This window comes from Homarus americanus, unplaced genomic scaffold (assembly GCF_018991925.1).
Source record: "Homarus americanus isolate GMGI-L3 unplaced genomic scaffold, GMGI_Hamer_2.0 scaffold7657, whole genome shotgun sequence".
NCBI lineage: Eukaryota > Metazoa > Arthropoda > Malacostraca > Decapoda > Nephropidae > Homarus > Homarus americanus.
In genome coordinates this window covers 220-72,308 of record NW_024713857.1, presented here as the reverse complement: position 1 = coordinate 72,308, position 72,089 = coordinate 220, and the positions used below count along the sequence as shown (strand labels likewise).

Genomic DNA, 72,089 nt, shown 5'->3' with positions numbered 1-72,089 from the left:
TAGGTTTACTTTGTGTATATTCTTCTGCTAGGTGTTGATATCTGGTGCTGTATGGCGGGGTGATACATACATACATACATACATACATACATACATACATACATACATAGTTACATACATACATACATAAGAATGGAGGAAACTGCAGCTGGCCTATTGGATCACACTGCGTAGTCCCCCTTTACACCCAACCCCTATCGCCCACATCTGTCCAACCTATGTTTGAAGCTATCCAGCGTGTTCAAGTTAATGATGATGTTTGGTAACTTGTTCCACTCATCCACTACTCTTATTTCCAAACCAATGTTTACCTATCTCGCGCCTAAATCTAAATTTGTCTCATTTAAAACCATTGTTACGAGTTCGCTCCCGGTTGGATAGTTTGAATACCTTTGTTATAGCACCTTTGTTTAGCCCTGAATTCCATTTATACACTTCGATCATATCGCCCCTCACTCTACGTCTCTCGGGAGAGTGGAAATTAAGATGCTTTAACCTGTCTCTGTACTCAAGGTTCCTAATGCCCGGGATTAGTTTTACCGTCCTCCTCTGAATTTTTTCTAGGGATTCTATATCCATTCTGTAGTACGGTGACCAGAATTGAACTGCATAATCCAAGTGAGGTCTCACAAGCGCAAGATATAGTTTTATAACAACCTCGCTACTCTTGTAACTAACACTCCTTTGTATGAACCCAAGAAAAAACATTTAATTCATAGAAACATAAAATATTTATATTAAAAAACTCGATAAGGTGAATATTCTAATGTTAAACAATTACCTTTATAATGCAGACAATTACTTCTACGATATTATATAGTTAATGTAATTCTTGTTTACATAATGAGCTGTAAAATGTAACCATAATATAATCTCAAGATCCGTGGCTGTTATAAGAAGTTGTTACCATTCTCTAAATTCACTGATTATCTTAACATTTCCTGAGTGTGTGTTGGGGGCTACTGTGTGTTGTAAACTATGTATACTGAACTCTCTCACGCTGTGTTACTTGTGTACAGAGTGTGTGTAGGTTAAGGAAGATTAGGTTAGGTTAGGTTAGATTAGGTTACGGTGATTAATCTTCATCTGAATTTAGCTAAGGTACCTAAGCGTAAGGTGGCCTAAAGGAAACCTAATTTATCACTGGTTCATGGTGGTAGTGATAGATGTAATAGCGGGAGACATAATAACTTAAAGCGAGAGGCTGTAAATGTTATGTTAGGTGCTGTGTGATGACCGAGGAGCTGTGTTAGGTGCTGTGTGATGACCGAGGAGCTGTGTTAGGTGCTGTGTGATGACCGAGGAGCTGTGTTAGGTGCTGTGTGATGACTGATGAGCTGTGTTAGGTACTGTGTGATGACCGAGGAGCTGTGTTAGGTGCTGTGTGATGACCGAGGAGCTGTGTTAGGTGCTGTGTGATGACTGACTGAGGTGCTGTGTTAGGTATGTGTGATGGAGGAGCTGTGTTAGGTGCTGTGTGATGACTGACGAGCTGTAAATGGTATGTCAGGACTTGTAAATGCTGTGTGTGGAGGCTGTAAATACTGTGTTAGGCCCTGTAAGTGCTGTATGAAGAGCTGTAAATGCTGTGTGATGAGCTGTAAATGCTGTGTTAGACCCTGTAAGTACTGCGCGATGAGCTGTAAAATGCTGTGTGATCACCCCCTCAACTCTGGCTGCAGATGTGACACAGATCGTGACCCCTCGACTCAACCTGCCAATTGAACAACATACACGAGGGTTCATTTCCAGTCTGTCTCTTATGCGTATTGTTTTATCTTTTCTAATTCGTCATGGAAGAGATAAACAAGACTCAAATACACTTTTAAAGGATTGTATCCCAACTAGTAAGAACTGCGGTCGACTCAGGAGGGTAGGGAGGGAGAGAGGAGGGAGGGAGGGAGGACGAGGAAGGGAAGGGAGGGAGGGAGAGAGGGAGGGAGGACGAGGAGGAGGGAGGGAGGGAGGACGAGGAAGGGAAGGAAGGGAAGGGAGGGAGGGAGAAGGATGGGTTTGAGGTTTCGAGTAATTCACCGTGAAAGAAGTTTATGGGGTTCATCTGAGACACCCCTAATCCAGCAACTGGTTTACGAGCTACGGTTTCGAAGTGTGATTCATTGTACTTAATCTCGACGCTGCATCTCCAAAGACTAAATTTACCTGGGAAAAAAAATATATACAGTCGGACTTGAAGATTTGTACTGTTTTGGCAGGTGTTGATGATGGTGTCTTAACTACCTAAATAATCTTCAAGGTTACAGGTGCTTTGAGGTCCCGTTTGAGGTGTATAGTGGACACTGTATATTAGGTGTTAGGATAAAGGAAGAGTGTAGTGGGGAGGAGGTGATGTAGGATGGGGTGTAGGATGGGGAGGAAGGATAGGGGGTACACCAGTCAAACATCCATCACCTCCATCCTACTAAACCTTCCCTCACCTACTTTCTCTCTCCATCTCTCTCATCCACCTACTCCCTCCATCTCTCTCATCCACCTACTCCCTCCCTCTGCCTCACCCACCTTCTCCCTCCCTCTGCCTCCCTCTTGATCTCTCCTTACCGCCTTCACCCCACAACCATACACCTCACTCATTACTCCCTCTCACACCCAGCCTCACCCCGAGTCTTCTTCTTCTTTTTTACCAACACACTTCTGGTTTTCTTTCTTCTCTCGTTCCGACCTTCTCATTTTCAGTCTCCCCCTACATGTCTTATCTCTACCAATAATGCTCCTCCTACATGTCTCATCTCTACCAATAATGCTCCTCCTACATGTCTTATCTCTACCAATAATGCTCCTCAATTGTTCCTCAGTTATCGCTCAGTCTCTACTAACATATCACGTCTTCCTGGAGCGTATAAAAGAGCGATAAACGTCTCTTCATTTCTTAAACAATTGCTGTGTGGTGTTTGGCCTTGAGACTGTACCTTTGTTATTCAAGCCGGGAAACGTATAAACGAACAGCTAATACCCCTGTGTGTGTGTCAGCTGGCCGCGTCTTTCACTGTCTGGGTCTTTCCTGTCATAACCGCCACCTATGTTCTACTAACCTCTTAACATTCACTTTTAACTTCCTTTACTTACTGTTTATTATTGAATTATCTCCGTTTCCTGTACTTTGTCTAATTACCATCATTTAACCCAACACTGATCGCATGTATACCGTCTCCTAAGTGCAAATAAATAGCGTTCGAGTCATCGTAAAATTATAATCAATTTAAAGAAAAAACTAGACTCGGTGTTTATGGCTCTTAGGAACAAAAGCAACAGGAGGTAATTAGTGGTATTACGTTAACAAACACCAACACACTCACCATCCCAATAACCATTACATTAATTTTAGTTTAGTGCGAGTGAAACAAAAAACCTCATTTAAAATTTACAGCCAACGAGAGGTGGAGAACTAATTACGCGGATACAAAAAAATCTCGTGAAAAATATAAGCTCATCAACACCTGAGAACAATGGCGCAGCAAATGGTCGTTCCTTGCAGATAATCCTAATAATTACTCCCTTAAGCTTGCAGGAAGTGATAATTATGTGGGAGTAAATTTTATAATTTTGCTGCCTGCGTGACGTTCGTGTAAAGCAGCGTCCGTCCACAGCTGTCCGGCGACGTCCCCTTCTCTCTCTCTCTCTCCTTCTCTCGCGGGCACGAAAGGTTTTACGGCAGGTCTGGCTGACGTATAATTAATTTTTAGTTTATAAGCGACCAAGATAATATACAGCTGATTGAGGGCGTGATGTCTGCCCGTTTGTTTTGATGTGTTATCGTCAGGCAGGACCTCTCGCGATGGTCATCTTGCTTATCGTTAAGTTTCTGATATACGAGTTGATCTTATCTGAGGTAAATTGAAAAGTTCGAAATATAAAGAAATGAGTGATCGATAGTTGAGAGAAAATATATACCTTGATGGGTTTTTCTTCCGTACTGATTGTTTTCAACAGTGTTTGGGCTATACTGTGTTGGTGGTCGTGGTGGGCTGTGAGGGGCGAGGAGTAGACCCTGAAATTGTCGACAGGTAAACCACAGGTAAAGTATAACTAAATGGGATATCTTTTCTTTTCTTAATAGATTATTTTTTTCCTATATCATGTTATATATATACCTTTTATATAATAGTTTTTATAATGGTATATATCTTTAGAAGTTTATTAATAAGGCGAGGCAAGGTAAGGGCTCACAGGTGTCTCAATGTTTGTTGTTGTGTGAGTTAATGAAGGCTTAATTAGGTATATATTAAATTTATGGTATTTTATTATTATTTCTGGGAACTCTCTCTCTCTCTCTCTCTCTCTCTCTCTCTCTCTCTCTCTCTCTCTCTCTCTCTCTCTCTCTCTCTCTCTCTCTCATCCCATCCACCCCTCCCCCCCGCCAGCTCCCCAGCATTCGTCTGTTCGTCTAATGGGGTGGTGCTTCCTCCAGGTGCAGCACGCGTCCTGATTGGCCCATTGTGCAGGACTACCGGAACCACTGTTGTTGGTTATTGATGGATGACCGTCTGGTTTTTGGGGTGTGTTATTTGTGTGGCGGCGTGAGAGGACGGCTGACTTGTGGCTTGGGTGAGGATGTGTGTGGTGGTGGGGTGGGGATGGGTGGGGATGTGTGGTGGTGGGGGAGGGGGTGGGATGTGTGTGGTGGTGGGGAGGAGGAGGAGGCGTGAGGATGTGTGGTGGTGGGGAGGAGGAAGAGTGAGGATGTGTAGTGGTGGGGAGGGGGAGGAGGGTGTGAGATGTGTGGGTGGGGAGGAGGAGGGGTGAGATGTGGTGGGGAGGAGGAGGGGTGAGGATGTGTGGTGGTGGGGAGGAGGAGGTGAGGATGTGTGTGGTGGGGAGGAGGAGGGGTGAGGATGTGTGGTGGCGGGGAGAGAGGATTGAGGTCATGTATAATTTATATGATTATGTATTATCAATATGTATATATACGTTACCTTAGTATATTATGTATCCTGGTACAGTATACAAACGAGTACCTTCTTGCCGAATTAAATCTGTGTTTGTGCAGGTCCAGTATGAACAGCTTTTACAGGTATTATCCTCTGCCTGAGTATGTATGTTTGTATCCATGAATGTTTGTATCCATGTATGTTTGTATATGTAAACACACTTACGATTCTATAACCTAACCTAACCTAAATGGTCTCTTAAGTACCAGGGGGACAAGAGTTGAAGGTAACATTACGAGTGGTGGTGATATTGGTCAAGTAGGCGTCGTCGATATTGTACTAAAACTCTGCTGCTGTAAACAGAAGCATTACCTCGTTTTCTAATTTCATGGGGAGACAATAACATACAAACCAATCAGAATTAAAAGGTATAAGATTAGTGGATGAAAGTCGTATCAGATTGACGGTACAGTTTTAGATTTTGTCTTTTACACACTTAAACACAAACACTTTTTTACACACACACTCTCTTACACACACACACACACACACTCTCTCTCTTACACACACACACACACACTCTCTTACACACACACACACTCCCTTACACACACACTCTTTTAACACTCTCCTAATATTAAAGTCAGCCATTACCGAGACCATGTCCTTACTCCCCTTGAAGTATCTGGTGTTGTTCCCGCGCCCGTACACTGGTCGCCACCATTGTGGTTTATAACCTTGGTTCCTACTTGACCTTGTTGTTGTGGTGTTGCCATGATTAAGTGCACTACAGTACTTAATGCAGTCTGTTCACGCCCAGAGTTTTATGTTGTTGTACAGTGTAATGGGTGATGAGTGTGGCGTGGTGAGGGTAGCACAGGGATCCCCAGGTGAGGTCTTCTATAACAGTGTTGATGCGGGGAACCCCTTGAGGGCTCCAGGCTCCTGTCATCAATGAGGGGTGGCTTATTGTTGTCCTGGACGGCGGGAAATGTATCAATGAATACGTTTTATCACTGTTCTCTGTCACCGCCACCCGCCACATCTGGCTACATTTGTCAGCAATCTCGTTAACATCAGATTTTATGAGGAAGTCGTTGAGGTCCTGAGAAATGATTGTAAATACCAGAAAATGATCGCGAACATCTGTACATAGGTTGTTGTACACACGTGTTGTTGTGGTAGTGGTTATGATAACTCTTGTGTTCTGTAGAGTGTTATATTTTTTTACTTGTAACAATTGTTATCACTCTTGTGTTAATGTCATGGTTCTAACACTCCGACGAGAGAGAGGAACGCCCAACACCACTCACCTTCAGCACCCCTATCACCCCAGCACCACCCATCACCCACAGCTCCACCCCATCACCCCAGCTCCACCCCATCACCCCCAGCACCACCCATCACCCCCAGCGCCACCCCATCACCCACTCCCCTAGAAGAGCGTCAGCGCCGCGTCAGGGATCGGCCACCACAGCTCCAGTATTTCTGGTGGTGGACGACTTCTGGACGGCTATATTTGCCGGCGCCGCGGGGGGCCGAGCCACTAAAAACAGGTCGAGTGGGGTCCCCGCCGCGTGGGGGCCGCGACCCCCCCGCTGGGCTCGTCACGCCCCTGCCTCCTGGAGGAAGTCACCAGCCGACCGTGATGTTATTATTATTGCCGCCCCTCGCCCTCTTCTGCCCCCCATCCGCCCCTCGCCCTCTTCTGCCCCCCATCCGCCCCCCACCAGCCGCCCCTTGCCCTCCCGCCAGACCACTAAATAACCACACGGATTATCCTCGGTATCTTTTACGTCTTTTAAGTCATTCTAAGTTGGCCGCTACTGCTGTTATATTCTCCTTACTGATACTTGTGCTGTTTCTGCTGTGTCATTCAAACTCTTTTCTTGAAGTGGTGCTTCTTGCTGTGCGGTCACGTTGTTACGTATTGTTGTTCTTTCCAGGCTGTGTTTTCAGTGCCTCGTTTTTGCTGTACCTTTTGTCATATTCTGTGGCTGTTAAGGCTCCTGCCCTTCTGTGGCCGCTACCCCCTCTACTTGATCGCACCACAACTTGCGAGCGATCAAAAGGTGGTAGCCAGAGGAACAGAAAACAAATTAGCTCGAACACCAAAGTCTTCACCTGGCCACCACCATGATGTTATCGGAGCCTTGTTTTGTCTACCAACTGTTAACCAAAACTCGTCATTTATTCCTGTTTATTTTTGTTATTCTCCTCTTCGGTTTTTTTTTTGGGGGGGAGTTAGTTGTAACCATGTCTCTCTCTCTCTCTGACACACACACACACACACACACGCCCGTAACACCATCAACAATAGGTCGGCAGCGTCAAAGAATACCCATAATACTCTACGGAAGGGCTTGGCGTTAGGGTGGTGTGGGGAAGAGGAGGGGGTGGGGGCGATGATGAAGGACACAAGGAAACTGGGATGATGGATGAACGAGGAAGAGACGACGATCATCACACACACACACATACGCACATATACACGCACACACGCACACGCAAGGGGGGAAGTTAGGTTGTGCTGGTGGCCGTAACAATACCTGCCATTCCACCTCTTCGCTTGTTTAATTCTCACTAATCATGCCAAATGCACAACGACAGGCTAGAAGGCGATTTATGGCACTTCATTAGGATAGCTGGGAGGTCCTCATTAGACGGTAATCATAAGAAGAAAATGACCGTAAAACAGTGATTGTGAAGTGAAATGACCCATCATTACCCACCCTGAGGATGACAGAATGAAGCCGCGGTGATCAGATACCTACCGACGGCCAGCCAACCACACGTAATGATAGGTGGTTATGGTTCTCAGGTGTGTGTGTGTGTGTGTGTTGTGTGTGTGTGTTGTGTGTGTATGTGTTATGTTGTGTTGTTCTTTTTTGTGTCTGTATGTGTGTGTGTTGGCCTGGGGAGGGGGGGGTGGATTTTGATCCTTAAGGGAGGTGGTTATAAGGGTGAGATCAGGTTGTGGTAGGGCCGGAAACAGAGCTCTACGAGGCGCCAGTGGCAACACATCTTCGGAGTTGTGGAGTTCTGGTAGTCACTCCTGGTCCCCACGCCTGGTCCCCACGCTAATGGTCCCCACTCCTGGTCCCCACGCTAATGGTCCCAGCATCGAGTCACCATTTTCCCCTTGTTATTAACCTGTTGTAGGATACTCAGTGCAGTACTAATTAAGGACATTTTTTTTCCTAGGACACAAAAATGTATTACTATTAAGGAAATATTTTTTCTTCTAGGATACTCACAATACAATACAAATAAATATTTTTTCTCCCAGGACACAACACAATCCATAGTAAATAATTTTCTTTTACTTACATTAAAAAAAAATTACATCTAAACGGGGAATATTAATGGATATCGTGTAACTGTCTTCTTTGTGTGTGTTGAGAAGTTGAAGATATCATAAGATAGCGAGAAATATAAGGAACGTCAGTGGAGGAAAGTTGTTTTAAGATATCACATAACCAGTCATGTTCTGAGATAGCTGCCAGGATGTCGGTGTTCGATAGCGTCTTGAGGTGTTGATTATACGTCTAGGGGCATTTTTATGCTACAAGAGGCATTAAGTGGATGTCTCAGGGCATTTATTTGTCACTAGAGGCATTAAGTGGATGTCTCAGGGCATTTATTTGTCACTGGAGGCATTAAGTGGAAATCTCAGAGCATTTATTTGTCACTAGAGGCATTAGGTGGATATCTGAGAGCATTTTTATGTTACTAGAGGCATTGAGTGGATGTCTCGGAGCATTTTTGTTACTAGAGGCATTAAATGGATGTTTAGGAGCAATTTTGTTACTGGAAGCATCAAATTTGTGTTTCGGTACCTTTCTATGTTACCAGAAGCACCATTTGGCGATCTCGAGGCATTTAGTTACTGCAAGAGGCATCAATTAGGTGTCTAGAATTTACTTTGAAATTCATTTACTCATCAGTCGAGTGTCTGAACAAACCTTAATGCCTCCAAAGACATCAGTTGGTCTTCCATGCTGCCTCGTCAGTTAGAACGTGTACTGGAAGAGCTGGAAATGCTAAAATTCGGACATATATATTATGAAAAAAGTTTACGACGTTTGGAATGCCTGAAAGCACCTCGTCATCTCCGTTTACAAAATATACCTAAGAAAAACATTACATAATCATTTGGGGGAATAATTCTGTGTCCTAATCTGCCGTCAGGACGCATTAATCTAGGATAATCGTGTCCATCGTTCTGTTTGGACACATTCATCTAGGATAATTATGTCCTTGTCTTTTGTGTGGACATATTAACCTGGGATGATTCTATGCCCTAAATCTGCTACCTTGATATGGCATCGTGTCACAAATAGTAAATGAAGTATCGGTTCTTGTACCTCATCTCACTACCTGAAACTCACCGTCCCTCACGAGACACTTACCACCTGGTGTCACAGTCGGCTAAAAAAGACGTTGAAGTAAGATGATTATTGCTTTCTGTCCTGAGTCACTGTTATGTATGGTGAGGATTAGTTATTATTATCTGTAAATTGTAGGATTGGGGGAATGGAGGGGACATGGGAGGAGGGTGGGGGAGGGGTCATGGGAGGAGGGTGGGGGAGGGGTCATGGAATTGGCGGGAGGACCATAACAAGTTTCCGATTCTCTCCCTGTGACGTGATTGTCTCTTGTTTACATTACAGTAATGTTTTGAACCATTTCAATTTAATTGTGGTCTTATATATTTCAGTTCACCTTTTTTTTCTTCTTTCTTTACCTTATAGTTATGTCCAGTAGCTCTTCAATCATAGCTAAACTCTCTTGAGAAAAATTATCCGGTCATTTATGGCGTAAAATGCCAGGTGTCAAGGATGACCGAGGCCACAAAAGGCGCCCGACAACAGTAAACATGTTCACCTGAATTACAACTGTCGGTATAATTAATAACACTGCACAGGACAGGTGAACATTACTATAATTTTTGTTTCGTAATATAATTTACACTACGCCTTAACCTAACTTAGGACTTTAGTTCTGTTTTGTTGTTTACTGAAGACCAAAAGTCAAATTTTCCACTGTCGCTCCTGATTCTGAAGCTTCGTGATATATGAAACTTTTCTTCGTTGCGGTTTGATGGACAGTTGACATAGTCAATAACTAATTCACCGTTTTATTATATTGTTTATTACCAAATTTACGGTGTTTGTTTAAGAGTGGAAATATACAACAACGTGAACAAGTTCATTTTTAGGGCAAAATTCTAAGTGTCCAAAATCCTGTACAAGTTATGGAGAGTCGCCCAACATCGTTGGGTGAGAGCTCTTGTGATTGGTAACAGTTCAGTTCTGGTAACAGTGTACCTGACGTAGGGGTGTGGGGGGTGGATCACTGCCTTCTGCGCGAACCACTGCCTCGGGTCATGTCTCGTTTCATGAACAACTAAAAGTTAATACAATACCATAATTATGTTGATTTTACGTTTTCTGATAATTTCGGGTCTATCAACACCTCCCTTAGCCCCTTGTGCTCTCTGTTGGAGTCTTCCTCTTGGTTTGTTCATTCTGCAATAAATATCTAATACATATTTAGCTATTTTCCGACACATTTGTCTATACGATCTCATAGGTTTATAGTGTGACTGAATTTATATGAATAACATACAGGGTCTCCTTACCTCGCGATGTTTGAGACCATATTGCCCCTATGGACATTTCTGCCCTCCCTAACGACAAGAGGAGGCCTTTCCCCGACACACCCGCTCAAACCTTGGTGGAATAAATATATGAAAGAACTCTTTTTTTGAGCAGAATAAGTTCAGTTTGGATATAAAGTGTAGGTATAATGCGTTGAATAAGGGTAATTTAGTGATGATATTAGGATCTTAGAATATAATGCTCAAAGGTAACATAATTATGGTATTGTATTCACCTTGTATTAGTTGTTCATGAAACGAGACATGACCCGAGGCAGAAGTTCACGCAGAAGGCAGTGATCACCCCCCACCCCTACGTCAGGTACACTGTTACCAAAACTGAGCTGCTTCCAGTTACAAGACCTCTCACGGCCCGTTTCTTTTATGAGTGACTGTACGAGACTCGGGGAGTATCGTGTGTTGTTGGGGTAAACACAAACATGACCCCACAGTCTCCCGGGCTCACCACCCGCCTCCTACCCCGGTACTGTATAAATGACGATTCAATTTTGTCCCATTGTAATAAAACACTCAAATTACCAACGTTAAACTCTACTTGGTATTGAGAGAACGTAGGTGAAGACAGAGGAGCCAAGTGTAGGTGAGGACAGAGGAGCCAAGTGTAGGTGAAGACAGAGGAGCCAAGTGTAGGTGAGGACAGAGGAGCCAAGTGTAGGTGAAGACAGAGGAGCCAAGTGTAGGTGAGGATAGAGGAGCCAAGTGTAGGTGAAGACAGAGGAGCCAAGTGTAGGTGAAGACAGAGGAGCCAAGTGTAGGTGAGGACAGAGGAGCCAAGTGTAGGTGAAGACAGAGGAGCCAAGAGAGGTGAGCTGTGAGGTGCGGGGCCGCCACTTACCCAGCCTGGAGTGTTTTAACCAAGGGGTGGCGTTAGTTTATCTACATTAAATATTGGTTGAGGTCTGTGGGCTGTGGTCTCTGTGTTGTTAAGTCATTATGGTAACGCCAGGCGCTATTACCTTCGCCTGGCGCTCGTTATCTGCCGAGGCAACGTTATCGCAATTTCATCCGATAACAGGTATTAGATTCGTTATGTATGGCGTCTTTCATCACCGTGAATCATATCGCAGACTCGCCAGGTGAGAATATCCCAATAAAGCAGAGGTGCGGCAGGTGACAATTTACAGTCATTGCCTTTTCCGGTATTTCCCCCATCTACAGGTATTCCCAGAGAACGACACCTGTGTGCCTTTACCTCCACCAAGGTGAGGTCTTGTTTCCCGTCACACACACAGCCAGATTACCGAGGTGAGGTGAGTTGTGAGGCGTAAATCAACTTGTGTTTGTTCTGTAGAATGACACTTAGTAAAAATCCCTCCCTGAGACACTATTGTTTGCCTGACACTAAACTCATTGGTGTGTAATTTTATCGATGAACATCTGTCTCTGGTCCACAGGATGATGTCTTTATTCGCTATATATATTTACACAGGTTTAATGCATAAGGTTTAGGGGGACATAATTTCGAGGCCTTGAATCCCCCGAGGACCTGTTCGTTGTATGTCATTTAAAAGCGGAAATTTGTGAAGAATGTAATGAGGTGTTACAGTTGTTTCAGACGTAGGTGCTTCAATTACCAGGGTTATGAAGCACCGAGCACAGGTGTTGTCACTTGAAGACACACCACGTTTTATTACGTCGAAAATTCGGTTCTTATTGTTGGTCTTTGTGTGTTTCTGTGTTACAGGAACTCAAGTCTTTTACCTCGTATCTTAAGTCAGTTTATCACACGACAACAACTATTAAGACTTGATGAGTGTTTCTTCCTCTCTGTGTTTCTGTTCTGGCAGTAATGTTGTTATTGACTGAGGCTATTCTTTCTCTCGGGTGTTGTGACGCGCTACACGAATTACAAATGACTCTTGTCTCGGTGAAACAAAGTTGATGTCGTAGTTTGATTAATTAGAAAAAATACAGCGTATAGCTAACATTCTATTATTTTATCAGGCAATAACTCTAAGACCAACACACACTCAACTATACCAAGATAAGTAATTACAAAGTGAAAGCTGCCAGATGAAAGTACTGTATTATTTATTTACTGTAGAAGCGTAGATAGTAAGGGCTGTAGGCCAAGTGTTTGTTGTTACTTTATACTGTACAAGAAAGCTTTAAATCGAGTGTTTGTAAACTTCCATTACCGTACTGAGCACAGCCTGTCGCCTTATTCTCCCACAAGCTTAAAAGTGCCTGATTTAACTCTGTGTGTGTGTGTGTGTGTGTGTGATAAATAACCTTATAGGGTAGGTGGCAAAACCCCGGGCAGGGTGAAACTTATGGGCAAGTTTCATTACTCCATTTGTCTCTGTCTACCCAGCAGTAATTAGGAACCTGGAAGTTAATCGATTTGCGGATCGTGTTCCGGGGTAATGGTTAGCCAGTGCAGTTGACGAATTGTCCGGTCTAATCGGACTATTCCTTTACACTGGGTCACTCAGCTCGTTAACTCAGGGTGTGGTTGTGTTGGCGACAGCTTTTACACCTTAAACAAATTCACGCCTAGGTGGCCCTAGGGCCGTCCATCCCCGTTACACGAGGGGCAACCATTATTATTGTAGGCCGGGCATGTGAGGGTTGTGTGGGACGACTTTCATTGTCTGCCGTGACGTGTAGTCCTACTGTCGAGGTTTATCAGGCCGGGTTGAAGTTCGGGGAATTAGCAGGTCGTCCTCATGGAAGTGTACCAGTTAATACACCAGTCAGTGTACAAATGTATCAGTTAGTGTGGCCAATGAGCGAGCGGGAGTTGTTGTCTCATAGTCGCTCTGTGTCCCCACCTCCTTGACTGGTAATGTCACACCGTATCTAAAAATCTTGGTACAAACAAAACATTAACAGTATATGACGATCAAGTTAGAGTCGATTAAACAATATTACGCTGAGGTTCTGTTTTAGTGGATGTGCCTTGTTGCCTCACACTCGCTGGAAGACAACAACAATGTACACAATTTACTCAGTCTGGGGCTGTGTGGGAAGCCTCCGCCAGCGTCACTCCAGCCTGGGACGCGGGCGGTGGGTCGGCAGACTCCAGCCGTGGGGCGCGACACCTGGATTCGAACTCTTAGTGGTAATTTCGTTATTTTTATTCCTTTAAATAAGGATAAACAATTTCATTGAATTGCGATTGAGTCGAAGTGCAGTGTTTGTGCTATATTAGTTACCATGTAAAATTTGTTTCAGGCAGTTGGGTGGTTCACACATCTCCAGTTGGACTAATGTTTGAAAATCCAGACTTTGTCTGCTGTTGAATAAACCTCAAGTCTATTTTGTTTGTTCCGTACTGTCAAACGTTCACTGATCCAGACTGAATGTTTTATTATACAGAGCCATTTATTGTGTCGCTGTGTACAAGAACTGGTTAAAAAAGTGGATAAAACACCTGTGTAATAGTTCTCGTTCCTTAACCATTTATAAAAGGTCAAAAGAATACGAGTCAACTACAGAAGAACTACATACTAACGCGGTCTTTTGTGTGTGAATTGCATGACTAGACATTACCTGCTGAGGACCTATGGTACAGCTGACTAAAAGTATTTCGTTCAGATCACTTCACTATTTAACCTCGCCAAGCTTAACTTCCAACCCTGTAAAGAACGTTGCCAGAACTGCCGCTCACCCTCTGGCGGGTCTCTCAGTGGTCTTGTTGCTGTAGCCGCCCTCGCTGGTGGGCCGTGACGAGCGGGAGGACACGCAAGACGGTCATCAAAACATCGTGGACGTAAAGAAGTCTGTTTGTGACGTGAGGTTCTCTCTCTTAAGACGCATGTATGATAGTTTTTCTCCAGGACAGACGTATGGACAGACATCCGAGTCATACGAGTGAACAAGTGCTGCTCTGGAGCCGAAGACCCAGAGAGAAGTATGGAACATAGTGGTCAGGAGAGTCGCTTCATAATAAAGTACTGTAGTGGTGTTCGTGTAGCGGGAGGAATATCAATGACGTCACAGTGTAAATATGTTGTGATGAGGGATAATTATTGTGAGACGTGTCTTCAAAAAAAAATACCTGATGACGTTCAGGTAGTCTTTAGGGGAATAATTAATAAAATGTTTAGTATTTAAGTAAACATATTGAGACATGCACTGTGTTGTGAATATATTAATAATGTTGATTTTAAGTTAAATATATCAAAGGACCATTATACTGTACTATTTAGGTTCACATTCGATAATTGTTTCTTCTCTAAATGTCTCTAAGGGATTCTCTTCCCTCCACGAGTTTAATAGATTTGTTAATATGTTATTAACCTCATCCCTATTTAAAAGTCCATTACACTACTTCCTGGTTGTGGTTGCGCCCCCACGTTAAAATCTGTTCGAATTCAACGATAAAATCAGTTACGATAAAATTAGTTCGAATCCCATGATATAATCAGAAATATATTAAAATTATAGCTACCATACAATCATCCCCAAAACATCAGACGTAACTAAACACCTCGTATCAACAGTCAACAGTCAGTCTCCTCGTCGCGCCAGTCACCGTGAGGCCAGCAGGTGACCCCCTCCCACCACCTGCTTCCTAATTTACGACGCTCTATCAACACAAACATCTTTAAAAAACTCTATTATAATATGAGCAAAACTTAAAAACACATCTATGATATTATTTTGGCTTTTATGTCCTAGGTATAAAGTGGGGTTTTTTTTGGCAAATATTGGTATTATTCTCATTTTTTTAGTATTACGAGTTAAAATTGTTTCTCAGTAATCAATTTAAAAGTTTTGTGGTAATATGTTAACGTAGGCAAGAGTGTTTTACCTCAGATATTATCACCCCTGTAAATAAATAATTCTGTCTTGTGGTATATTATCAAAAATATATATATAACCCTCACGCTCTTTAACGCTTCACCATAAAACTCTCAGAAATATTACCCAGGTGTCATTTTTTTTAAGGGATTAGATAAGAGTTAATTATATATCAGCTTTGTTCTGTCATGTAAAGTTTGAGGTTTTTCGTTGATCTCTTGATATATTTATACATCTGTTCTTGTTAGGTTAGGTCAGGTGAGGTTAGGTTAGGTCAGGTCAGGTGAGGTTAGGTTAGGTTCTAATCAAGATGGTGGACTTGTGTTTCTGTACCTCAAATTTTTTACTTCCTTTTTTTTTTATTACTCTCACATTCGTATTTACAAACTATCGTACTTTCGCTTTGCTACTTTATTAAATTACTCTCGCTACTTTCACATACGTATTTATAAACTACTGTATTTTCGTTACTTTTTACTTTCGATGCATTTATACTCTTATTTACAAGCTATTCTACTTTCGTTAGTTTGGTTACTTTTAACCTTTTAGTTAGTTTATGTCAATAACGTAATAGTTGATTCCTTATTATTGTCTGGATATTATTTGGTTAATTAGTAATATTATCTTTGTAAAATTCTATCTCTCACTTATTAGTTAAATTGATAAGAATAAGGACGTTTAGTTTTTCATTTCGAGATAAAAAACTAACACGAAAATATTACCTGTTGAAATCATCTGGATACACAGATGACCGTATTAATCACCTGTAGCTGACCTTCACTGAGAGCAGAAGACCCTGTACACACATCGGCGTCCTCCACCTGGTGCTCTTGTAGGCTAACGTCATTACTTATTATCTCACCCGCAACTGTGTGATAGGTATTCGGTCCTGTCTGTCTGTCTGTGTATCCCTAAAATCACTTGAAAACGGGTTCGCGGAGAGGGTTACAGCCGTTCAGGATGGTGTTTGATCATCCTCCTACTTTACTACTGTACAGGTGAACGTCAGGGCTTGGTGTCTTTCTTTCCCATATTTACTTTCTTCTTCCTCTTCCAGCATTTCCAGGCTACAGTGTGTGCACAGAGAACTAGCATGTGTCTCCCTCTCATTAATAGGATGGTAATGACTTATGTAAAGACGTTGTTAAATAATGAAAAAGTTTGATGGAGAAATATTACTTGTTGACATTTACTAAAAGAACCAGACTTGGAACATTCAATCGTGAGTTTCTTTATATTTAAGTAGAATTTATTGCATAGTTGTACTGCTCAATATACTCCAGAGTTGAGTTATTTAGTATTCGTTTAGTTTACCTTAAAAAAATAGCATTATTTATGGAGTGTTCTTCATAATTACTGAATTTATATTAATTATTGACATTTTACATACATTACAGTACTTGTGAACTTTGTGTAAATTATTTAAACATGACCGCGTAAAAATGAAACAAGTTTTTCCAGATCCTTAATGAGAAATATGAACTAAGATTAATATATCACTAAATTAAAAAGAAAAAATCTACATAAAATACAAAAATTGTCCATTTATAGCCACTCACACCTCCATTATCTTACAAAACAAAGAATACTAAAGAAGAACCTGGTATGGAAGGGGGAGGCTGGGGGTGGTGGTGGGTGATGGGAGGGGTTAGGAAGGGTGGGGGGGGGTGGTGGGGTGATGGGAGGTTAGGAAGGGTGGGGGGGGTGGGGTGATGGGAAGGAGGGGTTAGGAAGGGGGAGGCTGGGGGTGGGTGGTGGGGTGATGGGATGGAGGGGTTAGGAAGGGGAGGCTGGGGATGGGTGGGGGTGGATAAAGGGTTAGGAAGGGGGGAGGCTGGGGGTGGGTGGTGGGGTGATGGGAAGGGAGAGGTTAGGAAGGGGGTTGCCGTGAGGATATGTGATCGATGCACTTTATGGACAGCATCCACGCAGGCGATTATCCTCTTCTTCTTCTTCTTCTTCTTCTTCTTCTTGGTAATTGTCTTGTCAGTTGGCGATAAAGTGGTCAGTGATTAGTTAGAGAGTTGTGGGATAAAATATGCAGTGGATTTGCAAAGATAAAGAATAGGAAGATTATCATTTATTAAGCTAGGGGAGGCTGTTGTGTTTGTTCTCTGTCCATCCATCCACCCATCTCTCTCTCTCTCTCTCTCGTAAATACATACACATTAATATTCGTTATATAGTAGTGTTCCCGCAGCTTTCTTCATGTCTCTCAATATACTTCGTTTATTTTCTCACCATTTCCTACACATTATTATCAGTAAGAATGGTCAGTGTTATACAACTTCAACTTCTGTCCGATCAAATGAACCTAACCTAACCTAACCTAACCTAACCTAACCTAGCCCAACCTAACCTAGCCTAACCTAACCTAACCTAGCCCAACACAAGACAACACTTGGGTTAATTTTCAGCTTTGTTCAGAAGAAAATAAAGAAAATGTTCTCTGTGGTTCATCTGTTGTTGAGCATTACTATTTGGTTTAAGTGTCGGTCTGGGATTATCTTTGAAGGGATGGGATTAATAGAAAATAGAGAGAAAGATAATTATCCATTAAAATCTTCAAACATTGGGTCAGCGTGTACACATAAACATTGGTTCAGCGTGTACACATAAACATTGGTTCAGCGTGTACACATAAACATTGGTTCAGCGTGTACACATAAACATTGGTTCAGCGTGTACACATAAACAGTGCGGGTATATAAACAATGGTAAAAAATAAGTCGATTCAACGAAGGATAACTCAAGAAAACTATTATAAGCTTATTTCCGTTGGCGCCTCTTTTTTTTTTTTTTTTTTTACACTTCCGTAGGTGGACCAACACACACACACACGCTCTGTTGACCCCGTGATCTGTCTGTACAATATAAAATAATAATTACACGGTACACTGGCGACAGGATACTTTTAAAGAGGCTAAATGGAAGGGATCTATGTCCTGCGGAACAAAGAAGGATGTTATTATATCCCCACGTTGTTATTAGCGTGTTGTTATTATTTGTTATCAGCTGTTATTGAGAGAAATAAGTTATCTTGGGTTGTCGTGGCGTACCTTGTTATAAGGAGGGTTGGGTGGTAGGGTAGTGGTGCAGGGGGGAGGGAGGGAGACGAGCGCCTGCCCAACGATAACCAAGCCTAACATTTACCGCCTCACGAAGACACATTATCAGGTTACAACTAACTATAAGCAAAAGTATAAATTGAAAGGTGAAGGAGAGTAGACATTGATTTATAAGCCGTTAAATACATCAGCCGGCGTCAGTCAGCCAGCCAGCTTCGCCTCGCGTGTGCTCCTCGTCTTATTGTTTTTGTCGTGTTGGCAAAAATGTAAATAACACTTAAGAAGATCCTCGAGTGTCCAGTTTGTTACTTTGTGAATTATTATCATCTTCATCATCTTCCTTCTTTCTCTTCAGCCTCCAGCTACCATCTTATTGTCGATGGTTGATGATGAGAAAATTATGATGGAGTATTTAATGAATGGGTAAAACGGATCCTGATGAATGACGCAGAGATATTGATACCTATTGAATTGGGTCGTGTGTGTTTCTGAGGCCGTGGATAACCTGGTGTAAAACAACAAAATCAGTCAAATAATTTTCTTTCTTCTCTCGCGGTACCAATCTACTGATATTTCTGTCTTTTAACCGAAAAACACCAAACACGAGACTCGGTTACCATACATCACCTCCACGAAAAACAGTTTGGGGTATTTCACATAAACTGAAGATTTAAAGCGCATCTATCTCCTCGATCGGTTTCAATTTCCCTGTACAAGTTGTAATAAATAAAAAGTAATCACTGGCCGCTATAGCTAGATGCGTCAGAACTCTCACATTTACCTGATTTATGTCTCGAGAACACTGTGTTTGGTCGATCCCGGACATGGCCAGGCGAGGCTCCACCAGCACCGTCCATCCCTCCGTCTCCCTCCTGTCTGACTGTCCACGTTTTCTATGACAGCTCGTAGTGTTGACACTTCATGGGTAACTACTTCATGGATTGTATGGGTGCGGTAGACCTGTGAGGACACTATAGGGAGGTCTTCTCAGGTTATATGCGTCGAGTACACAGTTCTGACAGGGCTGAACCACGACCGAGGTGGTCCGAAATTCAGGCATTGTTAGGTTGGGCATAATGACAGGGTTTTTGTGTTATTTATCGCCGGTTGCAAGTTTTCTAAAGTTTGGGGCGAGAGAAGGTTGCATGTCGGGGGACAGTCCCGCCGACAATCAATTATACTTCACAGGTGTACCTTAGAATTATTACATGTTAGGTGACATTTCTGCGCCATTAATAACCTTTGAATTGGATACTTTAAGATTATGGCACACCGAGTAGCAATTGTTGCTATATTTCACAAATGAATTGAACACTTTGTGCTTATTGCATGCTAAGTGACGATTTGACCGATAAATAACTTCTGAACTGGATACTTCTAAATTAGAGGCCAGACACCGCGGAGACCTGCAGACAGCGGCAGGGCAGCGGCAAGGACGAGCTGGGGCTTCGAGGATTACGCGAAGCTTCGAGGAATAAGGTGAGGCTTCGAGGATTGTGAGGCTTCGAGGACGAGTACGAGCTTCCAGAACAAGGTGAGGCTACTAGAATTAGGTGAGGCTTTAAGGACGAATAGAAGCTTTAAGGACGAGGTCAACTCAGGATATCGGAGACAAGCGAACAGGAAAGACGAAAAAGACAAAAGAGGGAGAAAATACAAAAAAGAAACGGGACAACAAGAAACAAGGAAGAAACGAAGACAAGGAAACATCGAGAACGATACAAAAGAGTGACAATAACAACGAGTCAACAAAGAGAACCAGTCATCACCAAGAACGAGACATGAACGCCACATCACACACACACACACACACACACACACACACACACATGATCTCAGTCAGTTTGGTTGTGTGTCGCCCAGGGGTCGTGTTTCACTGCGGACTGTCATTACCTGGGCAGTAAGACGACCACCGCTGGGCCACCTTCACAAATATTTATATCTATATTAACTTTGATGGTATGGCCGCTTCCCCCACTATTACCTGTCATCTTATATTAATTTGTGGGGAAAAAATGTCGTTCGGTTATGCCGCTGTATTGTAAGGTAGAAATGTGCTTTACCAAATAGATTTTATTTTTTTTTTATTTGGGTGTTTGTGTAGAGGGTGGAAGTGTTTGTGTGTTTGTGGGTGTATGTGTCGGAGGGGGTTTAGTGGTGTTTATGGGGCGTTTGAAAGGTGTGTGTGTGTAGAGAGGTGCTTGTGGATGTGTGTGTGTGGGTGGGGTGCTTGTAGACGTATGTGTGGGCAGGGGTGCTTGTGGATGTGTGATAGTTATGACACAACCCCAGCCAGGGTGACCATCCCAGGGTGACCATCCCACTACCCCAGGATAACCATCCCTGGGGTGACCATCCCAGGGTGACCATCCCAGGGTGACCATCCACTACCCCAGGATAACCATCCCACAACCCCCATAGGGTGACCATCCCGTCCCACAACCCCAGGTGACCATGGGTGACCATCCCCATCACTACCCCAGGGTGACCATCCTAGGGTGATCATCCCACTACCATCCAGGGTGATCATCCCACTACCCCAGGGTGACCATCCTAGGGTGATCATCCCACTACCCCAGGGTGACCATCCTAGGGTGATCATCCCACTACCCCCGGGTGACCATCCTAGGGTGATCATCCCACTACCCCAGGGTGACCATCCTAGGGTGATCATCCCACTACCCCAGGGTGACCATCCCAGGGTGATCATCCCACTACCCCAGGGTGACCATCCTAGGGTGATCATCCCAGGGTTGACCAGCTTGTAGTCGAGGGCGAATCGGTGCAAAAATTCCAAAGATAAAAACCTCATTAATTTTTTTTGCACGTTTATAGAATCTTACGAATCCGCCATGAGAGTTAATACCTGTGATCAAGGCTAATTGTAAATGACAAGGTAAACTTATTGAGAATCACACCGGGCGTCAATTACTCCCGGCCACAGACCTCAACCAACGACTATGTATCGGATTCAATTGGAAGTTGTCTTGAGGGTGACCCGAGGCGGTGAGCCGACCAGCCAACACACACACCAGCCGCCCGCCGACCAGCAATCTCAAGATAATGTAGTAATTCTCTGCCCAAGATGTACTTTGAGAGCTTTCTGCCTCCCCAATACAATTCAGCTGGACACTAACCCCTAATTTAGCGATTTATTTACAGCGACCCGGACTTTGGAAATTTCCCTGTATATTAACTGGTATTGAGAGATCTATTTCTGTAACAGATAGTTGATTTGTAAGAGTGATCGTCTACTTATTACTTATACAAATGTTCCTATATTTTAATACTTACTTATAATTTTGTTTACTTATATTTTTTTTTACTTATTTCTTATACAATCCATAAAAAATTCACATACTTAAACTTACATAAAAAATTTATATACAGTACTTAATACCGAGACTTATAACACTCCACACTACCCACTCACTGCCTCCATAACACTCCACACCACCCACTCACTGCCTCCATAACACTCCACACTACCTACTCACTGCCTCCATAACACTCCACACTACACCACTCACTGCCTCCATAACACTCCACACACCACTCACACTCACTGCCTTCATAACACTCCACACTACCCACTCCTAACACTCCACACTACCCACTCACTGCCTCCATAACACTCCACCACTACCCACTCACTGCCTCCATAACACTCCACACTACCCACTCACTGCCTCCATAACACTCCACCACTACCCACTCACTGCCTCCATAACACTCCACACTACACCACTGCCACCGAGTTCATTCACCCTTGCTGTAATGTATCTTAATTTATAATGTACTTATATCTCTTCTCTCTCGTTACAGATCATGGCCAGGGTACACCTCTCTATGCTACCGTGAGTAATACAGTGTTTCATTCTCATTTTATGTATCACTGGTTATGGTTCACACACCTTAAGTATGAGCTGTATTAATACTTTCCTTTGGTTGGTTGGTTGACCTTTTGTTAGTGTGTTGGTTGTGTCTTGAAGCATGTGTGTGTGTGTGTGTGTGTATGTGTGTGTGTGTGTGTGTGTGTGTGTGTAAAGTGATGGTTTGTATGTTTCAAATAAAATGATGATTGAACTTGGCAACACTATTACCACTATCACTGCGATCATCACCACAACCACCACTACTATCACCACCAACTACCACTATTACCACGAACCACCACTATCACCACCACCACTGTCACCATCATCACAACCTTTGCCACCACCCCAACCACTACCACCACTATCACCACCACTACCACCACTGTCACCACCACCTCGACCTCTACCACCACTACCACCTCAACCTCTACCACCACTACCACCACCACCACCACCTTAACCACCACCACTTCTCAACCAGATAAAAACAGCATCACCAACAAAGCTCGAACCCCCGCACGATACTCCTAAATTACTGAGTCTGGCTGCCTGTATTGGTTATTCATTAGTCTCGTCTAGTATAAGACTTCATTTTTTAATGGTGCCGCACCGTTTTAATGAAGTACCGACATATGATACTCGAAAAAACAGTATATCACTTCCCCTTTCCTGCCACCTGCGATAAGCCTTCCCTCGAGCTAAACCAATTGAAACCCAGGATTTACCGAGAACTCGTCGCTCATTGGACAGTGGTACGGGTACAGAGCCTATGAGAGGAGGCGAGGGAGAGACTCATTATCTCATTGGCAAACGAGAATGAGCCACCAGAAAGCAAGAGACGGGGAGGGGAGCCTTGGGTGAAATAATTATGAATTTTATCTGAGCACGCTGCAGGGATCAAGTTTATCACATTAATGAAGACCGCCATTAAAATCCCGCCGCTGGTTAGGGTTTCGCGATAACCTATTAGGATTATTTTTCACTGAATCTGTTTGGAAATAGGAATTTGACGGAGGATCTGAACCCTCCTCGTCATCAGGAAGACAGAATCCAATCCTTTACCGCCATTACTACTGCATATTCTTAGTCTCAGCCATACCACTTATTATGTTAACTATCCTGTACGGGGAAAACTATCCTGAACTATTCTCAAACTACGGTAAACATCACTGACTATCTCGATATTAAACCGATTACGATAAAAAGAACAGAATTAAACTTTATGACCTTTAGCTCCTGGCCCCTTGATGTAACTCACCTCTCCAATACCTTAGACGAACCCAACTTCTTTTATCCCACCTGCCCCCTCTACTGCCACCCCTCCCTCCCCCCACCTGCCCCCTACTACCGCCACCCCTCCCTCACCCCACCCCCCTTCCCTCCCCCACCACCACCTCCTCACCCCCACCCGTCCCTCCCCTACCTGCCCCTACTACTACACCACCCTCCCTCCCCCCCCCCCCACTACCACCACCCCTCCTCCCCCCACCTGCCCCTACCACCCCACCCGTCCCTCCCACCTGCCCCCTCCCCCCCCTCCACCACCACTACCACCACCCCTCCCTCCCACCTGCCCCCTACTACCACCACCCCCTCCCTCACCCCCACCTCCTCCCACCTGCCCCCCTCTACCACCACCCCCCTCCCTCCCCCCACATTATCCTTTCACTAATACTTAAATTAGGTCCGGTGCCATCCTTACGTTAGTTACGTCAGCAGCTCTATACACCACTCACTCACTCAGTCAGTCACTCACTTGGTTACACACTGTCACTCACTCATTGTAGTCACTCACATTCACTTAGTTACTTACTCATTCTCTCACTTACCTGACCTGAACTCAACTGAACTAACTTTACCTGTCCCTCCTGACCTGACCTGACCTGACCTGACCTAACCATGCTGCTTCCTTACGCATAACACCGAAGGCTTGTAATACAAATCGGGAACTTGGGGACTTTTTTTTCGAATATGTGTAGGGGAAGGTTTGTTATTTTACGAAACTGGGGAAAATGTGTGTGTGTGTGTGTGTGTGTGCGTGTGTGTGTGTGTGTGTGTGTGTGTGTGTGTGTGTGTGTGTGTGTGTGTGTGTGTGTGTGCGCGCGCGCGTTCTTACGTACACCCATCATTCATCCCCTGACACTCCTGAATCGCTGACTTGAGATACGGTCATTGAAGGTTTACCGCGAGGCAGCGAACGTCAGCACACATCCACCTCTCTCTTAAAGAACGCCCCCTACCACCACCCCAACTAACCCACTACCCCCTTCCACATCTCCATCTCCCCCCCTCCCACACCCCCTCCCCTCCTACCTGCCCCTCTACCCTCCTCCTACCAGTCCTCTCACCAGCCATCGTCTCTCAGTCGAGAATAAAAACATCAGGTGAGGGATGGATGTGCCCGTCGTTGTTCAGATAAAACCATTAGGAGAAGAGTTGCGTGAGAGCGTGGGAGGTGGGCCGCGCCATCCGTCATGTGGTCGTTAGCCGGGCGTGCTCTGCCGGGGAGAAAATAATGGACCATTACCACTCGAGTGTAACTACGATATTTCACCTAAATGACTGCCAGAATCTTCCGTCCTGTTGCAATTTCTCAGCCAAGGATAGACAGGACCATCGATAAGACGGCCGATTATAGACAGGATGTAAGATGTGCTGTGTGGAACTATGAGAAAAATGTGTTGCGGCCCTTGTGAGGGGAAGGAGGAGAAGAAAGGAAAAGATTTGTCTGACTTTTGTGTTTTGTAAAATGAATATGAACTGTTGTCGTATATTGTCTCCACGGCCTTTCATGGTGAACACACACACACACACACACACACACACACACACACACACAGTACTACTACTACTTTGCTGTCAATCGGAATGGAGTATGACGATCATCCAGCTATGATACAATTATATGGGCTATTAAGGATGTCCCCTTCGTTGGTGAGCTTTAAGGTGACTTGAGAGGCTGGTACGGGACCGGCAGGATAGTCAACAGATGTTGCACGTGTGGAGGACTACATTTAGTGTGGAAGGGACGGCGTCAACGTCTTTCCGGCACTGGCACTTGTCTACTTTGATATGCTGTCAGGCTAACTCGAAAGTATTGACACCTTCTCATGTGGTGCTCCTCCAAGCGCTACGGTGTGGAGTGATCGTTTCCCAGGTGAGGGGTGCGATTTGGCACTTTTTCATGTTTGTCTTAAGACTATCCTTTTCCGTTGTCCGCCGGCGTTACGTTTACTATTCGTGAGGTGACTGTAAAGGAGCTGCTTTGGCAGTCTACTGTCGTCCATGCGGGTAACCTGGCCAGTCCAACGTAATTATTCATGAATAATGGTAGCCTCGATGCTCCTCCAGTTGGTGTCAGAGAGAATATTGGCATTTGTTCTCGTCTACCCAGCGAACTCGGAGGACGGAACATAGACTACGTTGGTGAAAGTTTTCAAGTCTCTTGAGGTGCCTCCTGCATGTGACCACTGCTTGATACAAGTGCATCTTTGTTGATAGTTTCAGCTCCCTACAGCTGAAGACACGGGTACGGAGTCTGCCAAAGGCTTGTGATGCACATCTGATCCGATGTTGAATCTCGTCATTGATGTCCGCAGTGGTGGACAGGTGGGAGCCGAGATACAGAAAGACGAAGACGTATTTGGCACATTCTTCTCTATATTAGTAAACCTTGACCATATAGTATTACTAGTTCCATAACTTACCATTAATGATTAAAGGTGAATATTTGTACGTATCTAATCCCAGTGACGTCATTGTTTAAACAAGAATCGTAAACAGGCTCTTGGTGTGGGAGGTCACACACGTTCCTACATAATGAGATGATTGTCAAACTGTCCAGGTGTATACAGCTGTTGTGGGCATTTAAAGATGTATCGTTGTCAGCCTTAGTGTTTTTATGATAATAACGATACTACTACTACTACTACTACTAATAATAATAATAATAATAATAATAAAATGGCCGATAAAGATGGTGACTATGATATTAATTATACTATTAAGAAGAAACAATTAGTATAATAATCTAATCATAATAATAACCACATTAATTGGCCAACAAATGGACTGTACGCAGTAAGTTATAACAAAATATTAAGAACTGTCAGGTATCATACTGGGAGCCGCGAACCTGATGGTGTTGGAGGCAGGTGTCGGGTCATGGTGTTGGAGGAGGCAGGTGTCGGGTCATGGCAGGTGTCGAGCCCCCGATGGTCGTCTAGTACACTGAATCGACCATAAATCTAGACAAAACACCCGTAAACTAATAATCATAATGCGTGAGCCTTATTAGCCCGGCACGGAGGCTAATAACAGCGCGTGGTGGTGTAGTAGCCGGACCAGGTTGTGAGGAAAGTAAAAGATGAAGTTTACGATGGCAGAAAATTCTAGGTCTAAAACCCATAGTGTATAATTATTGGTCCATTTGATTAAAGTACGACTCGTAGGCTGTAGTTAACGCTAGGAAAAAAATATACGGGGAAAAATATTAAGGATATGTATAGGTTGTTGATTAGCTGTTGTTGTAGTTATTGTAAGTCATGATTACAAATTTAATCCTCGTAATCATGTGAGCGATGAGGCAGTAGGTGACCGCAAAGTGTGGTGGAAGTTAGTAAGAGTTAATGAGTGTGTGAACCTCTAGCGTCGTGACCGTCTCTCTACACCCTTGGTTTCCGGAACACACGCACACACACACACACACACACTGTGAAAGAGGAGGAACAGTGTTGGTTTAAGATTAGGAGAGCATTTGGGAGTCAAGTGTAATTAATCAAGTTGGGATAGGCACGTTGTTATGAGGGTTTTCTTGGTTATCTGGTTCATACAGCGGTAACGCACCTCTCTCTTATGTCGTCATGAGATCGAGTCCTGGCCCAAGACACGCGCGAGAAGTCTGTTACACTGTGTGACTACCAAACATCACAAGTTCCTCCGGGTACTTCGGTCTCTGCCTGTACTAACAAACACTGGACAATAATGTTCATGACAAAATAACAACGAACAGACCAACCACCGTCTAGTGAGCTGGTAAGTTGTGAAATGATATATTAAATATCTCCCCAAACACACGGACGGACTCGTACAGTATACTCGTATGTTAGGATTCTCTCTCGCCCCTGGGCATGGCCTGAGCGTGGACGCCCACAGGTCACGCCAGCCCGGGGCGGTGTAGGAGGGTCAGGTGTACCTGGGAGGATGTAGGATGCCGCCGCAAGATTATCCTGCAGGATCCCCTTACCCAGGTGTTAACTTACCTGTGTTGTGCTGATCACTGCCCCTTGCATCTCTCTCTCTCTCTCTCTCTCTCTCTCTCTCTCACACACACCAAAGCAAACACAAGCACACTGTAATACTGGTGGTCCTCACGTTGTTAGGCCAAGTGGTGGTGACCGGGCGTCCATTGGAGGTGAAAAACAAATCAGATTTGTTTTATTATTCTATTTCTTCTACTTTTCTGGTTATATCTTCGCTGGTCAACTTTCCACTAGATTACGAATTCCTCGGCATCTGTGTCCATCTAGTCAAGGGCTTGTTTTATATAGTATAATCTACAGTATGTCTTCTGGAAAATGGTAAATGGCTTGTGGCTGGAACAAATATATTTACACTAAACCATTTCGGAGCTTATCCTCTCTTCCTCATCAACTGTGTACTATAAAAAAAATATTAATTATATTTAACATAACAAGGAAGGTTGATAGAATAGATATCCGTAATGTTGTGAAATAAACTTAAGATATTAAACAAAGTCACTTGGTCATATAGATAATAAAACCCGTAACTAATATAAAAGTAACTATTTACTTTATCCCTTATAGGTCAGTAGAGATATTTATGAAACCTGGAAAAAATAGCAAAACTATGTAAAAAATTTACCTCTTGACATTAAATCATCATTGTTTTGTAGGGTTAAGTTAAATGTGGCACGGGAGAGCAAAACACACACACACACACACACACACACACACACACACACACACACACACACACACACACACACACACACCAACACGGGTCCTCACACGCAATTTTTAGCAAGAAAGGAATATCTAATATAATCCTCAGGTCATATCAGCTAACATTACTTCACTATACGGCTATGTAATCATCAGGTCATATCAGCTAACATTACTTCACTATACGGCTATGTAATCATCAGGTCATATCAGCTAACATTACTTCACTATACGGCTATGTAATCATCAGGTCATATCAGCTAACATTACTTCACTATACGGCTATATAATCCTCAGGTCATATCAGCTAACATTACTTCACTATACGGCTATGTAATCCTCAGGTCATATAAGCTAACATTACTTCACTCTACGGCTATATAATCCTCAGGTCATATCAGCTAACATTACTTCACTAAACGGCTATGTAATCCTCAGGTCATATCAGCTAACATTACTTCACTATACGGCTATGTAATCCTCAGGTCATATCAGCTAACATTACTTCACTATACGGCTATGTAATCCTCAGGTCATATCAGCTAACATTACTTCACTGTGGTAAGAAAATTTCGGATTGTTTCATATCTTATCGTTTATCATACTGTTATTAATATTTTCTTATAACCAAATTATTTTACGTTTGACACACACTTGTAGTTATATTTAATGATTGTATTGATTGTTACTGTAAAATATGTTATTAACTGTGTATTTTATGTATATCAGATTGTATAGTTATTCCGTTGAAGGTCTGGCTGTCTGTCTATGCATTCCTGCCCAGTGTTTGTCATCATCACACAGTAGGTGTTTGTTATAGTACATAATTATCTCAGCTTCTTGTTGTACGGTGTTAATGTTTCTCGTGTGGTATTTGTCAGATGTTGAACACACTCTTTTTTTTTTTAAGATATAATAAAGTTGGTCACCATCCTATCTAATACACGAATAATTTGGTGAAATTTGATACGTGTCCCCTCTTGAAGGATTAATCTGTGTCTTGACAATAACTAACCTCGAGACCTGCTTGGGGGTGGTCCCGGTGTAACACTAGCCATATTTATTTTTACGCCCACTTAACATGAAATACTCTGCCGTTGATGCGCCGCGATTAGTGTGAAAGTGGCAGATAATGTCACCCGTGTTCGCCCGTGTGACCGAGGGTGTGTATAATATATACCGTGGGAGCTGACTCTACTCCAGTGATGGCCATGGGGGGCTTGCACTCCCTCTCTCTGTCTCTACATCTCTAGGACTTCCCAGCCCGTGAGAGAGCGTTCCCTTCCACCGCCCCACTGAGGTTGCGCATCACTATAGGTGAGGATGCAGGGCAGGTTCCCACGGGCCTCCAGCCTCCCCCACGCGCGACAGGTGCGCCACCAGGCGATTGGGTTAACTTTGATTAAAATTTGATCTCAATTAATCAGTGTACGGGCAGAGGGTCGGCCGACAGAGGCTTCAACACCTGTTTTTTTTATTTTGGCGACGTACTTTTCCATACACCTGCTGCTCGCTTCACACCTGCACGTTCTTTTGTTTTAATGAGATTCGTGTAGAAGAAAAAATGTTTGTATTGAAGTACCGTAGTTATCGTAGTCATGTTAAGGAGATAAATGTTGATGGAAAAAATATATTGATACATCAAAGTTATTGGAAATTTGAATTTGAAACATAATAAAGCAGTAGAGAAGCCACACAGTGGGAGAGTTCAATGTGCATATAATATACATATTTATAAATACGTGGATGACATAAAGTTATATTGACCGAAGAATTTTTAGATTACTGACGAATGCACTTGGTATAGGTAATAGTATAAATTTATGATGAGAAAGAATATATAGTTGCTGATATAAGCACTTGACATTAACACGTAACAGTTATTAATAAATGATTGGGCAATAAACTCAGAAACATTACGTGTGAAGTGGACGAGTAATGGTGGCGGAAGAAGCACGGAAACTTAATAAAAGTGAGAAATATTCTTCTTAATGACTAGAACCTGAACATTAACAAAGTCTTCATCAAAGGAAAAGTGCCATTGTACAGCCCCGGGGAAGTGTCACGTACTGAGTTGGGACAAAAGGTGCAGTCGCAGGTGTCACGTGTGTTGAGACGGGGGAAGTGTCGTGTTCCTACCAGAGGTGAATGTACTGCCGCAGGTATCACGTGTGTTGAGTCGTGGGAAGTGTGTTCCTACCAGAGGTTAATGTACTGTCGCAGGTGTCACGTATGTTGAGTCGTGGGAAGTAATTGCCACCTTTTAATCTGTTCAGCTGAACGCCACCACCGACCTGTCAGTAAATGAACGCGTGTTGTCTTGATTGTTCATGGTAATATGATGAACATAACATAATAGTGTGTGAACTCATACTATTTTACTTTTTACTTTTTTTTTACCGCTATCCTTTTCACCACTGATCGGCTCGTTAGCCGCTTGGGCAACCGGCCATGTCTCTGTTACGCACTGTTGGCAAGTACTGGGCATGCACTGGCTCCTAGATGTATCTGAACCTGCTGCAGTGCTCGTCAAGTCTGATCTTGAAACAGCTCACACTCGGTGCCGTCACAACACTCTGGCAGATTGTTCCAAAATGTCACAACTCTCATTCCGAAAAAGTTTGCCCTTACAGTCTTCTGGACTTACGGCTTCTTCAACCTTGAGCTATGTGACCCCTTGTGGGACGAGCGTTCGCCAGCTCCAGGTACGGACACTCGACTGATTAGTGCCCTTTGAGATGTTTGTACACTTCAATTAAGTCCTCCTTGCCCGTCTGTAGTATAAGCTAGGCAATTGCAGGCGCTCTAATCTCTCTGGGTAGCTGAGGTGCCAAAGGGCTGGCACCAGCCTGGTCGCCCTCCTTTGGACATTTCCAATCAACTGACAGTCCCTAGCATATCTCGGGGACCAGACGGGGTGACAGTCTTCCAGACGAGGAAGTACCTCACTCTTAAAGATCGTTACGAGGGACGGCCCGTCTAGATATCTGAACGACCTTCTTATAAGACCTAATAATTTAATTGCCTGATTCACTTTCTTCTCGTAATGGCCCGATAACATCAGCTCATTGACAACATACACACCAAGGTACTTTTCACATTCAGTCTCAATTAATGCTTGGTTCTTAATTTCTCGAAATAACCTTGGCGTCATCCGCAAACTTTTGTGTGGAGGAATGTACAGCTTCTGGCATGTCATTTATGAAGCAAATAAACAACAGCGTGCCCAATACACTGCCCTGTGGTACCCCACTTGTGACGGGTACACATGACGATTTCGTGCCATTAATCACCAACACTGCTTGCGATCACAGAAAAAGTCCCTGATCCATGCTAGGACACTTCCCCGAATCACGTACTATTCCAGTTTAATTTTTAGCCCTTCATGGGGTAAGCTGTCGAAAACCTTGGCAAAATCTAGGTATATATTATCGATATTACCACCCTGTCCCAGAATTTGGGTCCGAGCATCCAGTACCTTGAGTATTTGTGTTAGGCCAGAGCGTCCTGGCATAAAAAGTGTTGGCAATCCTTTACAAGATGGGACTCGTAGCAACGGATTTAAGTTGGATAAGTTTAGGTATAGGAGGGAGATAGGAAGAAACTGGTTCACAAATATAGTGGTAGATGAGTGAAACAAGCTTAGCAACTTTGTAGTAAATGCTGAGATGCTGGAAAGTTTTAAAAGGAGGCTAGATAGATTCGTGGACGACAGAGGGTGGTTGTAACTCTCGACAGGAGCTGCCATGCACAGGCCAACCGGCCTATTGCAGACTCCTTACTTTCTTATGTTCTTATATAATAGACTATGATATATTCCTATTACCTAACAAGTAAAATGGGCACTTCCACTATGTCGATCGTTGGAGAGGTTCAGGATTACCGCACTACCACCGTCTACGCAGCCAGCACTTACTTTTACACGATGAGTGGATAGCACACCGTCGGTGGACCGGGGTGAGACCTCGTTGCACTTACTGTAGTGACGGACTTCGATGCAGCTGGTGAGACGATGAGCGGGACTGGGGACGAGTGTTGCTGGCCCCTTCACGGTTATAAGAATAATGCTCGTTGAAGGAGCTGCAGGCCCCTTATATTGGAGATGGCAAGCCGGCAGATGACCTCTCTTAATTAATACTAAACTGGGTAGGTCTGGACAGTTGTGTTTGCCCAGGTGTGTGTTGAAGGCTGGAGGGTAGTCTCTTGAGTTAACACGGTCATGATCGTGTGGCGGTGAGAATTCTGGTTCCCTTTGGGTCAGGTCTACGTGGGTGACCACATGGGCATCTACTTACTGTTATGTGTTGTTATTCTCTGGGCTGTAAGCTATGGTCTGATAAACAATCATTATATATGAAACCAAATATATACTGTAGTGTACATGGTAAATAAAAATAAGAGGTAACAAACTGTTATAATTATTTACAGAACCGTAAGCTTGCCCGTTTGTTAGTGTGTGTTTACCATTTATCAGCATACTATTCAGTTCTTTATTAATTTGTTCGGAGGAAACTTGTGATGTTTGGTCGAGTCACACGCCGTCTCACATCTGCGGTGAGGTGCGCGTGTAGTGGATTTCTCCCCTACAAACGCTGTTTGTCGCTGAGTAGCCGACCCCGCGAATTCCACAGTGTATGCCTCGTGGTCTAGGTCAACCAGCGCCGCCCACGGAGCCGGGGTCAACTATTAAGCCACGCCTACCCCAGCTATTTAAGACCTGACCTCGTGGTGACCTCTCTCTTTTCTACCTACACCAACCAGCAAGCAACACCTCCTCCTCCTCCGCTGCCTGGCGGTCCTCGCTCCCGCCGGCGAGCATGGCGACCCACAAGCTCTCCTCCTCTGAGCACCCTCACCAACCAGCTCTCTCTACATCCCGCTTATAACCATGCTGCCACTTCCCAGCACCAAGCTGCATTGTACATCCAATACAACATGTATACAGAGAGCACATTGTGAGTTTCCTTTCTCCATCCCATCCTGAGAACGAACCAAACATCCCATACCCCACACGCGCACTACCACTGTATTTTTTGTTTTTAAGATGCACACGTATATAATTATATAAACCAGGTATTTTTATGTAGATCTGTAATCAGGCATTACCTCTAACTTCATCCACTCACCAACCGAAGCAACAATTTGCCAATACATTTTGTTACATTTCTTTAAGTCTCCCATTAATGGAAAATTTTCTATGGTACTCGAGTTACAAATGGAAGAACTGTTCGTCAGTTTCTCCTCGGTGATACGATATAATATTTTACCATTAACCTTATTTACATAATAGCCACCCACAAGAGGCGGCCATGCCAAGGGAAGAAGGCCAGTGGACTGTTTAGGATCCCCCCATTGTTCTTGATAATTTTGTCAAGGGCTATTTTGAAGACCAATACTGTTCTTGTTCATCAACTTAGGCTAGTAGACTGTTCCATAGGTCTTTTACCCTCGTGTGCAAAACATTTCCTTATATTCGTTCTGCATGATAACTTGGTGAGCTTCTTAAGTTAATAAATGTTTTATGTTATGACTTTGATGTAACTCTTAAGTAAGTTTGAGTAACAAACGTTATAAAATTTTAGCGAAAACATGTCAATCAAAATTAATGTGCCATTTTTTCCTAATCTGATGATTATGCCTTTTTCCGGTGTCATATTTTCCTATTGCCATTTTCTCCTGTGCCAGTTTTTCCTACAATCGTCACTGGGTGGGAGGTAGAGCGGGTGGCGGTGTCCCCTGGCTCTGTGCTGGCGTTCTTGCTCCCACTACCCTCCCTTTGTATATAACCAAAGTACGTCCGTCCCGGCTCTTCATCGACTCCCCCCTACTGTACTTAATTGAACTGAATTGAATTTAGAGGGCTTAGTTAAGTTAGCTTACTAGGTTAGAATAGGTTGGTTAATCTTCATGTGAAATAAACTGAGGTGTCTAATTTTCAGGTGAACCTAAGTAGGTCTATTTAACAAGTAGAATAAAATAGAACATTTCCTGAAGTATCGTGCAATATATTGTGGGGTTTCGTGATGTTGAATCGCACATAGGAGAAGGTAATCTCAGCTATGGCGTTTTCTCTATATAAATATATAATATACAAAACAGTCTGTTGCTAGGAAATTGCTGCGTGGTAAAGGAGTTGCTGTGCAGGAGGTATTGCAGAGTTCTTGGTAGAATGCCTTTCACGGCGAGGCTGTGAGCTTATATAGACGTCCACCAGAAGTAAGCGTTGCTGGTGGCCGACCCCCGGCGAGTCTAGACGGCTAGGCTGATCGGCGACTAACGGCAGTAGCAGTTGTAGGGGAGAGTATCCACTACAATATCATAGCTGAATGCCTCTTCACGCATGTTAAGATTAGGATCAACAAATTAATTTTTGATACACTCACAAGCAGTCTGTCGTCATACACATGTACTGTATGACGTCATAACCCAAGATTGTCTCTGTAAAATATCTTTAATAAAATTTGGTTAAAAAAATCAAGAGTTATATTGACCGTAGGTGAAAATTGTCAGTTGTGTTAAGAAGATAAGGACAGGTCAGTTCCTGGAGTAAATAGCTAATGTTTTATTAATTCTATATTACATATCAGAAAACAAAATGTAACAAAATATACATACATACATACCTGTACACACACACAGTAAGGTTTACATGATTGATTGATTGATGACTTTAATGGATAGTTCTGTCAGTTATACCTAATTGTCCAGTGAGGAGGAACAGGCTACCTGGGGGAAACATACGAGGCTCGGGTGGGTCATTGAACAACATTCCTCTCACATCCCATTCATGAGGAAATAGAAGCCGACTCTGGGTACAGTAGTGATCTGATATGTGGACCATAGGCACAGTAAGAAGATTAGATTGGTTGCTTATCATCTTGGCGGGACTGAAGTCCAGGTAAGAAAAAGATATGTTATCAGATACCACTAACGATGTTACCAGTATTGCCCTGCAGCAAATGACCCACATGTGTCCCTTCTAGACACATGCAAATTTGCTCTTTTGGTCCTGAAACATTAGGCATATATACAGGGGCCTCACAGCATTATTTTACAGTTGGCCTAATTTAAACGTCCAGGTATCGGGTTTAATTTACTGTCTAGTCTCAAGCCAGATTTGTACCTACAAGAAACTGTACGTGGGGTGGGGTAGGGGCCAGGGGAAATGTGTGAGGGGGGCGAGGGCTGACCCACCCTTGGTCACATAGTCTGTTACCATTTCACGAAACGTAAGTTTGTCAGGCAAAATTTCCTAAACATGATACCATGTTGTGATGCGTTAATGAGAATGAATGTACTCGGTCAGAATTTTATCTAGGAGTTTGTATATAAGGGATCCGGATGTTAGGCTGTGGTTCAGAGTATTGTAATGATGAGTGTAAAATACATACAGTATTAATTAACTTTTTGAAAATAATCAGGTCTTTTTTATAATATTCCTTAAAAATAGTAAAAGACCAGCACGTTGTTTTCTGTCATATATAAGTACTATCTTTTCCTATCATATATTTAAAATGACTTTAAATTAAAAGTTTATGTATACAATGCATACACTTGTGGTCCAACTGTGCCTAACCCCTCCTGCACACTGTTGGGTCAGAATGATAGAAAAATTAGATCAGTTCCCGGTACAACACACCAAATTTTCTATGACAAGGATGATTTATACACGAGATGTATTTATAAACTAATGTAAAAATAATAAATATCTTGATGGAATTTTAACTTTTTTAAAGCATCATATAGTAAAAATTATATAATAATAACTAAAAAGTATATAATTAAATAAAATAACTAATCATATCATCAAATTATAAAATCCCAGACAATAGTGTTTTCTCAATACATATATTATTATTATTATTAAATTGGTAAAGTAGAATAACCTATAAATGGTATTATATTTATAAATTATTACGGAATAAGACTTACACATAATTACAGGGTTAATAGATAAGCCGGGTCGCAACAGTGAACCTCTAAGACAGTGAGGGTGAGGACAGGCGCCATGGCTCTCTTCAACTCTCTCTCCACAAGAACTTTCTCACAGTCAGCAAGAATGTCTGCCGCAATTCAGAATGTAACTGTAATCGGAAGTGGGCTGATGGGTGCTGGTATTGCACAGGTAATTACTTAATTCTCAATAAATCTCAAGTATCTGTGGGACCGGTGTTGTGGTCTGACTAATTACCCAAATATAGCCGGAATTAAGTCCAATAATGGTCCTAGATGAGTAAATCGGACTGCTAATCACTTCTTGACTAGTATTTGGTGTTATAAAGTCACAAAAAATTAGAAAACTTAATTTAATCTGAATTGTGTTGTGTTAGGTTAGATTAGGTTAGGTTAGGTTAGGTTAGGTTAGGTTAGGTTAGGTTAGGTTAGGTTAGGTTAGGTACATGCACTTGATCTATTAACTCAGATTAAATTAAGTTTACCAATTTTTTGTGACTTTGGGGTAATTAGTCGGACCCCCGGTGTTGTGCTCTGGCAACGGTAAATTTGCATAAGCGCACCACACACTGTTACAAAGTCAAAAATATGTTATTATAATGTATTTGTGTGTGTTTAGACCGAATATGACCTTCATTTTCCGAAAAAATAATGGCTAAACAAATAAAAAATACACCAAAAAACACTAGAAAAACGAAAATCAGATCCAACCTAACCAAGCCTAACTGACTCACCATATGATGGAATCACCTATTTCTTACCTTATTGGCCTGGTCCTTGTTCATCGCTGGATTCTGAGATTCTTACAGGCTGCTGATGTTGATTCTCGCTTTAAGGGGGGTATAGGCGGGCAGCTTCTTCTAAGAATAAAAATCGAATTTGATTGGGCCAAAAATACAGCTAATTAAATAAAATATCATTTTAATTGGTTGCAAAAAAAAAAAAACCTTTTGATTGGCCACGTGACGTGTACGGGAACACATGCGCTTGATGAGTTATGAAGGAGACACGCAGTGTGGGAGGTGAGGTAGGCGATAAAGGCGTTAGAGGATTTGTATTTATGTAATGTATTTTATTTACTTATTTAATTTTTTTTTACACAAATACATATCTACCTGGCAATGCATCTTAATTGTTGACTTAACCATTTTATATGATATGTAAATTTATATGGTTGTCATGATTTCCAGGTGGCAGCCCAAACTGGCCATAAGGTGACCATGGTAGATATTGATGATGCTGCTGTAGAGAAGGCACAGAAGAGAATTGGAGACTCCATCCAACGTATAGCCAAGAAGAAGTTTGGTGGAGAAAGTGCGGAAGCTAACAAATTTATTTCGGATGCCATTGGTCGTCTCACTATATCAACTGATGCTGTGTCCTCTGTAGGGTCTGCTGATTTGGTAGTGGAGGCCATTGTTGAAAATTTAGATGTGAAGAAGAAGCTCTTTACACAACTGGACCAGGTCAGTACACACATTGATTTGTAATGACAACATATTTCTTTATCTTGCAGTAATATTTCGTTGTCTATCAGCCATTGCTTACACAATTCCATTTTAGATGATAAGATAGCTATATCCTTTGGGTCTCCACCTAACACTGATGGTACACTGTCATCAACAGACAACATTCAAATGTATACACATGAATAATAATATATATGTTAAATGTAATTAGTCCCTCCTGGGTATCCATACATTGTACATGAATAGTACATAAAGAGTTGGAACAATTGTGATGCAACTTAACAGTGAGGGAAGAGACATTGTAGTTAATATTTCCTCTGAAGACCAGGCAGCTAACAGTCTCCTCCATCTATGAACATTGGGCTGGTAACAGTTAGACAGGGTTTAGTTCATCCTCAAGCTGAGCAAAAATAATGGTTAATTTTCAGTTCCCCGACTGAGCCTCATTCTACCCTCGACCTCAACTTTTTGGGGCAAAACAAACAAATATAATTTTATATTAACTTTGTTAAAAAAATATTAGGTAGTTGAAGGGAAAAGCAAATGACATCAATCCCAGATATGTTCTACTGTAGTACAGTATTCATTCTCCATTGGACTTTACTCTTAAGACAGTAAACTCTTTAGCATTCATGGGAGTTAATTTTTGGAAATTGGTTTGAATTCAAGAAAGTTAATACCTTAAGCCTATGTGATAAAGGAGTTAGGTAGATGCGTCCCCAATAATGTCTGGGCAGAGGTTTTAGGTGACAAAAATGAATGTAAAACAAGTGCGTTAAATAATTCAGTTATGAAAAATTCATAACAAAAAAGACTGGAGAATGTGGCATGGTCAATCCCCCTCACTTTTTTTGTGGAGGGAGGGGATGAGTGTCAGGGAAGAGATTACCTTTTGACTCGGCTTGTCCTTTTACAGTACAGTACTGTATTTTGAAGTCAAATTATATACAGTACTGTATCATATTTTGTTCTATTATTTAATGCTGTATGTGATATTATTTGTGATGAAATATACACCATAACACACTGAGCATACGAGAATATTATAATGAATAAAGAAAACAAACTGGTGAACCAGACAACACCTACTCCTCCCACCTCCAGCACGTTTACACATGGTGTCAACTCCTGTACAGGTACATATTAACTCTCGTTAGACCGATATCAAATCTTCTGATTAGACCACTGTACAGTATCCCTATTAAAGACAATACAGTACAGTATTTATTTTTATAATAAATAAGCTAATACAGTAAAGCCTCGAATAACGACAGTAATGTGTCCTCCAATATTGCTGTGTAAGGTGAATCAGTGTATCGTGAATCATTATTAACATTAAATTAAGCAATAATAATGAGATGCGTTGCCAAGTGTGACCTTTTCATATCTTTTGTGTGGCTTTTTACCCTCTTTTCCCCCCAAAACAATACAATTAATTAAAAATGCAAACTAAATTCTTTAAATAATGTTTCCGAATGCACCTTATACAATAGAAATGAATAATAATATGGTCACGCAAGAGGAGATGGGACGCCATTGTTTTCGTTCTTGTTTACAGCTGAGAGTCCGGGACGATAGAAGTCGCTAACCACTTATGGCAAAGAAAAAAAAAGTGAGATGGATTGGGAACGCCAGCATATACGTACGCATTTAATGAAACAGCGTCATTTATCTTTTTAAGAATATGTACAAAGAATTCATTATTGTTTATTACTAAATGTGTAATTGATTGAATTAATCTTTCTACTGTATATGCGAAATGAACAATACAATTCATTAATATTACGTAGAATATTAAAACACACAAGAGGATAAGAGACGGCATTGTTGTTGTCAGTGTTTACACCCATAATGTCAGTTATCCACATGAAACTGAAGAAAATAAGACCCTGGTTGTTGTTGTAGTAAAATTAATGTAAAAAATATGTATGTTTTAATTAATGTTATTTAATGTACAGTAGAAGTAACCGCTGATATTAAAGATAAAAAAGGTGAGACTGATAGTGGAACGCCAATGTATACGTGCACACTCAAGGAAACATAGTCATTTTTATCTTAAGAATATGTACAAAAGATTCATTTTTGTTTATTACTGAATATGTATTTCATTGAATTAATGTTTATATATGTGAGATGAACAATGCAATTCATTAATAATACAAAGAATATTAAAACACTCGAGGAGACAAGACGGCATTGTTTTTGTGTGACGATGGTTCTACATAAGAAACTGAAGGAAATAAGACCCTGGTTGTAGCTGTAGTGAACTTAATGTAAAAAATATGAATACCTGTATGTATGTTTTAAGTAATGTTATTTAATGATAATAAATGGAACACTAGAAGTTGCTAACCACTAATGGTAAAGAAATGAAGCGAAACAATTGGGAACGCCAACGTATGTACAGTAAGTGCGTACATGTGAAAACATGTCGTCATTTCTCTACATATGAATATGAAAGCAACACTCATTTTATTTTTTATTTTTTTGTTACGGGGATTAGCCCATCCGGGCACAGGTCACTGACCCACATCGGGGCCTGGGGGCCGAAAATGTAATAATAATAATAATAATAATGATAATAATAATTCAGATAAGTAAAATTTAAAAAAAAATAATGATAGCGATACAAAAATAATAATAATAATAAAGAACCATAAAGAAATACAAAAATTAAAAGAAAATAGTCAAAAGTAAGAAACGATATATGTATGTTGTGTTGTCAATAGTAAGAGGAAAAAATTGAAACCTGCAATTGTGTGTAAATGAGGCAGAAAGTCAGATCAGCAACCTGGGACTTGGTCACAATTTTTTTAATGCCAATGGCAGCAGGGTCTACCATTAGACAACACGTTATGCTTCCAATATCTTCCCGGGCGGTAGTACCTCCCTGTTTGGTAGCTACCTACTACTGTAATTTACTGTTCAAATATGTTTTAAATAATTCTTACAAATGTAAAACAAAAATTTTTCTCACCAATAGTAGTAAAGTCTAAAACATAAGGACAGCCAATGATGTTGTGTGAGTTTTTACTCAGGTGACGGAGTCATCAGGTTCAACTCTGGCTGAAGCTGTAGCTTTCCATAAAGCTGTTGCTGAAACTGTTAATGAACCTGAAGTTGTTCTTGAAGCTGCTTATGATGCTGAAGTTGATGGTTTAGGGCCTTAAGCCTTCGAATAATAAAGCTGTCGAAAAAACCTTGCACAGCTGCTTTCTTTTCTCATTATACATCTTTATGTAGAGGTCATTTGTATTTATTTTAAATTTAATGCTTTGTTCTGTTAATGGATCCACTTCAGATAATATGTTCAATGCTTGCTCCATATAATATCCACAGACCTCTCACCTTTTTCATATCGTTTTAACACGTCTAGTTTCTCGGCTAAGCTTATACACTTTCATGTTTATATCCGCTTGAAATGAGGCTTCACTGTAATCCCATAATTTGGAAAATATTTTAGACTAGTAAGAATTTGTGTGGGTGAGTGGATTTGAAAATTAACTAGATCAATGGACTAGTGAAAAATTAATAGATTCAGCAGGCCTGGTATAGTATTGATGTTATTCATTTGTGTGGCTAATATGAGTCAGTGAAAGGCCTTTAATGGTTTACATTCCTTGAAAACCATTTGTTAAATAACAGAACAACTGGAAAAAATAGGATTCAGTTCCTCAACGACAAAAACCCAATATTATACCCTAGAAACATCAAATCGGTTCATGTACAGCAAAAAAAAATTAACTTACTCATAAAAAAATAGTACCCAACTACTATAATTTACTCCCTAACACATTTTAAGAGTTAATACAATACCTGTACAACATAACTTTGTTAGCTACCTTACCTTAAGGGAGGGCAGCCAGGGCCCACCACAAGGGGTGAGGAGGGGGTGGACTGACTCGGTGCGTTGAGTAGGGTTAAGGATACCAATCACACCAGAGGTGGAAGGAGTAAAAGAAAATCTGCTGGTGGAGGGAGTGGGACTGGAAGTTAAAGATACAGGATTTGTCCATGGTTTGAAGATGGACCAAGATCTTTCCTGGTCTTTGTAGGGCTGTCACCATGTTCATGATGCTTTATTACCTCCAGCTTTGTCTCAAGAGTCGAATCCTTATGTATTTTCTTCGGTGTAGTACAGGTAGCCAAAGAATCAGAACACGTTGGAAGTCATGACAAACATAATATTGAAAGGATGGCACAAATACAGACTGACAAAAATTAACCACTTCCCGTATGACAATTGGTGGACTGAAACACACTGGCTGGGGGGAGATGTGGGAGGGAGGGGGGATTTGTTATGATCAGTGAGTGAGAATACATCTCTATGCATCTCTCCAGGATGGCTGCCCTGGCTGACTCCCTGGACATGGGGCATGCAATTTGAATTTTTGCTGGGACTAAAATTTTTATAAGCGAGGGTAGCATTTCATAAATAAGAGAGATTGTTAAATTAGGAAACTCGTGTAAACAGATTTTCTTAGCTTGAACATTCATAAAGAAAGGTGAATACCTGTGCAATATATGGTTTGTGACTATTAACCTTAACCAGCAGCTAAAGAATGCCCCCCACCCACCCCGAAAAAAAGGGAATGCAATGAACACGAAAATTCCTTTGGCCTGGCGACTGTACTGTCTTAGGGCTAATATCAGCATAACCTCATTTCAGGCTGCCCCTTCACACACCATCTTTGCTTCCAACACCTCCTCTCTGTCCATTGCCAAGATAGCTGACGCAACTAACCGTAAGGACCGCTTCGGGGGTCTTCACTTTTTTAACCCAGTTCCTGTTATGAAGCTACTTGAGGTAAGTGTTAAATAAGTTTTGTTGTTTTTTTAATTACAGCTTTGTGCTTGTTTACTTTTGTGCAAGTAGTTGCTTGTATGGTTTAAAGCACTCAATGGATGATGGAACTTTTTGGTTAACGTTTAATGCATAATTTGTCTCCCTTGTAATGCTTAATATAGTTGTTTTGCGTGTATTGGTTTTTATTTATGTTTATTGCATGAATCATAGGCATGTAATTGTTGGAAAGGAAATCACATCTGTACAGTGCTTGCCAAAGAATCCTTTATATACAGAATATGCTTTCAAATTAAAGATTGCAGATAGGTGATGTTGATGAAATGACATTATCTTATACCATTTTAAATGCTACTAATATCATAACCATGATCACTAGCATCCATAATATGTGAAGACACACTTGGCATCAGTCATTATGGTGACATGAAAGAACTTTATGTAGAATATCCGTGTACAGTGTAGGAAATTTACAATTTGAATATTGTACAAAGAAAAATCTGAAATTGGACTATTGCACTTATGTTTTTGGCTCATGTTTTGTCTTGTCTTGCTTTTTAAGTTTTCCTTAAAGACCAGATTCATTACTGAATTGTGTGCTGTCATTTTAACCAGTTACTGAACTGTGAATTAATTATCCAGGGAAACTGGTGGTTATATATTAAAGGTGAACCAGTGAGGGTTTGGAATAAAAAAAAAAGTTTAATGATGAGAGAATGATTTTGTTTTATCATTTTAGTTTGAAAATGTGCAGCAAAAGTTCATGAGTACAGTTTATTCTCATTTCCAGAAATTAAGGTTTCACCATTTTTTATGAATACACGTACAAATGGGCACTTTTAATACTATGAATTCATGATTGTACTTAGTAAATGTGAAGATTAATATTGACCTAAAAGAGCCTCTCCTCCAGGGTGTTTTGAACCCCTACGCCCTGGGCTAGGGTGCCGCTGGCCGTAACCCCCCAAGCGGGGTCAATCGAGAAAAATCAACCTTTCCAAAAATAATTTTTAACCTTTTAAAATGATAAAACAATCAAAAAGAAGTAAGAAAAACTATAAATTGACCCTCTAGAAACTTCCCTGACAGCACGGAGTGAGGGAGATAAGAGGACAGCTTGTTTGACGGTAAACGCGTGTGGTCACTACGCACTTAGCGGCTATTTTCCACTTGCCTTTGTGTCCGGGATGGTCAGTAATGCATGTATTTACTGACCATAAGACTTATTTCCAATAAATATTTCATTTAGAATTTATTTTATTTGCATTATTTTTCATAAAAGTGCTCGGCAACACGCACTCAGGCTGTCTGGCTGCCTTTGTGTTTGGGAGAGCAAGTAATGCATATAAATAATTCCATTTGTAACTTATCCATAGAATTATTTTCCATTTATACTACACTACACTACAACTACACTACAAGCACTTTTAGCGTGAGAGGTTGAGGTACGACTTTCCATGGGAACAGGCTAATGCGTCCCAACCGCACTGAGCCCACCCACGCTACCCTGCATGTGGCGTGACCACCAAATAGTCCTGCTGGAACCTTATAACCTGTATTGGGCATCCACAATGGCGCGAAAAGACGTGTGTTCCGGAAAGTCAACCGGGGCGTAGGAGTTAATGGCCAAGGATATACTGTGCACTTCTTTATTATGACTGTTTAGAACAAATGATAAAGACAGTGGACTGATTGGTTTCTCTTGGCTGTGAAAAACTTGGGAAGAGTAAAGGGTTTGCTTCTTTGACCACTCACACTAACTGTTTCAGGAGAATGCTTTACAGTATTTGCATCACATCCACACTGTCCTCTCCATACTCCAGAAAGCAAAACTTCTCTCATAATACAGCTTATTGGAGCAATTATGTTTTAACTTGGCAGCAAGAAATGTTCAGCCTGCTCCACTTTTAGGAAACCTTTAGGAATTTTGTAAGCAGACAAAAAAATTAATTCTTGAATTTAAATGACCTAGGTATCAGTTGAGTTTAACCTTTCAAGGGTGATTCCTTCAACTGTTGCAATTTACCTTTCCTGGCCATTTTTAACCCATAAAGCATCCATCGGTTCTGGTGAAGGTCATTTTGTCGTGTTAATAAAAAATGTTTTAAGTGTTTTTTTGTTGTTGACAGAAGACCGAAAACTTGCATAACTTTGCACTCTGGGCAGTTAAAATTTCCACTACACATCACTATGTGTACATGCATCTCAGAGAATTCCCCAGGGTTTCTCAGGCAAGTGAGCCAAATATGAATGTAAAACTAATTTTCTCTATTTTGCATTCATAAATATTCTATTTATATCCTCTCATTACAGTACTCACATACTCAAAGAAAACTTTGTAATAAATAAGAAATTACAGTAGAAGTCCAAAAATCCGGACTGCTTGGGGATTGGGTCGGTCCGGATTTTCGGATTTTCCGGATTCTCAGGCAGTACTTTTAAAATTCATATTTCAGGAGAAATAAAGAAGAGATGAACAGGTACATTTTGATAGTTTATTCATTAGGAAATAAAGCATGCTTCATTTATCAAAACGAGCAGTTTTAAAGATAAAGCTGTGAATTCTAAAATTTTATTCTTTGCCTTTTTTATATCATAAATTGTAGACTTTCCAACGTCGTATGTTTCCATTAGAACAGTATTGCTCACACCACGTTCTAGTTTCTTAATTATTTCAAGTTTGTCACTCAATTTCATCGTGTTCTTCTTTCTCTTCACACAACGAAGTTTATCTACTTTAGGAGCCATTATTATGGGCTTGTACAGTACTCTGTAAATGGAAAGAGTAGGACTCAAAATTACATACGTTGTCACAGTTTGATTGCTCGTTTTAAAGTGGCGACCGTGTGGTCGCATGTTGTCGCTGTGCAGCTGTGGTGCTCACGCATGCACACATACACACAAAAGCCAGCTAAAAAAAAAAAAAGTTAAGTTTGAGTTTTCGAAAAGTCCGGATTCTCGGGTGGTCCGGATTTTTGGACTTTTACTGTATAAGGTTTTACTAATTTATTTTGCCATGACGAATGGTTTTAGATAGAATAACAAGGACCATGCAACAGCAGGCTGACTGAACATAAACAATGCTATATTTTAGTTTTTCTTTAAAAAATTTCACTTTTATGCTGCTGTTTTCTACTCGTTTACAAAAATGTTATTTGTTGTAATAGATTTATGAGTTTGCAAGAAAATTATTTTAAAAATTATTTATATAAAGAGTTGATAATATATAACATGATAATGGCAACACCTCTAGCCCCTACATGTTTCACCACCTCACGTCACCAAAACATGTACCAAAGAAATGTCACACTGCAGAGATAATTGAATTCCTTGCAAGACCAGGAATATTTTGAATATACACGTCATATATTTTGCACAAAAGATAACATATTTGCTCAGAGTAAACAAAATACTTACAGTAGATCTAAAATTTGTATGTCTAATGCAAAATCTATGATGTTTATATTCAAAATGATCATCAAATTGTAAGAATTCCAGCAATGTAAATTATATTCTGGCCGGGTAATTTGTATGAATTTTATGAGCTAAATAAAAAAATTATACTTCACCCACGTATATGAGGTATATGAGTAGATGCACCTCCTAAAGTGGGAATTCCGGTTCTGGCAGGGTACCTCGTAAGTGTAGAAAATGTAGAAACGCGTAAAGTGAAACCCCAACCCCGTAAAGTGAAACGCGTAAAGCGAGGGTTCACTGTAGTTCAGTGACAAAGAGGAACACCAGGAAAATAAATATAAATACCAGTACAGATATGAATTCATCCAGTTTTACGTACATAGTACTGTATAGTCCAGATTTTTTATGCTGTTCATATTCCAGTGACATTTGCCAAGTTTAAAAATTTTTTCGTGTTATCCTATGAAGCTTCAAAGATTTCATCGAAAGCTGTGATCTGCAATGATGTCATTCAATCAGTGTGGAACTTCTGTTATGAAGAGTAAATAATGTGAAGTAGCAAATGAAAAGAATTCTCATTCCCACTGGTGTTTTCCTCATGACTTGTGAAATTCAAGACTACAGATTGGACCAAGGCTAACATTGCAAGGTAAGTTGCATACTTCACTCCTCACATTTAGGAATTATAGTAAAAGCATTTTAAGTGTGCCAGCTGAGATCCAGAATTTGTCCAAGACTCCCCATATTTTGTGATTGCAACAAAACCCATCTTATACAGAAAAATATACTGTACTCTATACTGTTTAATGCTTACTCATATGCTTGAAACTAGGGGTTTAATTCATATTAGTCCACCCATCCATTTATATATAAACAGTATCACTGATGTGGGTATGTATAGGGTTGGAGCTTTGCGGGAAAGATGAAGGAGAAGTAAATATGTTGGAAACCCCAGAGAACATGGACTACTACTGTTGAACACTGGGTTTATGAAGAGGGAAGAACACTTTTTGATATACTGTACAAGAGTGAGGGGAAACTGCAGTCAGATCGGTAACAGCTTGGTGAGTTAAATTGGAAGTGTGTGTGGTAAATTGCAAGTTTATGCTAGCTGAAGCTGTTTTGAGGGAACTTAGTTTTCCAATCATGGATATCATGTGGTTAAAAGTAAAAAGGAAATTAGTTACACCTTGTTGAGTTAAAAGTGATAGGAAGTGTGTGTGGTAAATGTCAAGGTTATTCCTGTGGAAGCTGTTTTGAAGAGACTTGGGTTTCAAGTCATGGATATTATTTTATTTGAGGTCAGAAGGAACTAACCAGCAGAGAGACTTAAGACCAAGGTGTGGGGAGCTGAGGGAGGAAAATTTATAAAGTAGGAGGAGGTGGTTCATTATAGAGAGAGAGTTGTGAAATGAAGAAAATACACATGGATAGAGGGTTTGCAAAAAACTGAGGGAGGGACACCTTGGAAACAGAAACTTGGGGGTGGGATATAGGTTAGTAGGGTGAAACTAATATACAGAAATGAACATTTAAGAAGTGAGAAACAAGAAGAGAACATGATCTACGTGAAGAAGACAGGAAAAGTAAGTGGACAGTATTTTGAAGGCTACTGAATATGGAAAAGATAAGACATTTGATTATAAAAAAAGGGTGGCAACCAAGGTATCAGTGATAGTTGAGCAGAGAAGCTGCCAAAAAGGGCAGAATATTTCAAATTGGGAGGGAAGCACCAAATTTGGTAGATATGTAGTTAAACCTATGTGGAAGCTATAAAAGTTGGACCCATCTCTTAATTTTATTCTGAGGTAGTCAACTGGCACCATGGATGTTCGCTATGATCAACATCACTGTGCTCGCTGGTTACCATTACATCTTCCAGACATGTTGGCTACCCAGTAAGCACTCACAAGTGTATGAAGAATTCAAGAATGGTAAATATGTTGTTCAAAAGTCTGGTCATGTGTTCAGCATGATTGTGGTCTACATAACTATGAGCAAGAAAATGAAGCTATCAAAGGCGATGTTGGTGCCGTGGGCCTCACAGAGAGTTCATCAGCTGTTGGAAGGTAGATACAGTAAGGTAATTGCTGGTCCAGAGGTGGCTAGGGTTGTGAAGGAATTTGAATAAATTTCCCTGCATTCAAAGAATGCAGGGTGCCATCAATTCAGAAGTCCTCTGCCAAGACTATGAAGTGCCTTGTAATGCTGATGGAGGAAATTACAAACCCATTCGAAGTGGAGTCAGCAGAATTGTAGAGCATAACTACAAAAGAAATCATGCCCTCATCACCAGTGGATTCGGTGAACGACATTGAACACCTTGGCCAGTCACAGTATGAAGCATATGTTGATAAAGCAACTCCAATTGTGCACAAAGCAATTGAAAGAAACAACCTGTCGCTGTTCAATACTCTCACCCACCCTTGTAGCCCTGAAGAGTGATTTTAATTTATTTGCTAGACTTTACATTGCATGTCAAGCAAGGGATGATAATCTTGAGGAATTTTTCGGCTTTGAAAATCTGGGTTGATGTATGTGGAATTCTGGTGGATGATGCTGAGTGGGTATGTGTATACTGGCTGAGTAGATATGTGCTTTAATTAGGCCTCTTGCCTCTAGTGGGGAACCATTGAGCCTAATATCCCTCATTCAAGATGTAACAAGGATAAGTGGTCGGGCATGTACAGTAATGATGAACTCGGATATATTTGCTCCTCTGAAAAATAGGATTTCATGGTCAAGTCTTTATTTTTATTTATTTATAAATTAATATAGTAGCCATATTTATTCCCTGTCAGATGTACAATACCCACCTATTAAGATCTTGTATTGCCGCACAGTACTGTATGGAGTCCTACCCACCTCAGGAATACCATTTTGATTTTTCCCTAATTCACATTTTAGAAGCACACAGGCATGTTTGTTATGCCAGCCTTAAAGTAGTGATCAGCATGAAAATATAAAGTACTGTACTTTAAGATTTTGAGCCACGCTAATGGAGAGTTAAGGTAGCTTGTGCATGTTACAAAATATTTTACTAATATTTTTTTATGTAAGCATGTATTGAGTTCATATATGGTGGTATAGTATTCATGGTGCTTCCATGGTATGGATGTTCCTATTCAAAACAGAAATGATCTAGCTGTTAACAAAATCCCTGAGACTATTCTCCTGAAATAAGATGAAAAGGGTAAGCTAAAAGTTGTGCAGTCTGGTTAACAAGCTGACAATAATCCATTCATTACAACAAATGAAATGATCCAATCAAATATATGCTGTATATATTATCCTATTGATTGTGTCTTACATCATCAGAGTTTATTTTTCTTACAGGACCACAACACTGGGTACAGTACCTGTATACCTATTTCCTGGTTTCTCTTAGATTTAAGCTTCCTACATTTTCCTGTTAAGGTTATTAAATATATTTATAATTAATAAATGTTTATTAATTAATGATAACTCGGAATATATGGAGCTTCAATCATTCCGAGTTATCAAGGCAGTTTCCTCCCAGTCTTTTGTCACAACCCAATACCCAACTTTTTGGCCAAATTAACCTACCATAATCAGAAAATTTGCACAAAAATTAACTATCACCAGCACTGCAGGCAAAGGGTGAGGATAAATCAAGCTTGTGGTACCATGTAGTAGGTGTCAGTGGTGATGGGGGGGGGGGGGCCTCACTGCACTACAGTACACTATACAGTAAGCACTTACTGTACCAACTTGACCAGTGAATGCCTGGGAGGTGCTCACTGAACCAAAATTAGCACTTGAAGTGGTTATTTTTTAACCCATAATTTTGGATTGACTCTCATAATTTATTTTCTCTGTTACATGCACACACAATCTTTCATACAGAATGTGCCAAAAACTTTAAAAAAAATATCATAAGGTCAAAAACAAAAGGAATAAACGTTTCCTGCATGGGACTTATCACACAGCAGGGGAGGAGAGAGTGGCGTGGGGGATATCTCTGCTGTTTAGTGTCCCGTGTGTAGTGAAACTATAGACAATTTGTAATGCAATATTTTTCTTTTTTATTAGTAATAATTTTATTTATTCCTCACATTTACTGGCACAGTATACAGGTATATTATTTTATGTACAAAGAATAGCTCCTCTGGGCGATGAGACATAATTCACCTCCTCAGCAACCCAGCTGACTTACATCAGGGAAGGAAGGGTGGGAGGGAGTGACCCAGTTGCACTTACAGCTCACTGTTTCACACAAACGTTCACATCCCACACATACAGACCCGTGCTCTTCATTTTTTTTTATACGTACTATTTTCTTTATTTCTGTCACGTTCGAGTACAGTAAAGCCTCCGATAACGACGGTTCTACTAATGACGATTCATATTTAAGACCCTGGTTAATTTGGACCCAATTCAATTTACACCATTATTTTATTCATATTTAAAACAACAATAAAATAAAATTACAGTTTCATAACAGCTCACAGTTCTGTATATTTTCATTTGTATCAGGTATGTGTAGATTTAAAGCAGGCTATACTATACTGTATAGTGAATGAGGTTCAGCTCTAAATGTAGCAATATAAAGAAAGAGTATAGAGGTACGGTACATCTTCTGGTGCTTGGTGTTACAGGACGTAAAGGCACATCCTCACTGTGTGGATTAGTAAATTTGTAAATAAATAATACTGTGATTGTCAACTCATGAATTTTCCTATTACCTGTACCTAGTCAATGTATAATTAGTTCAGTATTGAGGATTAAATTACATCTTTGAGCATAAATGTTATTTGAGAAGAATTACTATTTACATGTACTTTCAGTACTGAAGTGATGTATTGTACAGTACTGTACTTGTAAAGTCAGTTACTTATTTAATTTTATGTAAGTAGTCTCCAATGTGGCTACTTTTACGTGAGTAACTGTTTTCCCCTGTAACATAACTTTACTTATGTAGAGTTTTCCAGTTTTTGAGCATCACTGTTGATTAAACGCCCCTTACTTTACTTATGTAGGGAGGTACTGTACTGAAAACAGGGTGATGAACTACTAAGAGCATGGATGTGAGCAATGTACATATGAACGGAGGCAGAGAAGTGTTAGTAATTGTGATGCATATTTTGTTTGTCTCCATGCTGAACAACCTTCAGATGATGCATTGGAAACTTTGGTACCTTTTATTGCTTACAGACTCCTATTGGCTGAAAGAGCCTTGCATTCGGTTATTGTCTCTTGTTACTTGATTTCATCTTGGTGGCGTTTGCATCATTGATATAACCAGTTGAGTAAACTCTTGATCTAAGCATAGGTTTCAACCTTAAATAGATGCTATGATACAGTATATTCATTATGATGGTTCTTATTTTTAAAATTACAATAAATTAACTTCCTGGTGAAAGATCTTGTAACTTATAATATTGATTTGTGGGCAAAGTATCCAGTACCTTGTATATCTTAACCCCCATGAGTCACTGCGTTGAATTAACCCAATACAGTATGTGTTTGTTCTCTCTTTTCATTATAAATTTGCAAATTCTTTTATTGATTAAATTATTAATCTGTCAATGAATCCAAGCTGGAACACTTATTGTGTGTAGTATTGAGTGCTGTACACAAGAAATTGTTATCTGATTTTTGTCATTTTGCGTGTATCATCTTATATTCTGGGTGAATTAATAATTAAATTATGTATTAATAATTTATATTGTAATTGGAGATATTTGTTATATGAAATATCAGAAAAATGTACTGTACAGTATATAATTGTTTTCCTTTTATTCATTATGAATGTCTTCTTTTCTTTATATAAAGGTGGTACGTATCCCAGAAACCTCCCAAGAGACTTACGAAGCCATGTGTGGGTGGGGCAAGGCCATGGGTAAGGTAACTGTGGCGTGTAAGGACACACCTGGGTTTATTGTCAACCGCCTACTCGTACCTTACATGTATGAAGCTGTTCGAATCCTAGAGAGAGGTAAGCAGTTGTCTTATGCAGTTCTAGAACACCCATAAATTAAGTGTTGTTAATGAGCATAATTGCTCAAAACTTACTTTGTATGCTGGACAAGACATGTGACAGAGTGGCATTAATTGTATTTGTTACACCATTATACTTCAACATTTACTGGGTGGCATTAGTTTTATCTACTTGCCATGAATGCCACAGGATGAGCCACAGTATGTCTGCACATGGGTCTATCCTTTCCTGGTACTGACTGCATGCACATGCTCTCCACCATCATTTGATCCACCCCACACAGAAGTGGAAGAGTAACAATGTTAGATAGTTTATACATAAAGTACTGTACTATGTACCTTCACTAATTCAAAGTACAAGAGACCCATAATAAGATTGACAGCTCTCACTTCAAACCAAAGTTTTGTTAGTGAGAAGTTGTGATTGAGAGTAGCCAGATAGACCATAATTTTAATCTCAAGCAAAGGGACTAGTAAGCGAGGCCAAGAAAAGTGTAACATTTTATTAAGTTATGAGTAAATTATTGCTTCAACAACAAATTAACCCTTTGACTGCAGGAGGTTACCTTTCACTGGATAAAATCATATGGTGGTAGCCAAAATAAAATGGTAAGTGCAGAAATGACAGCAAAAGGGTTAAAGAAGTTAGCAAAAGTAACTCAGAGGAGTGTTTTATATATATATATATATATATATATATATATATATATATATATATATATATATATATATATATATATATATATATATATATATATATATATATATATATATATATATATATATATATACACATGGGATTAGCCCACCAGAGCACAGTTCAATGACCCACATCAGGGCACAGGGGCAAAAATATAATAATTATAATATTAAATAATAATACTAATTTTAATTAATAAAAATGAATAAAAAATTATAATACATTTTACATAAACGTACAGTGGACCCTTCATTAATGAGCGGTTCAATTTACGAGATTTTAGTAAATGAGTTACCTCCCGTAAGGACTTTCAGTTCTATTAGCGAGTACAAATTCTATTGATGGCAGCCTTACAAGAAACATGTTTTGGTGCGCGCATCAGCTGATCGACCGGTCCGCCAATACGTAATTGGTTCTATTTTTACCTTTGTTTCCAGTGGAGTAAACATCGAGAAAGTTGTGCTCGTGAATATTTTTGCATTTTTAGATTAAATTTATTAGTCATTCTGAAATTTAGTTAACAGTGCAGTGTTGGTTTAAATAAAAAAAATCTGGACTTGGATTTTGGAAGATTTGAACAAAAAAATGGGAACTATGAGCTAAGAAGCCTCCCTAAGAAGCATTTCCAAAACCGGGTGAAGGTAGTTTTAGGCTTAAAGTTTTTATCCTATAAAATGTCACAGCCTAAAATTATCAGAATACAATTTGCATTGTTGGAATCCTTGGATGACAGCAAATAATTTGAATATAGACATCATATATTTTGCACAAAAGATAAAATTTTTAGTACTAAAGTGTAGTACAGTGGTTCTCAACCTGGGGGCCATGGACCCCAAGGGAGCCATGGCGAGCTGTTATAAATTGTACGTTTCCAAATAATGTTGGGAATCTGAATTAAACAAAACTTGTATTACTTATTTTGACTTGGCAGAAGAGAATTGTCATTCTTTTTTGGTCATTTTGTTTAATCATAACGACAATACAATTTTAATATTTACACACTCTGGTGCTATTTTTTTTTTTTTTTCTTCTTACGGATTATTTAAGATTTCACAGATCCAGTCCCTGTCTGTGTGATAGGCGCTGGACCGAACTGCTGAACTGACTTGTTCAGTACGTGTCCGTGTGTCATCCCTTTGCAAGTGGTGATAGGACCGAATGATCTCAGTCTGACTTGGGATACCATCACGAATACAGTGAACCATATATTGTGTTTGAGCTTGACTCAAGCATAATATACTCCGTAATTGGTGTTACTTATTTTGTTTTATATTTCATGTGGTCGCTGCTTTACATTAACCGAGGGTCCACTGTAGTGTATGATGTCACAAGTTGGCTGCCATAAGAAGTAACTAAAGAAGCAGTCGTCTCTGGGCTGACACATATCTCCTTCTTTGTTCACGGACAATCTTGGAATAGATAAGAAGTACTGTACTATACAATTTATATGGCTTTGTCTTTCATAGGGAGAAATGATAATTCTTATTTCCTCTCATTCCAGGTGATGCCAGTGTTCGTGATATTGACACTTCAATGAAGCTTGGTGCTGGTTACCCAATGGGGCCCTTTGAACTCATGGACTATGTAGGCCTTGACACTGGAAAGTTTATTGTTGATGGTATGTTATGTGGTATTAACACAGTCTAATTACCAATTACTGTACCCAGCCTTCCTCCATTCATTACCTCTAAGTTACAGTATGTCCTCTCTTTTAGCCTCTACTTTACACCCCTTTCATCTTTCAACAGTCACCTTCAACATTTTTAGTCAGGCATAATAATTCTTAACTGTCACCATCTGAAAACATTTTACTCATCCCAGCATTAAGCTCCTCACTTTTACCATCCACTAAGCTTATATATTAAGACATACTTATTCAATAAAATTATCATACAATTAGATTCAGGACATACAGTATATGTAGACAGTGTCATGCAAACAGTAGTAAATACAGTAGTAGGTCAGTTAAATGATCCAGCCACAGAGTATTCACATTTTAGGAACCTTCATATATTTTCTTATCCTCAATGTTTCACAGACAGTTTCCACACTCGCCTGGGTTAGCCATGATTGCCTGATGGCAGCTCTCCATGCTTCACTGTATTTTGCAGTCTGTCTCATCAGGTTGTTAGCTCTGATATAATTTCTTACAACCCCTCTCCATGTCATCACTGTCCTACCCCTGGCTCTCCTCTCCACATTTAGGCTCAAGTATTGTACCACTTGACCCAATTGGTCTCCCTCTTTCTCCTATTTTTTTTATAAATTTTAAAGTAATATATCCGTTGCCCAGAATCCCTCAAACCCGGAACTCTCCGATAGCCGGAATTGAAATTTTCTCAAATTCATTCCCAAAGCTGGAATTTCCAGAAAATTCCTGCTTTGGGAACGATTTTCCAAGGGGCACATTTTCTGGAAATTTTTGCAATGCCCAGAAAATTCCAGAAAATTATGGGGATGGAGTTTTTTCCGGGTTTGAGAGTTGATGAAATGGGTAATTTCTGAAACTTCCGAGAACATTTTTCCGTTACTCGGAAAATTCTGGGGAGGAGGATATTTTTCCGGCTTTAAGAGAGAGTTCTCGTTACCCAGAAATATCTCATCCTCGTAAGTGCTCTGCACCAATTGTTTCGGCTAACGGAAATATCACTTCCTTTATTTTCATCATAAATAGTGTTGAATGATAAACTTAAATTGTTCTGTCCAGGATCAAATTTACCAACTACACAGCATTTGTTTCAATTTGTCATAATCTAAAAATTATAGAGTAGAATATACAGTAGTTATATCTATGAATTAGAAATTTTGCTTAATTCTTGAAGGCAATTTAAAGGTATAAGTGTGTACAAAGACAGCTGCTTCTCACCCTGTGGCACATCATATGAGGCCAGTAATAAGAGCTGTCATCTGCTCAAGTTGGCAATTTAGGTGGGATGCCATCAGAGCAAATAAGTTCTGCGGCAACCACCCTGCTTTGGGTGTCTGGGGATATCAGGGACTGTCACGCCTCGGCATTTGCCACACGCAGATGACTCATGATTTTTTAATGGAGAGGGCGCCCCATTGTGATGACTACCTGGTCCCATAGACTGTTCAACACCTCCTGGTGGTACCCCAGTCTTAACCCTTTGGCTGCGGGAGGTTACCCTAAGCTGAATAAAATCGTTTGGAGGTAGCCAGAATAAAATGGGAAGTGCGGGAAACGCAGCGAAAGGGTTAAAGATATTTGTCGTAAGCACCTCTCCAAGTGCTGGGGAGACAGTCTTACTCTCTCTCTCTCTCTCTGGTGCTGGGGGGTGTTAGCGAAGGAGGAGACATCCTCTCCTTTGTGTAGGAAACTGTCCTACACAAGCTTCGAGCTTTATCTATTAATGTTTAAATGGTTTTCATGAAAGTTATATGCTATTTATTATGTGTTTATTACCTTGCATTATTAGTTTTTAGCCTTTTAAGATTTTTATTTTAATTCAGCGGCATATGACCTAAGCCGTTGTGCTGTCGGATATATTTACCACAATAAATCAATCTTCTCTTGATATGTGGATTCACACTGCATTTGGAGCAGTTCATGCCACCTCCTCCCCTTTTCATAGCTGGATTCTGTATTTACTAGTGGTCCTTTGCAGGGTCTGTTATGAATAAGAGATTGATCTTGAAATCCTAGTTTATAACTGAGCCTGGATATAATAACTTGGTTCCCACCTTGCCTCCTTGGATTTTCACACTGTTTGATAGGACTTAATGTGATTATGCATTCCGGTTTATGAATAAGCCTGAACAGGGTTTGCTCTTGGCATCTTTGCGGTTCATTAACTATTGTCCTATCAGGCAATTGTGACTTTTTTCTTAAACTTTTTATAGGGATTAGGGTTTTTGTGGAAGAGAAGGATAATCCTCTGATGATACTCCAGCTGTTGAGAATCAAGTCATCCCTGGGCTCCCAAGCCTCAGTGGACATATTAAAAAATAAATAAAAATCTGTCCGGGCTTAACTATAAAGTAAAACCAGGATTAAGTCCTCGTTTATAACATTATAGATAAATTTGCAAGAGTACATAGGATTTTTTTTCCCAATTTCTTTAGCTTTATTATGTACAGCATGCCCTTCAAATTCACCGGGTTGGGTTCTCAAAATGGCTGCGAACCGCCAAGTACGCGAATAACATTTGCTGATTGGGGGGGGGGGGGTACATTTTTACTTGTGTACAAAGAAATGTATGTTCCCTTTATATGTTTGCCCTGAGGACAATTATTTCTTTTACCTGTATTGTATATATATTTGTGTGTGTGTGTGTAGACACACACACACACATAAAACACATACAAATAAATAATAATGGGAAAATCTTCTCACAAATAATCAGAATTATATATTTTTTTTTATGTTGAGTCCACCCTCAAGTCCACTCTGTGTTTTATTAATAACAAAGCACAGAGTGGACTTGAGGGTAGACTCAACATTTTTTAATATTTTGTTTTTCCGATTACTGTATTTGTGAGGGTTTTCCCATTATTTTTTATTTGTATGTGTTTTATGTGTGTGTGTGTCTACACACAGACACACATATATATACGTATATGCAATACAGGTAAAGGAAATTACTCTCTCTAGAACGAATGGCTCCCTGTCCAGGCCGTGAAAATGCCAGCAACCCTTAGACATTATTGGGTACATCCAGGATGTCATCCGCAAACAATAGAGGATCGAGAAATAAAAATCCGCGAATTATCCGGGCGTACTGTATGCTGTAGTTTTTATTTGTCTTTTGCATCTTCTTCTTCATAGAACTTTGCTATACCTAGCAGCTCCAATTATTGTCAGTATATAGGTGCACATCATACGCTCACCTCTTAAAATTGATTTGTCAGGTTTCATTCAACAAACACACTTTAATATGCAGTACTCTACTCCCCAAAATTTTAAGTTGTTAATTTTTTTTGGCATAATGTCTCCACCCTTCAACTTTGCATCAACATTAATTGTACAATATTTTTCACTTTTACAATCATTGCATCATAAATTCTTTTAACTCTTTAACCGTATGCATGCATTAAACTTTTTTATTTTTTACCCCAGGTTGGCACAAGGAATACCCAGATATGCCACTGTTTGAGCCATCTCCTCTAATTGAGAAATTGGTGCAAGAGGGTAAATTAGGAGTGAAAACTGGCGAAGGATTCTACAAGTACAACAAAAAATAAGATTGGAATATTCAAAGAAGCTAATAACATTTATTTTTAGATGAAACAACATTGTCCTCATGATTTGAAGAAAAAAAATTATTATCGAGTGTATCTTGGTACCTATGTTTGATGGGATTAGGTTGTATAGAAATGGGGATATTATTGTTTTGGTATTGTATAGGGTTTGGGGTTTGGAAGGAGTTATGTGCACATCAATGCAATTTTATATTAATAAGTAATCCTGTTTTTTGTAGATTATATCAAATATATGTGCAGGTCATTGCAATGTAATTAATATTTCATGCAACCTTTTGCAAATTAAAATTTGATATTTTGTCATTTTGCTTTTGCATTCCTCAAATGGGTTTACAAGAATATCTTTTATGAATACCTGTATTGACATTCCTTTACCATATTATTTATTTGTACTGTATAAGCAGTATGTAATATTTTACATGTACAGTAATGTTAAAACACCTGCCCCCCACACTACCTACCTTTACTGCCCCCCACACTACCTACCTTTACTGCCCCCCACACTACCTACCTTTACTGCCCCCCACACTACCTACTGCCCCTACCTACCTGCCCCCACACTACCTACCTTTACTGCCCCCACTACTACCTTTACTGCCCCCACACCTACCTTTTCTGCCCCCCACACTACCTACCTTCTGCCCCCCACACTACCTACCTTCACTGCCCCCACACTAGATAGCCCGGCTTGTTTTGTTTTGTTTCTTTTATTATTTACTTATATTCTCTTTTCCAGTTCTCATCAACGAATATATCTCTATGTGCTATCATTGTGTACACTGTATCTCCCTATGGATGGTGGATTGTAGGCACAATTTCAGTCCTTGAGAAAGCACACACACAAAAGAAAAAATCTTTTTGGCACCAATAATACAACTTGGTTACTGCCGGTAGTGGTGCCTGATTGCCTTCCCCAATTTGTTCTTCACTTCAAATTATTTATAACCTCCTCTGTGGTCACTGATGTCACTATGAACTGTCTTAACTAAAGGCACAGTACTACACTCTCTGGTTGACCTTTGGATGGTCTATCACAGCTATGAACACAACGAAAAAAAAATAATCCGGATAAATCTTGTCATATGACAATGATTTTGTGGTTGTATGGCTCCCGACCTAGGCTGTACCTCCAGTCAGTGGAAAGTGATTTTCAAATATACAATCACGAATAACGTTAAAAATCCTACATCGATTTACACATTCATATCACTAAGACAATCTTCATGTTCTTCCCTGCCCACCCAAATTTCTTTACTCCCTCTTCCGTGACCTCAGTGCCTTTGACCTTCCTCAGTAATCTCTGCTAACCTGATTTTTTTTATCAGTCTGCCTCCCACCATCCATCCCCTCAGCAGTGATGAACACTTGACCCAAACCTAGCATTAAGATTAGGATTTATATTTGTAAATATCTTTACTCGGTTATCTGCCACCTATGGGGATTGACAGGTGCTGGATAAAGAGATTTTCCGGTTAGTTAAACCTCACTCTTAGGATCCCTAAGTAAATCTTTCAGTGCACAGTGTTACAGACTGACCTCGCAAATTCGTCTCCGAAAAACTGTCTTCTCTTAACACTTATTCCACTCTATAAATGATGTGGCTTAGAAATAAAGAAAATGTAATAGAAAACTATAAAATAAGAAATTGAAGAGCATGTGTGTGTGTGTATGAGTATGTGTGGGAACTGAATGTATGTGAAGGCAGTGTGGCGATAACTGCGTCATTGACTCGCCAGCCCAGTCGCCTCATGTATTTACATGTAATGAGACTAAAAGTTGTGGAAAAATCTTTACAATATTATGATGTGGTTTAGAAATAAAGAGAATATAATATAAAACTATGTATGTGTGAGAAGTGTATGCATGTTAATGTATGTGGTGGCGGTGGGCTGTAATGCGTGGCCACACTTCCTCCCAATGTGACCTCATGGCATACAGAGCACGGCAGCCACACGTCGTTGAGTCAGGTGGTTGACTGCCTGGTTGAGGTTGAACTGTGTCGCCTCGCCAGAGGATGGTTGGAGTGTGGAAGGAGCTTGTGAGGTTTCGTGATGTTGAATCGCACGTAGGATGGAGGTGAGAAGGGAATCTCAGCTATGGCATTTTCTCTATATAAATATATTATATACAAAACAATCTTGTGCTGGGAAGTTGCTGTGTGGTAGAGGAGTTGCTGTGCAGCAGCTTCTTTAGAGGAGGTGTTGTGTGTTGCAGAGCTCTTGGTAGAATGCCTTTCACAACGAGGCTGTGAGCTTATATACACGTCCACCGGAAGTAAGCGTCGCTGGTGGCTGACCCCCGGCGAGTCTAGACGGCTAGGCTTGTCAGAGAAACTTGACGCAGGATCTGCTGATTAGTGAGTAATGGCAGTGGCAGTTGTAGGGGAGAGTATCCACTACAAGCCTCTTTTTTTTTTTTTCATACAATAGATGTTATGATATGCTATGTATCAATTTTGTTGTTTACCATAGTAATAAATATGGCAGCTCTTCCCCATTATCCGTGGTATTCAAACTTAAGTATCCAGCTGATTTTGGAACAAATGTATTTTTATTATTATTTCAGTTTGGTGCCAGTTAGTCGAATCTGCTGGTCACCCAGACTCCGGATAACCTGGATTCTACTGTACTGTACTGTATACTGTATAATCTGTATTGATTATGATGCAAGAAAAGGAGTTCAGCCAATATATTTCCATGAGCTCACATGAGACGAGTATAAGAACCACGGTTTGGCCGCCCCCGACATACTGTATATACGGTAATCATTGTGTACACCAAATATATATTTTTTTAAGCATTTAGTCTATGGGAAAATGTGCTTTGATACTGTACACTGCACCTGTGTATGTTGTAGAATTATTATGTGTGCTGCATTATTTTGGGGTAGTTCTTGCTTTCTGTAGTAAAATTTAAAATACTATTTCATGGTTTTTGGCTCATTGTCAAGTGGCTTTTTAGATACCCAACCAGAACCCCTGGCAGAACGTACATTGACCAATGGCTTATACTATATAATCAGTGGCTAGTGAGTGTCTGGGATGATTACCTTGCTGTATCATGTGACTTACAACCCACAGTCTTAAACTTAGGTCTCTGAAATGTAATCCTTACTTTTTCCCCATTTAATAATATATGCAAGGATCTATTGTGTTAAAGTGTTTCCACAGATCCTTGCATGGCTTGAAGGAGGTATGTTAAAATGGCTGTGAGAGGTTTGATGTAATATACCTTGACTTGTGATACCAGATTAGAGATACAGTACTGATTTATAAATTACTAAATCTAAGCATTAAACATTGGAATCCATTTATCCTCCCTTGGTAGGTTTCCAAATAAGTAGGAAAGTGTGAGGACTGAAGTTTCTGACTGGGAGCTCAAATCGAGCAAATTAGCTCGAGGGTTCATGCTAGTGAATGTATCTCGTACCTACAGAATTTAGCCACAGTTCATCTAGATAATGAGCAATCCATCCTTATAGTGACCCTATATCTTGAATGCAGATAACCCCGAGGTCAAGGGTGGCTTTACCAGGGGATATTCATAGGGAGTGTCTGATTGGTCACTTGTCTGTTCCCCTTAGAAATTAAATGAGATTTCCTACTTTAGTCATTTACCTTCAGTTTTGTACAATAGAAGAAAAATGAGAGTTTATCTGGAATTTTCAATATCTTGATGCACAATTCATATTTCTACAGAAAACTTAAATGATGATTACATAAATATAAAATACTTTTAAGTGTAAATACATTTACATTTTTATATAACTTTACTGTTTTTAAACATATTAATACCTGTAGTTGAAGAAAAACAGTACTTTAGAACATGAGACTAGTGTTAAACGTTTTTCCTGTATAATATCTAAGGAACCCCCCTTGCAATTGGCATATCCTCAAGTCCTGTATTGCCTAAGTTTGGCACAGGTTAGATCAGTGGTCCCCAACTTGTAGTTCGCGGGCGCCATGACGCCCGCGGAACCATATCATGGAGCCCGCAAGGGTTTATTCGAAAATTTTGAATTATTTGGGATTTTTATATGAATGAAATTAATGGAAATATGTAATACCTGTAACTTAATACAGCTGTCTTATACAGGGCGTATGTATTTACCCCAGACCGGGCCCAGAGAGAGAGCCAGCCTTCTCACGTCCTGTCCAAGAGTAAATGTAAAAAATATGTAACTGGTCACAGTTAGATGTGTAAAACTACAAATAACTGGACAGTGTATATGATTTTTTTTTCTTGAATGTAGATCCAAAGTTTTGGCGCCCTCCACTATTTTACAATGATAAATCTGGCTCAGAGCCTACAAAGGGTTGGGGACCACTGGCTCTAGATGTTAAAGCTCTTACAATACATGCACAGAGAAACTGGTTTGCCTATTCTCTTGTCTGCTCCAGTATCAAATCAGGACTAATATAACGATAGATTTTATCTGAAAATTGCTCCTCTACTTCAGTGAACCTGGTGTATCAGCTGCCACTTCAGCTGTTGATATCCTGGTTTTACTCGAGTCGTCTTCAGTTATATCTTCAACTGTTCACACTCTTGGTTTTTGGCTGGCAGATTGTGCGGATCTCAGAAACATCTGAAGACACATATAATGCTATGAAGACGTTTGGGAAGAACATGGGCAAGGTGTCTGTATTGTGCAAGGATAACCCTGGCTTCATCGCTAACAGACTGGTTGTTCCCTACCTCCTGTCTGCTGTTAGGATGGTTGAACGAGGTTCGTTATATTTATATTTGAATTGGTGAAGTGTCTTTTTAAAAGTGTCTGTCTGTTCATGGAACTACCCGTACTTTTCTGCATACTTGTAACTTCAGCAGAAAGTTGTTTCATGGACATATTTCACATTTGTGTGGGCTGACTGTACTATGAATAATGAACCTACAGTATGATTTAAAACAATGGAGTGTTCTTGTAAAGTACTATGCATCGCTTCCCAATACACAAAGGGAGGCCATATGGTTGTGACCCTCCTGTTGCGTATTTCAGGTGATGCCACTACAAGGGATGTGGACACTGCCTTAAAGCTGGGTGGCGGGTTCCCGATGGGACCCTTTGAGCTGTTTGACCACATCGGCATTGATACCCTGCTGTTCGTTAGTGAACGTAAGAGATAAAATAGCAGAACATTACTCTCTCTCTCTCTCTCTCACACACACACACACAGAGTCACATAACTGGCATAACATAGAAAATGGGAAATACCCTGCACAGGTATCTTACATCAGTGCAAAAGACCAATCACATTACCTTCAGTTGAGACAAAAACACCGAGAACATGGTACATATACGGCAGTCATCCACCACCCACAGTGGTACATATACGGCAGTCATCCACCACCCACAGTGGTACATATACTGCGGTCATCCATCACTCACACTGTTGCATATACAGTACTGCAGTCATCCACCTCTCACACATAATCCAGTCATCTACCACACACACTGACACATATGCTGCAGTCATCCACCATTAACTCTATTAATACAAAAGAAACAGAATATTCCTTTTTCTTAAAATCATATTAAAGTTTTACCTTAGTAAACTAGATGCGTGGGTTAATTCATGTTGTTCATTGTAGCATCACTGGTCAAAGTTCATTATCTGGCTGTATGTTTTAGCCTTTCCAGATTCTAGCTCTCAACTGATGACTTTTAAAAAAATAGATGTTGAGTAAGTCTCTCTGATATCAAACAGAAGTCAGGGGAATTTCTTTTCACCTTCTCCTCTGTTTACAAGTTTTTTCATGTTGACCAAAGCAAGATAGTTTTGAACTCCTTTTCATTACTACTGTTGCAGTGTGTAAGAGTTTTATGTTTGTATCACAGATTGGGAGAAGTTATTCCCAGATGACCAAGCATTCAAGGTGCCTCCTACTCTAACCAAACTGGTTAAGGAAGGAAAGTTTGGCAAGAAGTCAGGTGAAGGCTTCTATAAATATGGTAATTAGAACAAGAATAAACTGCAGTATCCTTGATCCATGAAGTAGGTTCCATGATACTACAAGTGCCACTGTTACCCTTCATCTGCCAAGTGAATGATAAATTACACTATCCTTCTTCTATCAAATGAATAATAGAAGAGATCAAGAACCTACCAGTTGACGTTACTCCTCAGTCGGTCCACCATTTCGGTAACAACACATCATTATTCCGTCATAATTTTTGCTTGTATTTCTTTAGATATTTTCTTAATTCTTTTTTCGGAGTTAAGACATGTATTATATAGCATGGTAATGAGATTCGGATCACTATCGACTGACTTGCGAATATTTATATTTTTCGAGTACTTTCACCGATAAAATTGCCAACAAAATTACTTGTTCAAAGTGGGCATGGCTTTGAAGTAGAAGGAAACCGTGGAGTAAAAATACTAAAACCTTTCCTATCCTTTAAAGATCCTAACACTATAAAAGGCATATACCTTATTCATGTTTTCGGTGTTTAGTATGTGAAGTTGTCTTCGGTGCTCAGATGAGGAGCGATCCATAAACTCAAAAGCGGTTTTAACATTTTTACAAGTTAGAGAAGATTAGGTAAAGTTTTCTAAAGGTTTGTTTGGTTACCAAAGAAAGTTAATGTTACTCTAATATGAGCCATGCTAGGAGGGGAGTGCGAGTGGTCTGAATCTCATTACCATGCTATATAATGCATGTCCTAACTTCGAAAAAAGCATTCCCCAAATAGAAGACAATATCTAGAAACAATAGAAGCAAAAATTATGACTGAATAGTGATGTGTTGTTACCGAAATCGTGAACAGACTAAAGTGTAATGTTATCCAACCTACCTTATCCTTCTATCAAATGAATTATTGAAGACAGCAAGAAGCTACCTCATCTTTCTTCTATCAAGTGACTCCCAGAAGACAGCAAGAACCTAACTTATCCCTCATCTATAAACAAGATGCAATAAGTACCTTATGTACATACAGTACAGTTGGCTCCACTTAGTGTTTCCAATCTGTCTCTTCTTGGGGTATAAACCCCAAACCCTGAAGTGTAAAACTGAAACATTCACTAGTGAGCGGGAAGGAGAGTGATCGGGTGTGTCCGAGTAGGTGTCTTTTTGTGAGGGTGAGACAGACTACTAGGTTTTAAGGAGGGAAAGTGTATATCAGTTAGGAGAGATTAGAGTGCAGAATATCACTTTGACAATAGGGGTTTCCTCTGCTGAGTGTAATCGTCTAGCACGAGCTAGATGAAAATACTACTGTATAGTGTAGTTACAATAGGATGAGAGGGGGATGAATTCTTGTTCTAAGTAAAGTGTTCCTGTGCAAAAGGGGGCATTTATAAGCAAATGGATTATGGATATGTTTGATTCTATAACTTGTAGAAGCAGCTGATTAAATCGTCTGGCAGTAGCCAGAATAAAGTAGATAAGAAGACATCGAAGTGAAAGGATTATTTAGCAATCAAAACAATCAGGAAGTGGGCACCACATATTTTGATGTGAAGACAAAGAGTTCAGTTGTCCAGTATATAATCCGCAAATCACATACTGTAGTTCAGTTGTGCCAAACAGTGAGGTTAAATGTCTAAAAAAATAATTGACAGTATCATTATTATTAGTTTTATTAGATGACCAATTTATGATGCAAAGCAATATAGCTGATGCTTAAAGGTCTTAAAAGTAATAAAGTTTCTATGTTGTGAACTGGAGGGAACCCTCGACTCCCCACTCCCCCATCCTCCCTGCCTTCGCCACCTAACTCCTACTCGGAATGTTGGCAGTCGAATTATTGCAAACAATTTTCTGATTTGAATACTGTCATATCCTCTCATTCCGATGAGGTAATTATGTTAAGAATACAAATACAAGTGATACTCAATATTTCAAGCAACGGTCAAGAATGTATGAAGTAAAATCATATATTTTCTGATAAATACAGTACGTAATCAATTATCTGGTAACGGTATCGCATAGACTCACATCAGCGCGAGCGGGGCACATAATATAGAGGTGGTCGAGAAGCAGTATAAGGTACAAAGTAACACTTCATAATGTGAATGAGTAGCTAAGACATACAGCTCCCACACCTGTCACCCTGATCAATTTGCACAATTAATATTAATAACAACAATAATATATATATATTTTTTTTTTTGCCAAATTAACCTCACTATTTGGTACAACTGAACTATGTGGTTCGTGGATTCTACACCAGACAGCTGCCAACTGAACTATTTTTTTTACATCAAAGTTGTACTATAATAAATATGTGGCGCCCACTTCCCGATTGTTTTGATTGCTAATTAATTCTTTCACTACAATGTCTTCTTATCCATTTTATTCTGGCTACCCTTTCTAGTCAAGGGGTTAAACAAAACTTCGCTGCTTCTTCAAGTTATAAATTCAAACATATCCATAATTCACTTGCTCATAAATGCCCGCTTTTGCACAGGGACATCTTACTTAGAACATGTATTCATCCCCCTATCATCCTATTGTAACTTTAGTATTTTAATCTGGCTAGAGCTAGAGCTGCCGCTAGACGATTTCACTCAGCTGAGGAAACCCCGTCTGTATTGTCAGTGTTATTCTGCAGTGTAATCTCTCCCAACTGATATACACTTTTCCCCTTTACCATCACTAACCCCCACAGAAAGACGCCTACCTGAAACACCCCTCTCCTCTCCCTCCCGCTCAATAGCGAATGCTTGAAATTCACACTTCAGGGTTTACACCACAGGAAAAGAGAGCATTGGCAACGCTAAGTGGTAAACGCAGGAGTGGACCTGTATGTGGGGATCTTTCTCACATCTTTCATTGTCTGTAATTATCACATATAGATCCCAGGCATGAGGTGTAGCCTTGGTCAAGTCAGCAGAAGTTGGCTAGTTATGTCGTGTGGTCACCTGGAAACTGAGCATCATATGACTGTGAAACTTTCCAGCGTGTCGTGTCTAGCTGTCAGTTGGGCTTGTCCAGCTGTGGGTTTCCCTGCTTGGGCATCGTGCCCATATACCGAACATGGGTTAGTCATCTCATCATGCATAATGTTTAATAGAAATTAATATTACGGTAATTCATTAAGTACTCATATACAGTATTGCCCTTCAACTGCACGCTGAGATCCAACAATTCACTCCAGTGATGGGGTGAGATTAACCATAGCCTGGAATTAATGTTACTAGTTGACTGTTACTGTACTTATGTGTTTTAAAATTTGATTTGATTTTGGAAACTTAGTTCACTTAACAAGATGAGGAGAGAGTGGTTCTCATTTAGTTTATCGTACTGAACAATAAACCAAGTGAATTACAAGCAGCAGCCAATACTACCTACCATATTATATCCTACTTCTGCTAAATGAATATAACAAGATGCAACAAGCAGACACAGGCATCATGTTGCCTGGTAAATATTTTGCCCAGCCTTCATCTGTTTATACATGAAAACAACAACAAAAAATTTCACCTTACCTTAATGTTTCCTTATCTGTAAGCCTTCCAGCCTTTCACCACATATTGTTGATAGTGTAACTGAGTGATTCCTTTTATAAGGTGTTCAATGCTAATAACAAAAATCTAAGACAAACCTTTATGTGCTTTGAGAGTTAGTCCTTCTGTACCACCAGTCATGTTATTACAAACAAGGAACACCTGAGCTGATGGGTTCATGGCTGCAAGGAATTAAAAGTTACTTGAGAATGATACATTTCTTTGATAAACACGAGGAAAAATGTTAACTCATGAAACTTAGAGCTTGTTAATATATTTTTCAAAGAATTTTTGCTATATCCAAAATGTGGTACAGGACAGTACTTTACGATCTGCTCTTACCTCACAATTCACCATAAACTGAAGGCTCGAGATAATTTCACAATTCTCAAGTTATTTACAATGGAATCAATCGGATATCGCAGTGTACAGTATTAACAACAGTCAAAATGTGGCCAAATGTGTCTTAGAAATGTACGCTGCCATTTATATATACATTTTATAAGGTGTTTTTAGGTCTATATATTGACAGCACAGGGGAAATGAAATGTAATAAAAACCATAAGGAGCTTGTTTTTAAAAAGTTACATAATAACTGAATATTATACTTTTTCATTGTGCTGCTAACATGTGAGTCAGTACTGTACAGGGAATTTTTTATTTTAACTGGGAACTTTTTGAAAATTATTGTACAGTACTGCATGTGAAATAAATAATGCGGGAACAATATGTGTACTTATTTATTTATTTTTCCTTCTTTTGTTTTTCTTTGCAGGTTACCTTCTTGTTGTCTTTATTCATTTCTTGGCTTTCCCTGTTGCATTTTCCATTTTGTTTTACTGTATCTTGTTTATGGTGTTTTTGTCCTGTGGGGTTCAGGTTGTTTGGTTCACACTCAGGATGGGTTGGAGAAAGGAAACTCACAATGTGCTCTCTATATACATGTTGTATTGGATGTACAATGCAGCTTGGTGCTGGGAAGGCAGCATGGTTACAAGCGTGATGTAGAGAGAGCTGGTTGGTGAGGATGCTCAGAGGAGGACCAGCTTGTGGGTCGCAATGCTCGCCGGCGGGAGCGAGAACCACCAGGCAGGCGGAGGAGGAGGAGGAGGTGGTGGTGTTGCTTGCTGGTTGGTGTAGGTAGAAAAGAGACAGGTCACCACGAGGTCAGGTCTTAAATAGCAGGGGGTAGGCGTGGCTTAGTAGTTGACCCCCGCTCCATGATGTATGGCGGCGCTGGTTGACCTAGACCACGAGGCATACACTGGGGAATTGGTGGGGTCGGCTACTCAGCGACAAACAGCGTTTGTAGGGGAGAAATCCACTACAATACTCCCCCTTCCCTCCAGGCGGTGGAGGAGACTTGTTGTCTGCAGGGTTGCATAGCACATGTGAGGCAGAACGGGCGGTGCATGCCTCATGTGAGACAACGGCGATGGCGTGGATGAGCCGGTCGCTGGATACAACTGTCTATATACACACTATCTGTGGGAGAAGAGAGGGAGAAAAAGGGTGTGTGGAGGCGATGAATGTTGTGCTTCCCTCACGGCAGGTACAGAGTCGTCAGATGCGCCTGTTGGGGCGTGTGGGCCTGGGTCAGGAGCAGGAGCTGCGTCAGCAGAAGCGGATGAGGGCTCGTGACAGCAGCTGGGTCCAGGACAGCAGCAGGGTGCAGGACATTAGCAGGGAGTACCTGAGGGAGAAAAGAGGGGTGTGTGGGTCCGCACTCAGGAACAGGGACCCGTCAGGAGAAGCGGCAGGGGGTACTGCTGGACCGGGGTCGGCGTCTGAGGCAGGACGGGTGTGTTGGTCCGCGTCAGGAGCAGGGGCTGCGTCAGCAGAAGCGGATGAGGGCTCGTGACAGCAGCTGAGTCCACGACAGCAGCAGGGTGCAGGACATTAGCAGGGAGTACCTGCGGTGCAGAGACAGTAGCTGTAGAGCCGATGAGAGCTGCTTCTGGGTGGATAAGCCAGTCTTCCATGTTGCTTGAAGACTGGGAGCGTGATCTGTTTCTCCTCCATCCTGTGTGAGTGCAAATCTCCGGGAGTCACCATTTGTGGGGTACGGGTTATTTGGTTCACACTCGGGATGGGATGGAGAAAGGAAACTCACAATGTGCTCTCTGTATACATATTGTATTGGATGTACAATGCAGCTTGGTGCTGGGAAGGCAGCATGGTTACAAGCGTTGAGTAGAGAGAGCTGATTGGTGAGGGTGCTCAGAGGAGGACCAGCTTGTGGGTCGCCATGGTCGCCGGCGGGAGCGAGGGCCGCCAGGCAGGACAGGCAGGAGCGGAGGAGTAGGTGTTGCTTGCTGGTGGCTGTGGGTAGTAAGAGTGGTCACCACGAGGTGTGGGTCGCCATGGTAGCCGGCTGGAGTGAGGGCCGCCAGGCAGGAGTGGAGGAGGAGGTGGTGTTGCTTGCTGGTGGCTGTGAGTAGAAAAAGGTAGGTCACCACGAGGTGAGATCTTATATAGCGGAGGTAGGCGTGGCTTAATAGTTGACCATCATGTAAGGTGGCGCTGGTTAACCTAGATACGAGGTGCGGCTGGATTCGTGGGTCGGCTCGGCAGCGACAAACGGCGTTTGTAGGGGAGGAATCCACTACAACACTCCCCCTTCTTTCCAGGCGGTGTAGGAAACTTGTCTGCAGGGTTGCATGGCACGTGTGAGGCAGAACGGGCGGTGCATGCCACATGTGAGACAACGGCGAGGGCGTGGTTGAGCCGGCTGCTAGAGGAGACAACTGTCTAGACACACGAGATCTGTGGGAGAAGAGAGGGAGAAAAAAGGTGTGTGGGGGCGATGAATGTTGTGCTTCTGTAGCTGCAGGGGCAGCGTCCTCATGGTCACTGGGTCAGGGGCGACGTCAGGAGGAGGGTCTATGATAGGAGCAGGTTCTACAACAGCAGCAGGGTCCACGACAGCAGCAGGGTCCACGACAGCAGCAGGGTGCAGGACAGTAGCAGGGAGTGCCTGAGGGAAAAAAACGGTGTGTGGAGGTGATGAATGTTGTGCTTCCCTCGGGCAGGTACAGAGTCCTCAGATGCGCCTGCTGGGGTCGGTAGGACGTGGTGCTTGGGGCAGGAAGAGGAGACAGTAGTTGTAGAGCCGATGAGAGCTGCCTCTGTGTGGATAAGCCAGTCTTCCATGTTGCTTGAAGACTGGGAGAGTAATCAGTTTCTCCTTCATCCTGTGTGAGTGTGAATCTCCGGGGGTCACCATTTGTGGGGTTTCTAAGATATTGGTTCACACCCAGGATGGGATGGAGAAAGGAAACTCACACTGTGCTTTCTGTATACATATTGTATTGGATGTACAATGCAGCTTGGTGCTGGGAAGGCAGCATGGTTACAAGCGTTGAGTAAGGAGAGCTGGTTGGTGAGGGTGCTCAGAGGAGGACCAGCTTGTGGGTCGCCATGGTCGCCAGCGGGAGAGAGGGCCACCAGGCAGGAGCGGAGGTGTTGCTGGCTGGTTAGTGTAGGTAGAAAGAGGTAGGTCATGGCCACGTGAGGTCTTATATAGCGGGAGTAGGCGTGGGTTGATAGTTGACCTCCGCTATGTACGTGTAGGTGGCGCTGGTTGCCGACCTTGACCACGAGGCGCAGGCTGGGGAATTCGAAGAGGGTCGGCTAGTCAGCTACACACGGCGTTTGTAGGGGAGGAATCCACTACAATATGTAAATACTGTGTACTGCGTACATTAGTACAGGTCCCTATAATCTCTTGTGACACTTATTACAGCTGCATAATGTTCACACTCACTGCACTAAGGGAATCTCTAAGTTTTCTATTGGGTAGTTCACAGAAAACAATAAACACTCTAAAGAGGTAATTTGTATGTTATTTTATACCAGTGTGTGTGTATATAATGTTAAGTGTGTGTTGTGAGGGGGCGGTTTCTTGGGCTGCCACCCATGTGAGGGGGCCGGTTCCCTCTCTGTTTCTACACCACCCTCATTTTACTTACTTCTCTTAGTTCTTACTCCTACTCAGTGAGAGGTACTGAGGTATTCATACACCCTTCTCATGTGTCTCGGGCCAACAGGGCATGATAGTGAGAGGTACTGAGGTATTCATACACCCTTCTCATATGTCTCGGGCCAACAGGGCATGATAGTGAGAGGTACTGAGGTATTCATACACCCTTCTCATATGTCGCGGGCCAACAGGGCATGATAGTGAGAGGTACTGAGGTATTCATACACCCTTCTCATGTGTGGCGGGCCAACAGGGCATGATAGTGAGAGGTACTGAGGTATTCATACACCCTTCTCATATGTCTCGGGCCAACAGGGCATGATAGTGAGAGGTACTGAGGTATTCATACACCCTTCTCATGTGTCTCGGGCCAACAGGGCATGATAGTGAGAGGTACTGAGGTATTCATACACCCTTCTCATATGTCTCGGGCCAACAGGGCATGATAGTGAGAGGTACTGAGGTATTCATACACCCTTCTCATATGTCTCGGGCCAACAGGGCATGATAGTGAGAGGTACTGAGGTATTCATACACCCTTCTCATGTGTCTCGGGCCAACAAGACGAAATGGTGCACGATTCACGGTACTCATCATTCAAGAAGAACTTAAACAATAATAATATAATTAGCATTTGATCATTATTAACTTTCTATATTATACGTAATTATTTTTTAATTATTGCTGAATAATTATGTAGTTTGAGACTAATGGTTACAGTTAATAATATTATTATGAATAGTTAAAATAACGAGTATATTATGGTGTTATAAACTTATATATAGTGTTATATTAATAAAATATTAATAAATAAACTTACTACGGTTAAACACAAAATGTTATTGTTTAAATTTATTTTAGTGAATTTGTAAATGCTGTCAAATTATTCTGTTCTTCGACCACTG

At 40.9% G+C, this 72,089-nt stretch overlaps 1 protein-coding gene across 2 annotated transcripts; it reads left to right on the top strand.

Moving 5' to 3' along the window:
- Positions 1 to 36,180: 36,180 nt before the first annotated feature.
- LOC121874871 (hydroxyacyl-coenzyme A dehydrogenase, mitochondrial-like) lies at positions 36,181 to 63,819 on the top strand. Of its 2 annotated transcripts, none has more exons than XM_042379194.1 (6): positions 36,181 to 36,349; positions 37,368 to 37,643; positions 42,316 to 42,453; positions 62,314 to 62,476; positions 62,747 to 62,863; positions 63,587 to 63,819. In XM_042379194.1, exons 1-6 carry the CDS (start codon positions 36,233 to 36,235, stop codon positions 63,706 to 63,708), a joined length of 933 nt encoding a protein of 310 aa, XP_042235128.1. In that variant the 5' UTR covers positions 36,181 to 36,232; the 3' UTR covers positions 63,709 to 63,819. The 2 variants fall into 2 exon arrangements, with proteins under 2 accessions (XP_042235128.1, XP_042235119.1); XM_042379185.1 differs by lacking the exons at positions 62,314 to 62,476; positions 62,747 to 62,863; positions 63,587 to 63,819 and adding exons at positions 51,664 to 51,826; positions 54,030 to 54,146; positions 57,606 to 58,051 and having other exon boundaries at positions 36,185 to 36,349.
- The last annotated feature ends 8,270 nt before the right edge of the window (positions 63,820 to 72,089 follow it).

Excerpts from the sequence above, each read along its gene's own strand:
- LOC121874871 (XM_042379185.1), top strand. The coding sequence starts at position 36,233 with ATGGCTCTCTTCAACTCTCTCTCCACAAGAACTTTCTCACAGTCAGCA. Across the intron at positions 37,644-42,315 it reads TCTTTACACAACTGGACCAG|GCTGCCCCTTCACACACCAT; the intron begins GTCAGTACACAC and ends ACCTCATTTCAG. Across the intron at positions 54,147-57,605 it reads TGGAAAGTTTATTGTTGATG|GTTGGCACAAGGAATACCCA; the intron begins GTATGTTATGTG and ends TTTTTACCCCAG.